The sequence below is a fragment of the Chiloscyllium plagiosum genome, chromosome 15 (assembly GCF_004010195.1).
Source record: "Chiloscyllium plagiosum isolate BGI_BamShark_2017 chromosome 15, ASM401019v2, whole genome shotgun sequence".
In the NCBI taxonomy this organism is placed as follows: Eukaryota; Metazoa; Chordata; class Chondrichthyes; order Orectolobiformes; family Hemiscylliidae; genus Chiloscyllium; species Chiloscyllium plagiosum.
Genome location: NC_057724.1, coordinates 37,488,294 through 37,559,229, shown reverse-complemented (window position 1 = coordinate 37,559,229; position 70,936 = coordinate 37,488,294). Strand labels below are relative to the sequence as shown.

At 40.0% G+C, this 70,936-nt stretch overlaps 3 protein-coding genes across 8 annotated transcripts in view; 2 read left to right on the top strand and 1 right to left on the bottom strand.

Annotated features, from left to right (window-relative positions):
* Positions 1–24,370: 24,370 nt before the first annotated feature.
* On the bottom strand, positions 24,371–56,982 carry LOC122557241 (cytochrome c oxidase assembly protein COX11, mitochondrial). 5 transcript variants are annotated; one of them, XM_043704729.1, is made up of 7 exons: positions 53,640–56,982; positions 52,080–52,314; positions 43,063–43,313; positions 38,015–38,413; positions 30,103–30,258; positions 27,695–27,820; positions 24,371–25,085 (listed from the first exon to the last, which is right to left on the bottom strand). In XM_043704729.1, exons 4-7 carry the CDS (start codon positions 38,327–38,329, stop codon positions 24,903–24,905), a joined length of 780 nt encoding a protein of 259 aa, XP_043560664.1. In that variant the 5' UTR covers positions 38,330–38,413; positions 43,063–43,313; positions 52,080–52,314; positions 53,640–56,982; the 3' UTR covers positions 24,371–24,902. The 5 variants fall into 5 exon arrangements, with proteins under 5 accessions (XP_043560664.1, XP_043560663.1, XP_043560666.1 ...); XM_043704728.1 differs by lacking the exons at positions 52,080–52,314; positions 53,640–56,982 and adding an exon at positions 50,228–50,456; XM_043704731.1 differs by lacking the exons at positions 43,063–43,313; positions 52,080–52,314; positions 53,640–56,982 and adding exons at positions 41,550–41,658; positions 42,507–42,598.
* On the top strand, positions 42,605–66,250 carry rbm41 (RNA binding motif protein 41). Of its 2 annotated transcripts, none has more exons than XM_043704726.1 (7): positions 42,605–42,747; positions 46,676–46,795; positions 48,714–48,906; positions 59,103–59,307; positions 61,304–61,722; positions 63,447–63,594; positions 64,709–66,250. In XM_043704726.1, the coding sequence occupies exons 1-7, from the start codon at positions 42,620–42,622 to the stop codon at positions 64,807–64,809; spliced, it is 1,314 nt and encodes a 437-aa protein (XP_043560661.1). In that variant the 5' UTR covers positions 42,605–42,619; the 3' UTR covers positions 64,810–66,250. The 2 variants fall into 2 exon arrangements, with proteins under 2 accessions (XP_043560661.1, XP_043560662.1); XM_043704727.1 differs by lacking the exon at positions 42,605–42,747 and adding an exon at positions 43,014–43,032.
* A 3,984-nt stretch (positions 66,251–70,234) lies between these two features.
* Positions 70,235–70,936, top strand: part of LOC122557551 (MORC family CW-type zinc finger protein 4-like) — a 110,793-nt gene continuing 110,091 nt past the window's right edge. Inside the window, exon 1 of the mRNA XM_043705297.1 lies at positions 70,235–70,265. Within this exon, the coding sequence (XP_043561232.1) occupies positions 70,235–70,265 (31 nt within the window). The remainder of the gene's footprint in view (positions 70,266–70,936) is intronic.

Here is a 70,936-nt window from a genome sequence, read left to right as displayed (position 1 = left end):
ATGTAGGGGTATGGGTGGGTTGCGCTTCGGCGGGTCGGTGTGGACTTGTTGGGCCGAAGGGCCTGTTTCCACACTGTAATCTAATCTAATCTAATCTAATCTAAATCTATAGCAATATTTACTTTCTAGGAGAAAGTGAGGACTGCAGATGCTAGAGGTCAGAGTCAAGAGTGTGATGCTGGAAAAGCACAGCCGGTCAGGCAGCATCCAAGGAGCAGGTGAGTCGATGTTTCGGGCATAAGCACGTTCTGATGAAGGGCTAATGCCCGAAATGTCGATTCTCCTACTCCTCAGATGCTGCCTGACCTGTTGTGCTTTTCCAGCACCACAGTCTTTACTTTCTCCCTGGCTCACCATTATTCATTCCTTTATCTGCCCGACTGCTATATCTCTAGCTGGGCTTTATTTCAGAGTCATACAGCACAGAAACAGGCCCTTCAGCCCAACCCATCCAATCTGACCAAGTTTCCATAACTGAACTAGTCCTATTGGCTGCATTTGGCCCATATTCCTCCTTTTGTATCCATGTACCTGTCCAAATATCTTCTAAATGTTGTAATTGTATCTGCATCCAACATTCCCTCTTGTAGCTTGTTCCATATATGCACTACTTTCTGTGTGAAAAGGTTGCCTCTCAGGTCCCTGTTAAATCATTCTCCCTTTACCTTAAATTTGTACCTGTAGTTTTGGACTCCCCTACCTGAGGGAAAAGATCTTGGCAGTTCACCTTACTTATGCACCTCATGGTTTTATAAACCTCCATAATATTAGCACTCGGCCTCTTATGGCACAAGGAAAAAAGGTCCTAGTCTATCCAGCCTCTCCAAATAATTCAAGTGCTCCTATCACAGTAACGTCTTATAAATCTTTTTTGGATCCTTTCTAATAATATCCTTTCCATAGCAGGGGCGACCAGAATTGAATGCAATACTCCAAATGTAGCCTGAACAATGTCTTGTACAGCTGGAACATTTACTGTTTCACCTTTATCTATTTTCTTGGACACCTCTTCAAAAAACTCAATCAAGTTTACTATAATTGTTAGAGTTTGGATTTTAAAATGGTGGCATATAGGGGTTGGCTCCTTTTGTGAATTTTCTTTTAATAGTAAAATAAATATGGTCAAAGAGCCCTTCCAGAACAGTGAACTGATCCAATATTCATTAGAGAACAGATGAGTGCTAACCCTATGGGAACAGGTTCTTACTATTGGATTTATGACAGATAGATGAAATATATAAAATCGTTAGCTTTGTGTTCTACTTAGACTAGTCTAGGCAAGGAAATGTTTTTAAATTTAAGTTTAGAAGCAAGTTTTTCAGTTCAGTTCGGAAGATACCAGTGTTGATGTTAGAGGTTAGTTTTGTCTCTTTCCTAGAAGTAGTACAGGAACCAATTCCTTCAACAGTAAAAGTTGGTTTGTGAAACTTATAAACCAGGAATATTTGGTAATAAATCTGCAGATTATTAAAATTGAGAAAGGTTAAGGTCTTAGATTTATGGATAAATTCACATTGTCTGATTTGGAAAGACCTCAATGAATCGTCCAATGCAAAGAATATAAAACATTGAAACTCTGTTTTACCATGTGTTTTGAGATCATTCTAATTGTCTATGAATATTCAGATAACTTTTTTTTGTTTCTTTTCTTAAAACTCTTCTGTTCTGATGATAGAGAAAATCTTTAGCACCATGTAAATATGTTTTGGTGACTAACCACCATGTAAACTAACTGACAAAACAGATATAATCTAACAAAGCAAATTTCTTTCGGCTGGGATTATAACAAGTACATCACTTTCCTTGCCTTTCTGCTAGTTTAATGGGCTAAACTTAACTTTTTGAACTACTCACAGTGAGGGAAACTAACAGCAAGTTAAGTTTATGAAAGTTCCTCGAGTGTATTTTGCTGTAACTCGTTAATTAAACAACGCATTAGTACCCTGATTCCAGGTCTCTCAATCAATTAGAGAGCTCAGACACGGTCACGATCCATTCTGACGAAAGGTCACTGGGCCCAAAACATTAACTCTGCTTTCTCTCAACAGATGCTGAGTTTCTCCAACAATTTCTGTTTTAGTTTCACGACACACACTTTACTGTTCAAGCCTCAAGTTTTAAAAAGACCCTGGAAAATGCCAGGCTTAAGCCATTCTACAATTATTAGGAGAGAAGCAGTGACTATACTTGATGGCATTTGAATGTTGCCCTTGGTTCATGCAGGCTTTCTTAGAGATTTTGTACCTGTTTTTAAGGATCTGAAGAAAATACTGTTTTCAGAGAATGGAGCAGTTGTTGAAAAAGGCAGAGGAGGGGAGCAATAGGAATGTGGCATTTCAAACATGCATACAGTGTTGTAAGAAGTAGAATGGTCTTATCATGGCAGAACAAGTGAGTGATATGCCACATTCAAGTACCAGACCTCTCATTCCAATGTCACCAGCATTCTCCTGCACAACGGTCCTCAAACCAACATAATTTGCAAGCACATCCATTCCTCACTCTTATGGGTTACTTTCACATAAACATGCTATTTGTATAAAATTATGAACTTTACCAAAACGAAATCCCATTGGCTTAATTGGCCTATGTTCACTAAATGTAATGCCTTGTTGAAATAGACGCGAAAGAATCACTTTATATTCAGGAGAATGTTTCATTTGCATATTTCTGACTACATTTGTTGAAATCATTGAAGCTAGAGAACTACATTTATAAATATTGATTGAAAATCATCCCAAAGAACAAAGAACAAAGAACATTTACAGCCCAGGAACAGGCCCTTCAGCCCTCCAAGCCTGAGTCAATCCAAATCTACTGTCTAAACTCAATTCGTCCAATTCCTAAGCATCTGCTCCCCACCTATTCATGCATCTGTCCAGACGCATCTTAAATGAATCTACCAGGCCTGCCTCTACCACCCCTGCTGGCAACGCGTTCCAGACACCCACCACCCTCTGTGTGAAGTACTTGCTGCATGTATCCCCCTTAAACTTTCCACCTCTCACCTTCAAAGTGTGACCTCTCGTTATTGAATCCCTGGCAAAAAGCTTATCTCTATCTACCCTGTCTCTACCCTTTATGATTTTGTAAACCTCAATCAGGTCCTCCCTCAATCTCCTTTTTTCTAATGAAAACAAACCTAACCTACTCAATCTCTCTTCATAGCTAGCAACTCCCATACCAGGCAACATCCTCGTAAACCTTCTCTGTACCCTCTCCAAAGCGTCCACACCCTTTTGGTAATGTGGCGACCAGAACTGTACACAGTGTTCTAAATGCGGCCAAATCAACGTTGTGTACAATTTTAACATGACTTGCCAGCTCTTATACTCAATACCCCATCCAATGAAGGAAAGTATACCTTCTTGACCTTCTTGACCACTCTATCCACCTGTGCAGCAACCTTCAGGGTACAATGGACCTGCACTCCCAGATCTCTCTGCTCATCAATTTCTCCCAAGGCTCTTCCATTCACAGTATAGTTCGCTCTGGAATTAGACTTGTCTAAATGCATCACCTCACATTTGGCTGGATTGAACTCCATCTACCACTTATCCACCCAACTCTCCAGTCTATCTATATTCTCCTGTATTCTTTGACAGTCCCTTATGCTTTCTGCTACTCCACTAATCTTCGTGTCATCTGCAAACTTGCTGATCATACCAACAGTGCCCTCTTCCAGATTATTTATGTATAAAACAAACAAGTGGGCCCAATACTGACCCCTGTGGAACACCACTGGTCACTTTTCTCCATTTTGAGAAACTCCCTTCAAATACTACTCTCTGTCTCCTGTTGCTCAACCAGTTCTTTATCCACCTAGCTAGAACACCCTGCACACCATGTGACTTCACTTTCTCAATTAGTTTATCATGGGAAACTTTATCAAATGCCTTACTAAAGTCCATGTATATGACATCAACAGCCCTTCCTTCATCTATCAACTTGGTCACTTTGTCAAAGAACTCTATTAAGTTGGTAAGGCACCATCTCCCCCGCACAAAACCATATTGCCTATCACTGATAAGCCCATTCTTTTCTAAATATAAACAGATCCTATCCCTCAGTACCTTTTCCAGCAACTTTCCCACCACCGACATCAGGCTCACTGGTCTGTAGTTACCCAGAATATCCCTACTACCCATCTTGTACAGGGGACAACATAAGCAACCTTCCAGTCCTCCAGCACCTCACCCTTGTTTAAGAATGCCATAACGATATCTGTCAGGGCCCCAGCTATTTCCTCTCTTGCCTCCCTCAGCAACCTGGGATAGATAATAATAACCTAATTTCTGGAGCATTTGGTTTGTTTCTAGATTAAATCAAGCTGGAACATTTATATAGCAACCTCATTTATGACCCCTAGGCTATCAAGACCATCCTGTTTCATTAAGCCTTAAGTAATTTTTTTGTACAGCTGGTACATTCTCAAAAACTTTATTGTTTTCTTTATAACATAAAGTGGATAAAATTTTTAAATCCTGATCCAAAATTTTCCTACATTTTATCTTAGCCTGCTGGACACACTTTCCTCATTCCTGAAGAAGGGCTTATGCCCGAAACGTCGCTTCTCCTGTTCCTTGGATGCTGCCTGACTTGCTGCGCTTTTCCAGCAACACATTTTCAGCACTGATCTCCAGCATCTGTAGTCCTCACTTTCTCCAACTTTATCTGTCTGACCAACTGACATTGTAATAACTGCTACAAGAATGAAGCTATACTGGCTGCCCATCCTTAGTGCCATTGCAAGTTCGAACCCATCTGAAGCAATGCTACACTTCCCCACTGCCCACTTTTCATTGATCAATATGGAAATATTACACGTTGGAAAATCTTTAAACAGTTGTAAACATTAATTTATATTGAACCACAACAGAAATAAAAAAGAATAACCAAAGAAGATTGCATCTGGGAACAACCAGAGACTGCTTGACTTTTGAGCAACAACTAATTTACAGTCAACAGATGATCATTTCACCCAGATCACATCTAGTGGAGCCAGGTGTCAATTAAATCCTGCCTCACTTATTGTGTCCAATGCTGCCTTGCTACAGCAGACAGATGCTAATGTTCCTCCTCATAGAGTCATAGAGATGTACAGCGCGGAAACAACCCTGCGGTCCAACTTGTCTATGCCGACCAGGTATCTCAACCCAATCTAGTCCCATCTTCCAGCATCTGGCCCATATCCCTCCAAATCCTTCCTATTCATATACCCATCCAGATACCTCTTAAATGTTGCAATTGTACTGGCTTCCACCACTTCCTCTGGTAGCTCATTCCATACACTTACCACACCCTGCATGAAAATGTTGCCCCTTAGGTCTCTTTGATATCTTGCCTGTCTCATCCTAAATCTATGCCCTATAGTTCTGGATTCTCCCACCTCAGGGAAAAGACTTTGTCTATTTTTTTGATCCATACCCCTCATGATTTTATAAACCTCTATAAGGTTAAGCCTCAGCATCCGACGCTCCAGGGAAAACAGCCTAGCCTATTCAACCTCTCTCTCTGTGGTGCAAATCCTCCAACGCTGGCAACATCCTTATAAATCTTTTCTGAACCCTTTCAAGTTTTACAACATCTTTCTGATAGGAAGGAGACCAGATTTGTATACAATATTCCAACAGTGGTCTAACCAATGTCCTGTATAGCCGCAACATGACCTCCCAACTCCTGTACTCAATACTCTAACCAATAAAGGAAAGCATACAAAAACACCTCCTTCATTATCCTATATACCTGTGACTCCACTTTCAAGAAACTATGAACCTGCATTCCAAGGTCTCTTTGTTCAGCAACACTCCCTTGGACCTTACCATTAAGTGTATAAGTCCTGCTCTGATTTGCTTTCCCAAAATGCAGCACCTCACATTTATTTAATTTAAACTCCATCTGCCACTTCTCAGCCCATTGGCCCATCTGATCAAGATCCCGTTGTAATCTGAGATCATTTTCTTTGCTCTCAACTACACCTCCAATTTTGGTGTCGTCTGCAAACCTACTAACTATACCTCTTATGCTCACATCCAAATCATTTATATAAATGATGAAAAGCAGTGGACCCAGCACCGATCCTTGTGGCATTCCACTGATCCTCCTGGTCAATGTCCTTACCTTTCTCCTTGAAAGCCTATTGCTGCTCTGTCAGCTCTTCAGATCCATCACATTCCCTCTTTGCCTGCACCAGTTGTGCAGGCCACACCAGGCTGGGAATATGCAGCACACTCTGTTTGGTTTGAATGGCAAAGCACCTCCCAGTACAAGCATCACAATCTTATCATCAGGAAGCCAATCATCTGCTCCATGATTTGATTTGATTTACTATTGTCACATACATCTAGGTATAGTGAAATGTTTTGTTTTTGTTCCACCTCTGAGGAAGAAGACACAGGTTGCTCAGACGATGAGCTGGCAAGGCTTTCTCCCGCACCCTTGACCTGCACCCCGCATCCTGCTCAGATACAGTCACCTTGATGGTCCCTTTCTCTAGATTAGACTATCCATTTCCATACATCCCAGCTTGCCTGCAGTCAGAATACTGCCAGAGACCAAGTACCTATTCAGTTCCAGGCAGAAAATGAAAAAATGGTTTTGGCCATTAATAACTGAAAACATACAAAACAATCACAGGAGCAGCAAGCAATTTTATCAGAGTCATTCAGTGAAACTAGATCAAAGTTAGGAGTCCACTAATGTTATTAATGAGGTACTGGCTCCAGCATGCACATGTATGACTGGCTCCATGAACAGGTTGGCAGCTGCCATGGAATACTGGTCCAGCAGAACACTCAGTTGTTGCCGGAAATACAGACAGACCTACTTTTATTGCTTTAATGATTGCTGCTCTGCATTATCTGCAAGGTGACAGGTTACCAAGGAGAATAGCCACCTGCATTTAAATGAGATTAGCTAATAATATGTTAATACATTCATTTAGACCCATGTTATTAAAAAGCAAGGTTCTCATTTAGCCATTGAAACAGCAAAGGGAAAATCAAACTTTTATTTCTTGATGTCGAGAACGTTGTGTTGTCATTCTCACTGTATCCTCCACAAATTTTCATCATTGACCATGTCGTTCAGGTGCTGAGAAAATTCTGTCTAAAGTTCTAAACAATCACAATTTTGAATAGTCATGATTTGGAAATGCCGGTTTTGGACTGGGGTGTACAAAGTTAAAAATCACACAACACCAGGTTATAGTCCAACAGGTTTAATTGGAAGCACTAGCTTTTGGAGTGCTGCTCCTTCATCAGATGAAGGAGCAGCGCTCTGAAAGCTAGTGCTTCCAATTAAACCTGTTGGACTATAATCTGGTGTTGTGTGATTTTTAATTTTAAATAGAATGGAATGTGGTAAACCTGCTGGAAGTGCATTGGAATAGCCAGGTCTAGAGGTAACAAAAGCATGGATGAGGGATTTAGCCACCCATAAACTGAGGCCTGGGCAGCTTCACACAATGTTATGTAAGTGAAAACAAATGGTCTTGATCATGGAACTAAAGCTAAGTAAAATTGCAGAAAAGAAAAGCAAAGAGCATTTATAAAAATTTAGCAAAATTATACTCCACCAGTTTATTATGATTGATTAAATAAGATTAGATTTTATTTCATGGATTATACAGATATAAATTCTATTTAGATCATATTTCATGATTCTTTGACTTATATGTGAAAACATAAATAATTTATCTTTATTATAAAATATTTGTTCCAGATTGTTTATTGGAATACTGCTACATGTTTGCATAACTGTGGAATTAGAGAAAACAACTGTAAAACGTTCTACAGATTCATACTAACGAGAGTCTAAATGTTCAAATTGGTAAAAACAACCTATTTTGAATATTATTTTGGGATATTACTGAGATTGCTGTAAAACAAAAAATATATCCATTGCAAAACAATATAAATGATCACTTTATGACATTGAAAATGTACAAATTACACAATTTTAAGCCAAATCAGATATAATAAGGCTTACACAGCTGGAGAGAAACCCCTGCTACAAAATTACCATACATGGTGATAAACTGCAGCAGGAAATAAAGAATGCAACGTGATGTACATTCAGATAGATAGTATTAATAGAGCAAAATCATGCTAAGTGCTGACATGATTTAGTTTGAATCTATAACAAACCATTCATTTCAGCATTGACATCTTCCAGAAGACAATAACATAATTCACGTGGACCTTAACAGTTTGTTTTTTCCATATCCACAACAGCAGAACCAGGAAACATATTCTGTGTTTAAAGGGGGATAAATTCAAAATCAAATTGCAGAGTCAGGGGAAGTAGAAAGTGCTGATTCATTAAATTGCAAAACAAGGTAATTTCAGGAAATATTCTGGGATATAGTGCATGTAAAATTTGACATATAATATTTGATTAGTTAGCTGTGATTCAATTGGTTGTGACAGGTTGTGGATTCAAACCCCAGTCCAGAAACTTGAGCATAGAAATCTAGACTAATACTGCAGTATAGTACTGAGAATATGGCACCATTTCTGAAAAAAAAATTAAAACTCATGCCCTGCTTTTTCAGTTGGATATAAAAAAATCAAATGGTCATGAAGAACAATAGCAGGGGAGTTATCCCTACATCCCTACCAAAATGTATCACTCAGTCAATATTATTAAAGAAAAGATATTATCACATGTCTGTTTGTGTGTACATGTTGCTTTTCCAAAAATAGTCAAATGTACTTACGTGGCTGTAAAGTGCTTTGAGACATGTTATGTTGCACTTTTAGTACGTAAATAGGTGTTGTATCCTAGAGAGAAACTGGTGACTTTGGACAATTCTTCTCAAAGGTGTTCATGGCTGGCGATTTCTGTCACCCCACTTGTTTTTGTTAATCCATTCGTGGGATATTGACATTGCTAGGGTTGGTTAGCTCATTTAGCTGAATGCACAGTGATGCCAACAGTGTGGGTTCAATTCCTGCATTGGCACAGTTAACATGAAGGATTCTCCTTCTCAACCTCTCCCCTCACCTGAGGTATGGTGACACTCAGGGTAAACCACTATCAGTGCACACAGTTTTCTTTCTCTAATGAGAGACCAGCCCTCTGGTCTACAGGTGACTTCATCTGTAGCATTACAGGCAGGGTCAGCATCCATCCCTCATTGCTGTTGAGCTGTTTTCTTGAATGTAGCCCATTTGGTACAAGTAGAGCTACAATGCCATTGGGGAGGGAGTTCCATGATTTTAATCCTGCAACACTGAAGAAACAGCAATATAGTTCTCAGTCTGGATGGTGAGTAGCTTGGAAATGACTTTGCAGATCATGGTGTCTCCATGTATTTGCTGCCCTTGCCCTTTCAGATGGTAGAAGTTGAGTTTACAAGGTGCTAAGGAGCTTTGGTGAATTTTTACAGTGCATCTTGTAGGTGGTGTCTACATTCTTGAGCGTTGTTGGGACTGCATTTATCCAGGCAATTGGGAAATATTCCATTACACTCCTGATTTAGGCTTGCAGATGGTGGACAGGCTTTAAAGAGGCTGAAAGTGAGTTACTTAGAGTCATAGAGTTATACAGCATGGGAACAGACCCTACAGTCCAACTCACCCATGCTGATCAGATATCCTAAACTGATCTACTCCCATTTTTCAGTTGCAGGATTCTTAGCTTCTGACCTACTCTTATAGCTTCAGTATTTGTATGACCAGTCCACTTCCAATTCTGGTCAATTATGTACAGTTCTAGTCACCACACCATGTACAGTTCTAGTTACCAGAAGGATATGGATGTTTTGGAGAGGGTACAGAAAAGGTTTATGAGGATGTTGCTATGAAGATTTTAGCTATGAAGAAAGGTTGCGCAGAATGGGTTTGTTTTCACGGGAACACAGAAGCTTAAGGGGCAACCTAATAGCAGTTTATAAGATTGTGAATGGCATGGATTGAGTGGAAATTATGAGGCTTTTTCGCAGGGTGGAGGGGTCAATTACTAGGGAATACAGGTTCAAGGTGCAAGGGGAAGTTTAAAGGAGACATGTGAGACACATTTTTCACACAAAGGCTGGTTAATGACTGGAATGCTCTGCCAGAGGAGGTGTTGGAAGCAGACACAATAGCAGCATTCAGGAAGCACCTGGATGAATACATGAATAGGAAGGCAATGGATGGATATGGATCTTCTAAGTGAAGACAGGTTTAGTATGGAAGGGCAAAATGTGTCGATGCAGGCTTGGAGGGCCGAAGCATCTGATCTTGTGCTGGATTGTTCTTTAACCTCCAGGATATCAATGTCTTTCTTTTATTCATTCATGAGATGAGGGTGTTACCGTCTAGGCCAGCATTTATTGCCTATCCCCAATTGCCAAAATGGCAGTTACGAGTCAACCACATTGCTGTGGGTCTGGAGTCATATGTAAGGATGGTTGTTACCTTCTCTAAAGGGCAATAGTGAATCAGATGTATTTTTCCTGACAATCATGAATAGTTTTATGGTCATCAGTAGACTCTTAATTGCAGATCTTTTAAATTGAATTCAAATTCCACTACCTGCCCATGGTGAGATTTGAACCCAGGTCCCCAGAACATTACCTGGTCTCTGGAGTAACAATTCAATGATACCACTAGCTCACTATCTGGGCCTTCTGTAATTCTAATGTTACATCAACTAACTACCAGGATGGGGCTGGCTTCTCCTAGAACCTGAGTTATGGATTGTCATGTGATAGATGGTTTCATCTGAGTTCAGTAGCATTGGTCTTTTATTTATTTAATGTGCTACTTATTTGTCCTTGGAAGACAATCCCAAAGAGCAATGCATTTACACAATAATACATTGAAAATACAGTATTTCATCATTTAGCTGCTGAAGGATTTTGTGCAGCTTGTAAATATGCCAACAGGAAATGTTGGGTACATTTAATAACACCTAACTCTCATCTGAAATGAGTCCAGTGCTCTCAGAAAAAGTGTTAACATTTAGGAAAGCAAATATAGTTGGAATTGCAAAATAGTTAAAATTGGTTTTGGAGTGACTGAATAAGTAGGTGCATGTTATTTTCTGTTCAATATGAAACCTAGCTACAATGCTCTCAGAACATAATTCCTTTATACTTTTAATCCAATTGCTCTGCATCTTTTCTAACTGTGATGTTTGTCTTTTTAACTTTCCTTCTTGTTTCTTTCTGACCTTTGGTCATACTGTGTACAACTGCAATGTATCTTTTCATTTTTCAATTCTATAACCCTAAGGATTGTATAAAGGTACCTTTGTATTTAAGATAATACTGTAAGTGGCGATCTTATAAAATTTTCACTCAACTCATTTGAGTACATGAGACAATTCAATTCTAACAGTACAATGGACTGAATCTCACAAAATTTGGCTAAATGTCAATTCTGGCCAGTTTTATGGAGAGTTTTGCTTCGCAAGCCCAAGGAAGTTTCCTCATTCTATCTTCCCCAACTCACCTCAGTACCTACGTACCACACTCCCATGGCACTCCACTCATCATATTCTCTACTCACCATAGGCAGAATCACTGGGCCAGGGCCTTCCAAAATTCTTGGCACCATCTTTGAAGCCCAACCATGCAGCCAGCCAAGGCCAGCCCCAGGCATGTTAGACAGAGGGTAATTGGCACAGTGCTGTGCAATGGGAATTGGGTGGTCCTGCTGGGAGCATGTCCAGCAATGCTAGTGACTGATGAAAGTATGAAGGAGCAAGTGGCAAGCTGGAACTGCCAGGTTACTGCTCTGGCTTTCATGTTAGGAATTGTTGCTGTCTAATTTCAATGCAGCAGATGGGAGAACAGGGAGATTCATATTAATGAGAGATAATATTATGGATGCTAATACATGCAAAAAGGCTCATGCTGCTCACTAACAAGAATCTCATCTACTTGATTAGAAACTAAGATGTTAATAAGATGTTTTCTTCCAGATGGTGGGAAGGCTGACTTCATATGGTTATTCCAAGTTTTGCTCTAATGCCCTCATCGTTCAAAGACTGGGAAGATTCCACCTTTATAGACTGCCGAGTCATAAGAGCCCTACAGCAAGGAATTAGGCATTTCGGCCTAAAATGGTACATGCTGATCAAAATGTCCATCTGTGCTCACCCATTTCCCTGCATTTGGCCTGTAACCTTCTAAACCTTTCCTAAATATCTTTTGTCTAAATACCTTTTAAATGTTGCTAATGTACCTGCCTCAACCACTTCTGCTGGCAGTTCATTCCAAATGCATACCCTCGGTGTAAAAATGTTGCTCCTCAGGTTCCCATTCTTTCCCCTCTTGCCTTAAAGTGATACCCTCTAGTCCTGACCAGAGATATCCCAGAACCCTGCAAGAGACAAGAGAAGAAATTGTGGGGGCCCTGTCTGATAATTTTCCATCATTGTCAGCCAAGGATGAGGTCCTGGAAGACTGGAGGGTAGTGAACATTGTGTACTTATTCAAGAAGGGCTGCAAAGAAACACCTGGCATTATAGACCAGTAAGTCTAACATCTGTGATAGGTAAGTTACTTGAGAAGGTTCTGAGGGATCAGAATCCATGCATTTGAAAAGACAGGGTTTGATTAGGAGCAGTCAGCATGGCTCATGCGTGGGAGATCATCCCTCACAAACTTGTTAAGAGTCCTTTGATAAAGTGATCAGGAAGGTTGATGAGGTCAAGTGGTAGACATAGTCTATGTGGATTTCAGTAAGGTCTTTGATAAGATTCCGCATGGTCAGCTGCTCTGAATGTTTAGATCATATTGAATCCAGGAAGAGTTGGCAAATTAGATACACAATTGGCTTGATGGTTTTCCCCAACCCTGGGAAAAAGGCTAAGTACATTCACCCTATCCATCCATGCCTCTCATGATCTTATACACTTCAACAAGGTCCACCAGCAGACTCCTATGCTCTGAAGACAAAAGGCCTAGCTTGTCCAACCTCTCCCTATAACTCAGTCCCTTGAGTCCTAGCACTCTTTCCAGTTTAATAACATCCTTCCTACAGCAAGGTGACCAAAACTAAATACAACACTCCAAGTGTGTCCTGTGCAACTGCAACATAACTTCCCCCCTTCTTTACTCAGGAACCTGACTGATGAAGGCCATTGTGCCAAAAGCCTTCTTCACTGCCCTACCCGTGACTCTACTTTCAGGGAACTGTGCATCAAGGTCCCTCTGTTCAATGAGAGTGCTTAAGGCCCGTGAAACTCCTACCTTGATTTGACTTTCTAAAGTGCACCACCTCACACTTATGTATATTAAACTTCATTTGCCATTTCATGGCCCACTTCCCCAGCTGAACAAGATCCTGCTGCAATTTCTGATAAACTTCCTCCCTGTCCATGATACCACCTATTTTAGTGTCATCTACAAACTTACTAATCATGCCTTGTACATTCTCAGCCAAATCATTAATGTTAGGCTTACTGGTCTATAGTTTCCAGGATTTTCTTTATAGCCCTTCTTGAATAAGGTCACAACATTCGCAACCCTCCAGTCTACTGGAACTATGGCCTACTCGTGGCTAACGATGATACAAGTATATCAGCCAGGGCCCCCGCAATTTCTTTTCTACCCTCTTGCAGGGTTCTTAGATATATCTGCTCAGGACCAGGGGATTTATCGACCTTCATACATTCTAATACGTCCAACACCTCCTCTACAGTGAGATGGACTGTCCCAAAGATATCATCAATAACTTGCCCAAGTCTTCATGTCTGTCTCCACAGTAAACACAGAGGACAAATATTCATTGAGGACCTCGCCCATCTCCTGTGGTTCCATACATACATGTCCACTTTGGTCCTTGAGGGGTCCTATTCTCTCTCTAGCTATTGTTTTTCCTTTAGTATACTTAAAGAATCTCCTTGGATTCACCCTAATCTTCTCAACCAAAGCTATCTCGAGCCCCTTTTTCACCTTCCTGATTTCCTTTTTCAGTAAACTGTTGTACTTGCTATACACCTGCAGGGATTCCCTTGATCCCAGCTGGTTGTACCTGAACCATGCCTCCTCTCTCTCTCTGGTCAAAGCCTCAATACCTCTCATAAACCAGAGCTCCCTACTCAACCAACCTTGCCTTTCACACTCACAAGAACATATAGACTTTGAACACTAGCTATCTCACTCTGAAAGGATGCTGCCTGAACTGCTGTGCTCTTCCAACACCACTAATCCAGAATCTCACTCTGAAAGGTCTGCCACTTGCTGGAGGTCCCTTTGCCTGCAAACAAGCTACTCCAAATCAATCTCTGCAAGCTCCTGTCTAATTCCATTAAAATTCACCTTGCCCCAATTTGGACAACCTGTGGACCAGTTTTGTCCCTCTCCATAACTATTTTAAAATTAATAGAACTCTGGTCACTGGTCCAAAAATGCTCCCCCACTGTCACCTTTCCTGCCCTATTTGCCAAGGGTACGTAGAGTTTTGCCCCTTCCGAGTAGGACCCTGAACATACTGCTTGAGGAAACTTTCCTGAACACATTTAACAAATGCCACCCCATCTAAGCCATTAATGCTATGTTAGGAAAATTAAAATCTCTTACGAAGACAACCCTATTACTCCTGCAAGTCTCTCCAATCTCTCTGCATATTTGTTTCTCTATTTCCCACTAACTATTTGAGAGCCTATAGTATAACTCCAATAATGTCACCATCCCCTTCTTATTTCTTAGGTCCACCCACAAAGCCTCATGGGATGATCCTTCAGTTATTTCATCTCTGACTAGGCTGTGATACTCGCCTTAATCAAAGCACTTGTTCTCTGGCACATTAAACTGCCAATCCTGTCCCTTCCTTTGCCATGTTTCTGTAATGGCTATAATATCCAAATCCCAAGTACCTATCCACATCCTGAGTTCACCGAATTTACCTGACAGTCCTCTTGCATTTAAATAGATGCAATTTAACCCAACAAGCATTCCTCACTTCCTGTCATGTTTAGGCCTGACCTGTCTCTTTAACTTGCTATTCTGATTACTGTATCTCCTTCCAGCCTCACACTTGCCTCTCTGTTGCTGAGGATCTCACTCCCCTACCAATCTAGTTTCAACGCTCCTTTGTAGCACTGGCAAACCTGGCCATCAAGATATTGGTCCCCCTCCAGTTCAGTTGCAACCTGTCCCTCTTGAACCAGTCACCTCTGCCCCAGAAAAGATCCCAATGATCTAAGAATCAATATCCCTACCCCCTGAATCAATTCTTTAGCCACACATTCATCTGCCATATCCCCCTGTTCTTACCCTCCCAGCACATGGAACTGGAAGTAATCCAGAGATTACCACCATCAAAGTTCTGGTTTTCAATGTTTTTCCTAGATCTCTATAATCACTCCACAGGCCTCATCCCTATTTCTACCTATGTCATTTGTGCTAACGTGCACACTGACTTCTGGCTGCTTACCATCCCTCTTGAGGTTTGGTCACTGAGCTAGAATGTTCATTTTTAGAAGTTTCATCATTTAGAAGTGAGCCTCCGGATGAAGCACTGGTGGTATAGCCTGCTTTTTATTTATGTGTTTAGGCTTCCTTGGGTTGGTGACATCATTTCCTGTGGTGAGGTAATTTTCTGTTTTTTCTCAGGGGGTGGTAAATGGGATCCAAGTCATATGTTTGTTGATAGAGTTATAGTTAGAATGTCGTGCTTCTAGAAATTCTCGTGTGTGTCTTTGTTTGACTTGTCCTAGGATGGATGTGTTGTCCAAGTCGAAGTGGTGTCCTTCCTTATCTATATGTAAAGATACCAGTGAGAGTGGGTCATGTCTTTTTGAGGCTAGTTGATGTTCATGTATCCTGGTGATTAGTCTTCAGCCTGTTTGTCCAATGTAGTGTTTGTTACAATTCTTGCAAGGTATTTTGTAAATGACATTAGTTTTGCTTGTTATCTGTATAGGGTCTTTCAAGTTCATTAGCTGCTGTTTTAGTGTATTGGTGGGTTTATGGACGACCATGATGCCAAGAGGTCTGATTAGTCTGGCAGTCATTTCTGTGATGATTTTGATGTAAGGGGGAGTGGCTAGGGTTTATGGACGTGTTTTCTCTGCTTTTTTGGGTTTGTTGCTGAGAAATCGGCAGACTGTGTTCATTGGATACCTTTTTATTAATGTACTGAATAGGTGATTTTCCTCTGGTCTTCATAGTTCCTCTGTGCTGCAGTGTGTGGTGGCTTGTTGAAATAATGTTCTTCGTTTGTGGATGTTGGGATGATTGCTTCTGTAGTTCAGTATTTGGTCCATATTTGTTGTTTTCCTATAGATGCTGGTTTGAAGGTCCCCATTGGCTGTTTGCTCTACTGCGACATCTAGGAATGGCAGGTTTGTTGTTGTTTCCCTCCTCTTTAGTGAATTTTATGCCAGTAAGGGTATTATTGATGGTCTTGAAGGTTTCCTCCAATTTATTTTGTTTAGTGACCAATGGTGTCATCCTCATAGCGGACCCAAAGTTTGGGTTGAATGTTTGGCAGAGCTGTTTGTTCAAGTCTCTGCGAAGGAGTCTCTGCATTACTGTCTCTGCTAAGAACCTTGATATCGGAGATCCCATGGGTGTTCCGTTGGTTTGTCTGTAAGTTTTGATGTTGAAGGTGAAGGTGGTAAGGCATAGGTCCATATGCTAATGAAGTTGGTGGTGTTTGGTGTACGTGTCTTTGGTTCTTCTAATAATATAGTCAGTGTTTCCTGAACTGTGTTTGACTACCAGACGAGAGCCATAGAGACATACAGCATGGAAACAGACCCTTCGGTCCAACCTGTCCACACCGACCAGATATCCCAACCCAATCTAGTCCCACCTGCCAGCACCTGGCCGATATCCCTCCAAACCCTTCCTATTCATATACCTATCCAAATGTCTCTTAAATATTGCAATTGTATCAGCCTCCACTACTCAAACCTTTTGGCATCATGGTAGCCCACAAACCCATGAACACACTAAAACAGGAGCTAATGAACTTGAGAGACCCTATACAGACAACAAGCAAAACTAATGTCATTTACAAAATACCTTGCAAGAATTGTAAAAACACTACATTGGACAAACAGGCAGAAAACTAGACACCAGGATACATGAACATCAACTAGCCACAAAAAGACATGACCCACTCTCACTGGTATCTTTACATACAGATGAGGAAGGATACCACTTTGACTTGGACAACACATCCATCCTAGGACAAGCCAAACAGAGACCTGCACAAAAATTCCTAGAAGCATAGCATTCCAATCAGAACTCTATCAACAAACACATCGACTTGGATCCCATTTACCACCCCTGAGAAAAAGAGCAGGAAAAGACATCACCATAGGAACTGACATCACCAACTCAAGGAAATACAAAAATAAATAAAAAGCAGGCCATACCACCAGTGCTTCATCTGGAGGCTCACTGATGATGTTACCTAGTATGGTGATGAAATGTCTGAAAATGGATCTTCCAGCTCAGTGAGCAAACCTACATCCAGAACCTCAACTTGAGCTACAAATCTCAAAACTCGCTAACTTTGAGACATCCTGGACCCCGGCAACTTGAAGGCAACACCTCATTCTGGATTACCATTTGCGGCCGAAGAATCTCTTGTCTGTCCCCCTAATTATCGAATCTCCTATCACTAATGCTCTCTTTACCTTTACCTTTTCTTGCAGTCCCATAGAGCTAATCGTAGTGCCACCGACCTGGCTACTGCTGCTTTCCACGAACAGTCAACTCCCCGCAACAATATCCAAAAGCGTCTCCTTGTTTTCAAGGGGAGTGGCTACAGGGGATTCCTGCACACTGTGCCTATTCCTTTGCCTTTTCCGGTGGTCACCCAGCTACTCTCTGCCTGCACCGGAAGTGTGACCACCCCATTAAAACGCTTACCTATGATGCACTCAGCATCTCAGATGATCCTGAGTGCTTCCAGCTCCAGCTACCTAACACAGTCTCCCAGGGTGGGTGCACTTCCCACAAATGCGGTCATCAGGGATAATGCAAGTCTCCCTGAGCTCCCACATCCTGCTGGAGGAGCATGCCACTGCTCTAACTGTATTCTTAACTGCTCTAAGTCTAGGGAGGAAAGTTAAAAGGGCTTTACCTGAGCTTACCTGTACTTTTTGCTGAGCCTCCCCTCGCCAAAGCCTCTCGAGCTAAAGCCTTACTACTTTAGTTTAAGAAATCTCAATTGCATAAGATTAAGATCTCCTGTTTAAAAGAAATAACTTGCATTTCTGCTTCACTTTTCACAACTTTTGGATACCCCAAAACATTTTAAAAGTTTATATTTAGCTAATGCATATTCCATGAAACATTTTGATTACTTTCACTCTGCTTTACATACTATACAGGGAAGAGAAAGAACACTTGAAAGGGTTCAGAAAAGATTTACAAGGATGTTGCCAGGGTTGGAGGATCTGAGCTACAGGGAGAGGCTGAACAGGCTGGGGCTGTTTTTCCTGGAGCGGAGGCTGAGGGGTGACCTTATAGAGGTTTACAAAATTATGAGGGGCATGGATAGGATAAATAGACAAAGTCTTTTCCCTGGGGTCAGGGAGTCCAGAACTAGAGGGCATAGGTTTAGGGTGAGAGGGGAAAGATATAAAAGAGGCCTAAGGGACAACTTTTTCACGCAGAGGGTGGTACGTGTATGGAGTGAGCTGCCAGACGATGTGCTGGAGGCTGGTACAATTGCAACATTTAAGAGGCATTTGGATGGGTATATGAATAGGAAGGGTTTGGAGGGATATGGGCCGGGTGCTGACAGGTGGGACTAGATTTGGTTGGGATATCTGGTCGGCCTGTGGACTGGTTGGATCGAAGGATCTGTTTCCATGCTGTACACTTCTATGACTTAGAATCGAACAGTATCAAAAAGGCCCATTGGCCCATCAAATCTGTACTGTCAAAAAACTACACTAAATCTAAACTAGTTCCACTTTCTAGCACTTGGCTATACCCCTGAATATTATGGCATTTCAAGTGTTCATCTAAGTACTTTTTTAAAAGGTTGAAAGATTTCCACACTCAACTTTGCTTGCAGACAATGGATTCCAGATTCTCAGCACACTTTGGGTGAAAAATGCTTTCGTCAAATCCCTTCAAAACCATCTGCTTTCACCTTAAAATTATGTCCTCTTTAACTTAGGGGAACAGTTGCTAGTCATTTTGTCCTTTTTCCTCAATCAGGTCCCCCTGCAGCCTTCTCTCTTCCAAAGAAAACAGCCTGAGCCTATCCAGTCACTCTTTGTAGCTAAATTACTGCATCTCAGGCAACATCCTGGTGAATCTTTTCTATATCCCTCCAGTCCAATCACATCATCCCAATGGTGCAGTGAAGAGAACTGTACAATACTCTAGGTATTGCTGAACTGCAGTACTGTATAGTACTTCTTATAATCCATGTCACAACTGATAAAAGCAGATGTCCTACATGTCTTCTTAATTATCCTATTCATCTGTCCTGTCACCTTCAAGAATCTGTGGATTCGAGCTCCTGAGTGTTCTGCCATTCATTAATTTCTCCCTTACTTTGTTACTGGATAGGGTGGACATGGAGATAATAATTCCACTAGGAGAGACCAGGACGTGAGGGCACAGCTTTTGAGTGAAGAGACAACCCTTTAGAACTGAGATGAGGAGATCTTTCTTCAGTCAGAAGTTGGTTAATCTGTGGAATTCATTGCCACAGATGGCCGTGGAAACTCAATGAATACATTTAAGACAGAGATAGAAAGATTCTTGATTGGTAAGCGGATCAAGGGTTAGGGGAGCAGGCAGGAGAAAATGAGGTTGAGAAACCTATCAGCCATGATCAAATAGCAAAGCAGACCAGATAGGCTGAATGTCTTGATTCTCTTATGTCTTTAGTTCTTCCAAATTACATCACTTCACACTTGTCAAGAGTTGAATTCCATCTGCCACTCATCTGCCCATCTGATCAATCCATCTATACCCTCCTGTAACCCAAGACCTTCTGCACTGTGAACAATACAGCCAAGCCTCATGTCATATTTTTCAACCCCCACACACCACCCCACATTTTCATCAATATCATTGATATACGTCATTAACAATATGGACCCAGCACTGATAGATCCCTGTGGTATGCCACTGGATACCGGCCTCCAGTCACAAAAGCAGCTTTGGACAATCACCCTTTGTCTCCACTCTAGGCCAATTTTGGATCCAAATTTCCAAGTTGTCCTGGATCCCATATGCTCTATCAATCTCCCACTTGGGACCTTGTCAACGATTTTGATGACCATATGAACCACATCAACTACACTACCCTCATTTGCACACCTGGTCACCACTTGAAAAAATGTGTTAGCCTTGACTGCCCTTTGACAAAGCCAAGCTGACTATTTCTGATCAAATCTTGCCTTTCCAAGTGGATTTAATTTCTCTCCTTCAGAATTTCACTACCAGCGTTTTGTAATTTCCTGGTTTAGCTCTATCCAATCTTGAAAAGTGGAATCAGATTAGCAGTCCATCAGTCCTCTGGTACCTTCCCTGTGGCTGGACAGATATTAAAAATTTGGGTCAGAATCGCTGTAATTTCCTCCCTCATCTCCCACAGCAACCTGGGGTACAACTTATCCTGATCTGGGCATTTGTCTACTTTTAAGCTTGCCAAATCCTCCAGTCCCTCCTCACTTCCTATGTCAAGCTGCTCATGAACTTCACAATCCCTCTTCCTGAATGCTGGATCGTACATCCTTCATCTCCCAAGTGAAGACAGATGTAAAGTACTCATTTATCATCCTAACCATGTCTGCTAGCTCCACGCACAAGTCCTTTTGTCCTTAAAAGCTCTCCTATTGTTACTGCGAATGATGTGAACTTTCCCAATGAAGGGATTTTGCCCGAAATGTTGATTCTCCTGCACCTCAGATGCTGCCTGACCTGATGGGCTTTTCCAGCACCACACTCTCGACTCTAATCTCCAGTATCTGCAGTCCTCACTTTCATCTACTGTGAACACCTGTCCACCTTGTTCCCCAGAATTGGGTCCAGCATTGCACTGTCCCTTTAGGGGCCTTCTACCTGTTGATAAATGAAACTCTCCCGAATACATTTCATGATGTCTTCATACTCTATACTCCTTACACTATGATTGTTCCAATTAATGTTAGGGAAGTTGAAACCCCTTAATCTAATTATCCTTTTTTTAAAAACACACCTTAATGAAGTGTCTATCTATCCACTCCTCTATTGCCTGCTGACTGTTTGAGAGGTGTAATAAACTCACAACAGCGTGACTACCCCCTTTTTATTCCTAAGCTCCATCCACAAAGCCTTTTTTAAAGACCTTTCCAAGATATCATCCTTCCTCACCGCTTATTTGAAAACCTCTTTACTTATTTGAAAAGTAAAGAAGTTATGTTCCTATTCCCATTTCTACATTGCACTTTAGTTTGTTTCGAAGTTCTTGTGTCCCTATCTCTCAGTTAGAAGGCCTGGCTTCAAGTCCCACCTGTTTCAGAGGTGTGCCATAATCCACCTGAACAGGTTGATTTAAAAAAAATCTATTAATGTGATAATGGCATTTTGTTGTTTTGATCTTCATCCTGGCACCTACTGCACTACTGGCAGTGGTCACCACTCCTGGTCGTGCTGTTAGTAACAAAGAGCTACCAGGTACCAACTGAAGGAATCATCTCTACTCTGAAGACCCAGGAACACCAATGCTGACTAGGTAGATGTCCAATTAGCTTTTAATTGCATCAGAGCATCAAGAATTACCATGGTGATGTTGCTAGCAACTCTCTAGCTGGTGGACGGACCCATTAAAGTTAGCTCAGTGAGGAGGAGAAAACAGAACAAGAATGTACCTCTCAACTGGGCAGAGGGCCACTAAGACGGATTTTCTAATCTATTGTGACTATACTTCAAATAGGTTGGAGGATAGTACACAAAATCATGGCCATGAGGTCATTTGTTATTTGGATTACAATTATTTTCAATGTTATGTCAAAGGCAAAATGTAATTGGATGAATTTAAAGATGGAGTTGCAGGATAGCCAATCATAAATAAGGGAGGAGACAACATAGTCAAATACCTTAGAGGAGAAAGGGTGGTTTGCAAGTACAGGAAGATCATGATTTTTTTTTGAAGAGGAGAGGGAACATTAGGTGATTATCAGCTGGCATTAGACCATTAATAGTACAAAGGTTTGCAATTCTAACAATTTCTGGAAATAAGAGATATTTATCATTGTAGCCTCATGATCTTTGGTCGAGCCATACTTGTCTGGGTAATGTTAGGGAGAATACTTAATGGGCTCAGCATTAGAATCACTATGCTTTGTCCTACACAAATTACTTGGATTAAACAATTAAACACAACATGATCAGATTTAGATTATACAAAATATAAGGGAATGTCGATTTGGAGGAGGAAGCTTAAGAACTACAGAACAATTTGGATAAATTATACAGAATAGCAGGCTGATTTAAAGCATAAATTGGTCCATGCATAAAGCATTAATGGATGAGTTATATAATCTGTCAATGTTGCTGCAAAAGCTAAATGAAAAAGAGGAGTCTCATAGTCGGGTCAATAAATGCTTAATTTGCCAATATATCCAACTAAAGGTAGAGTAGCAATTAAAAAGAAAATTTGAAATAATTACATAAAATAGAAGCATTAAAAGCAGAAGCAGCTGTTAACTTTAAAATATTCTCAGCCCATGTCAAGTACAGCGCCTGTTTTTGTTTGCCAAGATACAATGTTGACATTTAAGGTCCAGAGACAATGGAGAGAAATCAAAATCATGATTTATCTGTAACACAACCTATCTTTGCCTCTAATCCCTTAATAATTTTGGGTAACAAAAATCTATCAAACACAGATTTAAATTTAACAAGTGTCCCAGCTCCAATTACTGTTTATGGGAGAGAGTTCTGAACCTCAATCACCCTTGGGATGTTTGTATATTTTCATTATTGAAAGGCCAGACTATTTTTTTTGAAACTGTGACCTATAGTCTTGAAATACAGAAATAATTCCTCTCTCTCTACTCAATCTGCTCCTTAATATCTTGTAAAGGTGATCAATCTAGTTAGAAAAATGTAAACACAGTATAATACCCAAAATTATATTTCAGTTAAGACAAGCAAATTTAAGCTTATTAAAAGCAAACAATACCTACATCAGTTATGTTTATAAAAATATTAATATGCCCAGAATGTTTTGAAAATATAAAAATGAACATTTTGCAGAAGGGATGACCATTTATTCCTTTGAGCCTTCTGTACCAATCACTGAGATCATGACTTAACTTCCAACTCAATTCTACTTTCCAATAATATTCAGAGACCTTTAAAATCCTCAGTACACAAATACTCAACTGAGCCTTGAATGTACACAACAACTGAGGATTTCCCTTCGGTTGACAATTCCAGATATTCACAACTGTTTGAATGAGAATGTTTTATCACTTCAGTCATAAGTTGTTGTTGCCCTTTGGTCTGAGACGATGTCTCCTAGATCCAAGCACTCCAGCCAGGCAAAACATTCTCCTAGCATCTATCCAGTCAAACTTTCTAAGCAGTTCCCACATTTCAATTAAGAAGAGCACTTATTCATCTAAAATTTAGAGAAAATAGGCTTTGACGTATGGGGAAAAATTAAGTAGACTATCAGTTCATCTTTGCAGTCAGTCTAGTGAATGTTTGTTACAACCTCTTCTAAGGCAAATACATTCTTCTTTAGGTAAGGAGACCAAAACTGCACAAAGTACGCCAAGTGTGGCCTCAAGACTCTATGTAACTGCAGTAAGAATTTTTTAAAATGTTTAATTCTAACACCTTTATTATAAAGGCCAACATGCTGTCCTAATTCTTGCTGAATCGCAAGTTAACTTTGTGACTTGTGTACAAAATCACTGACTTTCATCTGATTACCAATACTAAAAATATATTCTGCTTTTCTGTTTTCCCACCAAAGTGAATAATTTCTCACTTCTCTGCATTATATTCCATTTGCTTTGTTGTTCTCCATCTCACTTAATATATTTATACCCCCTTGCAAATTTTTAATCCTCTTCCAACCTTTATATTATGCTCAATTCCCTGATTATTTCTATATAATCTGTCCAACACTGCAAATTTAATTACCACTTACACTCGTTTTTTGACCTTTATTGTTTTAATTTTACACCTAAATTGATTTTAGGTTTTGATTTTTCAAGATCCTTTCTCTCCACTGCAGTTTACCCCCTCTGTTTATTATTAGGGGTAACCCTCCACCTTTCCATTTTGCCTAACTCTTGCAAAAGTCATGACTCCTGAACTATACAGTTGCCAACTTTGGTAACTTTATAGTCAGATCTTACTATGTCAAAACAATTTATTCATATCTAATTGAAAGTACATGGTTAGGAAGTACATGGTTAGGGTGTACATTTATCAGATGCACTAATGGTATCCAGTCCACAAACCTTCTTTATTATTACATTGAGGAATTGGGAAAAACAGAACATTTTCAATACTTTCTAATTGAAATTATAACTGTTAGTGCATGAATGAAAAGCTATATCAAAGGTCCTAACCATATGAAAGCAAAGTAGTATGGTTGCTGCAGATCCGAAATAAAAACAGAAAATGTTGGAGAAAATTAGCAGGGCTGGCAAGACCTTTGGAGAGAGAGAGAGAAAGATTCAACCTCCCAACTTCCTACCAAGATGTTTGCATGATAGATTGTTGCAATCTTGGAAAACATTTTGAAATTCCTTTGAATTTCAAACTTGGTTATGCACTTTCCAAAGTCTTTATTCTTTGATTCTTCATTTCGATTTCTATTCATGTTGTCTTGTATGCCTATGAAATTATTGTTTGTTATTACATTGTTATTTTGCCTGAATCACTTCTTTTGGAATCACAACATTGAGTATTACTGGTGCAACCATCTGATACACTGTAAATCAGCATAACACTCTAAATTCAAAGCACTTTTTAGTTAATTATATCCAGGTAGAGGTAGATTCTGACCATCTTTTGCCTCAAAGAATGTGTAAGAGAGTGTGATTGTGTCTACTCGTGCCATTCCTGGATCTTCTGCAAATTCAGGGTCAATATAAAAAAAAACTGGCATATCCACTTCTTCATGGGGATTCAGTCGTTGCTCTTCAAAACAGAAACACTGAAAGAAAGAGGCATTGTAGATGAAAGTTAGTAGATCTTTTACCAACACATATTAGATCAAGCATATAGAAGGGATAAAGGATTCTACTACCATTATATCTCCACGTCTTAAGTTCACAACGTCATTCTCAATCAATTTTAGCTCCTGCTTTGGTAAGAATACTGAAGCAGGGAATGAAGAGCGGCAAGTATTGTGAAATAGTATCACAAATTGTCATAATGGATGCTACTTGATGAATCACCTGAAAGACAGCATTGGTTTCTCTCTGTACATTTCCCTGGTCAAACTACAACTTGATCATTGAGCCCAGTTCAGAATCACAGATGGAGAGACTTTCGAACTCTGGCGAATATGCAAAGATACAACATCAATTTTTAGTGCCAAAGGACTGACCTAAAAGTTAGGTTTTTCAACCTCAATGGGAATTAACTGACAGGAACCTAAACATGCTAAAACAAAAGGTTAATCTATATATTTATGTCAAATTAAATCGTACAGTGTAATAATAATGGCAAGTTTAAATAAGAAAAGAAAACTGTAGACTAATTTCAGGAAGCTTGTCTTCAAATTAAGTGTGATCAATTTGTGGAAAATACTTCAAGGTCTGGTGGTCACAGTAATAAAATGAAAATTATTCACAAACATGAGATACTGCACTTTGGAAATATAAGGGATGATGGGAAAGGGCACTTTTTCTACATTGAAAGGGTGAGAGGCCTTCCTCATCCACGACTACCACATAAATTACAACAACGTAATCACATTTTAAAACTGAGTGGAGCTAATTGTAATGAAACCTTATCATTTCATTTGATTACACTTCAACAGTAATGTTCTGATGCTACAAAAACTAGAAGATCAGATTACAGGCTGTAATACATACAAATTATTGTTCAAAGAATAGTGAATTTTCATTAATATTTTATTACTATTGTGTATCAGAAGAACGCAACATGTGATTTTTTTGTGCTCGAGATATTGCATGCATCACTCGATGTAATACATGAGCTGCAAAGCTTTTTTTAAAAAATTGGAGTGTGATTTAAGGAAATAGAAAAGCATTACTTAAAACAAGACTGAAAAAAATGCTGAATTACCATGCTGGGTGTCCTCACTTTTTGTTTACTCCAATGATGGCAGAGACTGGGAGGAGTCCTTGTGCTTAGGATGACTCAATTGATTGCAATGGATACAGTAATTGTAAACTTAATGAGAGCTGACCCAGCACCGCTTGGCCCTGGGAGAATGACATCTCAACTAAATTTGCAAAATGGCTAATGATTTGCAAACTGATGTACAGGGCCAGATGGTTGCAGACTTGCTCCCAGGCTAAACCGTAGCTGTAAGATACTGTTGAAATTAATTAATACAAAGATACCCAGTAAGATGGGCAGTTTGTTTTGAATATTTGTTCCATAGACTTTACAATACCATATCTTGTTGAAACAAACTGACCAAACTGCAATTCTAGGTCTGAGGAGACGAGATGTGTAAGGCAAGAGCTTTAATAAAATATATAAACCACAAGAATTACTTGCATTTCTACAGTGTCTTTAATATTAAACACCGTTCTAAAACAAACAAGCAGTCCCTGGAAATGTGTCAGTATTTGCACAGGGTCTTTGAGTGTGCAGAAACCAAACCCACACAATGACATAAAAAGTACTGCCTTAGGAAAGTAAAAATGCATTTGTAGTCATAGTAGTTAAAATCAGAAGATTGCATGAAAGTTGGTAGGGCTTCCCATAACTGAGAAACACAGAATGGCCAACGGCTGCCCTTGGCTAGTGTGGCAGAACAAGGCTAACAGTAACATTTCTAGGTTGCTGAGTGTGCATAAAACATAGATAATAACATTTAACTCTTGATTCAGCTTACGCATAAGACATAGATAATAACATTAACAATAGCAACTCAAGGTTGCAGCTGATGCATCACAAGGATTCAAACGGTATTCATACAGTAAATACCACTTATCACTGCCTAGAGAAAATGAATACAGAGATTAGCAGACTTTGAAATGTGGACTGAATGAACACATTAAGACAACTTGTTAGCTAAAGAATTCTAACATTAGAATTCTAACAATCACCTAATCATGTAACTTTGTTGGAACTGATCAAAAATCAATATTCTTTTCTATTTCCTGTAATGAGAAATAATAGGCAAATACTGAATTAATTGGCAGTTAACATGGTATGGCTGGCAAATGTTACTTGAATATAGTATCCATTGTGGAAAACCTCAGGAAAGAAGATAAGAATCTGGAAGACATCCTGAAAGACAAGCCTGTCCATTTCTTTGTTGTTTTGCTGAAGCAAGCTTAAATTGCTGTATTGGAGAGCCAACTATAGATGGATAACTCAACGCTGCTGACCAATAATAATCAAAGCGGGGGAGATGCACTCTCAGTGTATATTGTATAATTTAAGACATTCTGAAGCTTTTGGTTTGCCTTTTTTGCTGTATGCTGTAATTGAGCTATAAATCACAATAAGGGTCACCTGAATCTGCCCCACATCTGGAACTCTCACTGAAAATATGAAATTTAACAAAAGCATTTAAAAAATCTTTTACTTCTAGCATGTGACTAATTTTATTCATACCTGTATTTTATTGAAATACTGTCCTGCATCGAACGGTACAACATTGTAAGTAGAAATACCAATGACTGGTATGTCAGTAGGATTTTTCGCTTTATAGAATGCCAAAGCTGTTTCTCCAGGAACAACCTGGGATGAAATTAAAACAAAGATAACATTCTCACATAACATAACTCTCTTACTCATTAGTACTGCTGCACGAGTATTAATAATTAGAAGGCATGGAATTCAAGAAATCTATCAGCTATTCAAAAAAATTATGGTCCATATTATACAACAGTGCTACCTTGACAACATAACAGGAATTTCACAAACAGTGGCAAATGACAGTGTGTGTACAACATTTGCAGAAGATCCGTATATGCCCATGGATCTACAAATGGATTTATTAGTCTCACAATTTTGTTGATCTCATGTCTAGGGAATCAAAACATTCAGGCCTGGTCTGTTTCCTAGGTATAATTTATCTTGTTAATTTAAACACCGGAATATACATATAAACACGCATTCATGATTCCAGTATTAGTTCTTATGAATAGCGATTTGCTCATAATTAAATCCCATCTTTGCAGATAAATAGGCGCAAAAAAAAAAAGGGAAAACATGAAGTTGTTCACTTTGAAAGAATGAATACAAACTTACAGTATTACTAAATGGACAATTACTCTAGAATTTTGATGTGCAGAGAGATCTAGATGTTCCAGCTCTTGAATCCCAAAAGGCTACCATATCGGTATGCAGGTAATTGAGAACGCTAATGGAATACTAGCCTTCATTATGACTTGAATTGAACTAAAGAAAGGATGTTATACAGAGCATTGATGAGACCAGATTTCGAATGATGTATGAAGTTTTGGTCTTATTCTTTAAGGAAGCATGTAAATTGGACTGTTGGAGGCAGTTTAGAGGAGGTTTAATAGATTGATAAAAGTAAATGGTTTTACATATTTAAAAAAAAGTTGAACAAACTGGACTTGCTCCCAGTGACGTTTAGATGACTAGGGGTTTGGCAGGATTTGATTCACGTTAGAAAAATCTTGAACAGTCTTGGTAAGGTGAAAGGATGTTTCGTTTGCGGGTTAGTCCAGAATTAAGGTTCACTGTTTAAAAATCAGGGGCTGTTCTTTTAGGATAAAGATGAGAAACATTCTTTTTCTCTAAAATGGTTGTGAAATTTGATCTTTCTACCTCAGAATTCTTTCTGGGACAAAGGTAATGTAAGGAACTACATACATTTCCTTTTTGAACTATAAACTGGAATGAAAGTTGGAGACTGCTACATAACTGAAATGCTAGAAAAGTTTTGTGACTTGAAAAATCAAATGATGCACATTGTTAGCTATAAAAGACTTTGTTGCTCCAAGAGCAACAAGATGGTTAGAATCATTAACACAGAACATCACCAGGAATTTCTGAGTTAAGGAGAAGCTGCTTGACAACATTTGTCAACTGCAGTTTGCTAAAGGCTTGAGAGAGCTGTACAACCAGAAAAATCCAGAACTTGCAAATGCAAAATATTTCTCTCCTTTCTCTGAGAGTGAAAAGACAAAAAAAAATTAGAAGAAACAATTCTAGTGTAAAACAAGACCTCAGCCCATCTGATCATTCATATATTTGATAAATGACCACTGTTCTTTGGACAATAGCATGTTATCATTGCTAAAATCCAAAGAATTGAGAAACAATTTCCCCACCCTTGTCATCTGGACTTGGAGCTCTAGAAAATGATTTCCTGTCCATATTCTGCCACCCACAATATTTGTCTTAAATCCTTTCGATTTTGCCATTTGTCTATTTTTATTTATGAATGTGTGTGTTTTGGAGCTTAAGAAAATACATTTTAAATTGCATTATTGTGACGTAGTAATCCTTTCCTTTTCTCTGTCATACATGCTATTCTGGCGGCATGGTGGCTCAGTGGTTAGCACTGTTGCCTCAGCATCAGGGACACAGGTTTGATTCCCGCCTTGGGCGACTGTCTGTGCACATTCTCCGTGTCTGCATGAGTTTTCTCTGGGTGCTTCGGTTTCCTCCCACAATCCAAAGATGTGCAGGGTAGGTGAATTAGCCATGCTAAATTGCCCATAGTGGTCAGGGATATGCAGGTTAGGTGCATTCGTCAAGGGTAAATGTAGAGTAGTAGGGGAATGGGTCTGGGTGGGTTACTGTTCAGAGGGTCGTTGTGGACTTGTTGGGCCGAAGGGCCTGTTTCCACACTGTAGGGATTCTATGATTCTATATTAACGTTAATGTTTATTTACAATAAATAGATATTTCTTCTGTTAATGATAAAGTCTGCTGTGAATCATTTTTGTCCTGAGTAGTCAGGAAAATATATCATTGAACTTATTTGGTATCACTGCTCGTACTATAAATTCACATCTATAAGAGCTCTACTTGTTTTAACTCACATAGATTTCAGTTTGCTGAGGTCTAAAATTCCATTGCAGACTGGCATGGACATCTGCATTGAAAGTGACTTTAATGATTCGATCCTTCACAGGTTCCATGGTTTCTACTTGATCCACATTGTGACCAGCTACTGCAGTCCCTCCTAGTCCTGTAGCCTGAAAATAGACAATCAATGCTAAAATGTTTGACAGAAGAATACTTCTTAAAGTTTGGAAATTCTGATATTTAACATTTTATGCAGCACTGTTGACCAAACACTGATAGTTGATCTGTCGTGATAGTTTTTGAATTAGCATTTTGTGTTTTGGCACATAAAATGAAAATACATCACAGATAAATGTGTGTCTAAGCATTGCAACCTGTAAAACCACCTTGCCTCACTATTGCATTGTAACTGTTCCAATTATTTAACTTTTACTACACCAGTTTCACAAAGATTACTTTTAACAAAAATAAAACTTAACATCTACCTGCGATTTTCTATGACAAAAATTCCATGCTAACTTTTATTTTAAACACCGAGATGAGTTCACTTAACAATAGGTCAGCCAATTAACTTGTTTTGTTAACATTACTGGCAAAAGTTTTATGGGTTTGATTTGAGCAAGACCGAAAGATGTAATGTCCTACAAAAGGATTATCTCACAACAATCACTGCCATCACCATCTCTTTGTAAATATTCATTTCAAAAACATTATTGTCTTTAATGTAGTTTTTAACACATGAATGGCATCACCTTACAGAATTAAACCCAACTCTAAGAAGAAAGAAGCATTAATGGGAACAAATAACCTTGGCTATTTAGCTCCTTGAGTCTGTTTTCACAATTTAATTAGATTATGGTCAAACTTTGACCTAATTCCATACACTTACAACTGCCAAAATTCTTTGATACTTTTTCTTAATCAAAGATCTTCATCTCATAATTAAAAATAACAATTGACCCAGCAGTTATGCTATTAGCATGAACTGTAATGGGACTCCTTTATAATGTCAAATTAATATCACTGCTCCTTTCAGTTCTTCCATTTTTGTATTGTCATATTTATTAGTATAATTTAGGACCAAGAAGTACTGAGCATTGCATTCTAACATTATTTTTCTGATTTACTATTTTAGACTGTAGTTCCTATTAGAAACTTACTTTAATTAGAATTATGGATTCTGCTGAACTCTTAAGGTCAACATATTAAATCATTTACATTTCATTATCCTTCACAAGTACTGATACTGAACTCCCATGAAGCAGACCATTTTGTTTCTCGTTCTAACGAAAGACAAACATCAATGCAGCATCTTGCATCACCACAACATCAGAAGGCTCTGCACGCAATAAATAACTTCAGGAATAATATTCTTTTTGGAGGTAAACACAACAACCACTCCATCTCACCATGACTGATGAAAAATGAGTAATTGGTGTTGGCTGCAGAAAGATGATGGCCACGTTTCCAGGAGAAAAGCTGCCGTGGAACTTGATTAGGGAGAAGTGATTTTTGTTTGTCATAAGTCTGTAAGAATTTACTCTCCCAGGAATTTTTCACCTTCTAGTTTTTACTTTCTCTATTTAGGAATGAAGTATAGCTAATTATATTTAAAGAAACAAAATAGATGCATCTATGTGCTGCAGTGGTTAGCACTGCTGCCTCACAGTGCCAGGGACCCGGGCTCGATTCCAGCCATGGCTGTGCCTGCTTGGGTTTCCTCCCACAGTCCAAAGATGTGCTTGTTAGGTGTATTGGCCATGCTAAATTGCCCATAGTGTCCAGTGATGTGCAAGCTAGATGGAGTAGTCATGGTAAATGCAGAATAACAGGGTTAGGATTGGGGGGTTAGATTTGGGCGGGATGCTCTTTGGAGGGTCAGTGTGGACTCAACGGCCTATTTCCACACTGTGGGGATTCTATGATTTCTATATTCTTTCTGTCTGAACTCTGTCCATGATCAACTCTGATGCACCTTATATCGTTTCTGCTAGCTCTCATGAGTCTCACATTTGAGACCTAGCATATGTGACCCCTCAATTATTTCCAGCGTTTGATTTATTTGGGGTGGGACAGGGAATTTCTCTGATTTTTGTATTTGTATTATAAAATATTTTACATGAGAATATAAGAATTAGGAGCAGGAGGAGGCAATTCAGGCTCTTGAACCCAGTACAATCATGTCTAATTTCATTTCAGCTTAAACTCCACTTCCCTGCCCACTCTCCACAACCATTTAACAAATTATTAATTAAAAATCTTTCAAACTCCTCCTTAAATTTATTCAATAACTCAGCATCCACCACACTCTGAGGTTGGAAATTCCACAGAATCACCCGAGGAGAGAAGTAATTCTTCCTCATGTCCATGTTAAATCTGCCAACCCTCAGCCAAAAACTATGGTCTCTTGTCCTAGTTTGCCTTACAAGAGGGAAAAAGTGAGGACTGCAGATACTGGAGATCAGAGCTGAAAATGTGTTGCTGGAAAAGCGCAGCGCAGGTCAGGCAGCATCCAAGGAGCAGGAGAATCGACATTTTGGGCATGAGCCCTTCTTCAGGACCTTTCCAAACCCCTTTATTGCTTTACGTACCTCAATTAGATTGCATCTTTCTGAACTCCAGTGAGCACAGGTCTTAGCTGCTCAATGTTCTAGACTTCATCTCGCGAGTCATTTAATACTAACAAGACTGTCTCACCATGAAGGAGTTTTGTAACAGTCAGTCAAGAGCAGTATTTAATATCAGTCCACGAGCTTCGACATGCCCAGTTAGCTGTTTGACGATTTTACTTTAAAAATAAGACAAGGGAGGCAATGGCTTTAGTGGTACGACGGTTTGACTATTTTCTAGAAATTCAGCTAAACTTCTGGAGAGATCTTCCTTGGCTTGAATCTCACCTTGGCAGATAGCGAAATTTTTCAATTGAGAACATCTGTAATTAAGGATCTACTGAAGATCATTAACAATTGTCAACTGTCAAAAAAAAATCCATCTGGCTCACAAAGGTCCTTCAGGAAGGAAATCTGTCATCCTCACTTGGACTGGCCTACATGTAACGCCAGACCCACGGAGATATGGTAGACTCTCAAATGCCCTCGGAAATAATCTAGCAAGCCACTATCAATTGCTACAAAATCTCAACAAAGAAATTAAATCGGAAGGACCACCTGGAATCGACGTAGACATCAGAAAAGACAACTGCAGAAATAGCCCAGTCAATTCTGTAAAGTCCTCCTAATGACTAAGGCTACTACCAAAATTGGGAAAACTGTCTCACAGATTAGTCAAGCAACAAGTCATAGAATTGTGCAGCATGGAAACAGACTCTTCGGTTCAACTCTTCAATGCCTACCAGACATCTTAATTTAATCTAGTCCCATTTGCCAGCATTTGGCTCATATGCCTCTAAAGCCTTCCTATTCATGCACCCATCCAGATGCCTTTTAAATGTTGCATTTGTACTTTCCTCCACTACTTTATTTGGCAGCTCATTCCATACATGAACCAACCTCTCTGTAAACAAATTCCCCCTCGGTCCCTTTTAAATCTTTCCCCTCTCACCTTAAACCTATGCTCTCTAGTTTTGAACTTCCCCCACCTGGGAAGAAAACCTTGGCTATTCAAGCTATCCATGCCCCTCATGATTTTATAAATCTCTAAGGTCACCCCTCAGCCTCCGACACTCCAGGGAAAACAGTCCCACTCTATTCAGCCTCTCCCTATTGCTCAAACCCTCAACTGTGGCAACATCCTTGTAAATCTTTACTGCATCTTTTAAAGTTTAACAACATCCTTCATGTAGCAGGGAAACAGAATTGAACACAGTATTCCAAAAGTGGCCTAATAAATGTCCTGTACAACTGCAACATGACATTCCATTATCCTACACTCAATGCATTGACCAGTAAAGGAAGTATACCAAATGTCTCTACATTACCCTACTATCTGTGATGTCACTTCCATGGAATTACGAAGCTGCAACCCAAGATCTCAGTTCGGCAACACTCCCCAGGACCCTATCATTAAGTGTATAAGTCTTGCCCCGATTTGCGTTAACAAATTGCAACACCTCACGTTTTTCAAAATTATACTCCATGTGCCACTCTTCAGCTTCATGGCCCATCTGATCAAGGTTACATTATACTCTGAGGTAACTTTCTTCACTGTCCACTACACCACCAATTTTGGTGTCATCTGCAAACTTATTAACTATTCCTCTGATATTCACATTAAATCATTTATATAAATGACAAAAAGCAGTGGACCCAGCATTGTTCCTTGCGGTACATTGCTGGTCACAAGTCTCCAGTCCAAAATACAACCCTGCATCACCATCCTGTCTCCTACCCTCAAACCAATTTTATATCCAAATGGCTAGTTCACCCTGGATTCCATGTGATCTAACCTTGCTAACAAGTCTACCACAAGGAACCTTATCAAATGCCTAGCTGAAGTCCATATAGACAATGTCCACTGCTCTGCTTTCGTTAATCTTCTCTGTCACTTCCTCAAAAAACTCAAATCAAGTTACTCATGGAATCATACCTTACAGACAATTTTCCAAACACCTTTCCTCGATATTTCCTGTCCTACCAGCAGTACAGATCCTGATATGGAGGGGTCAAGTGTTGGGCTGCGGTGGACAAAGTCAGAAATCACACACCAGGTTATAGTCCAACAGGTTTATTTGAAATCACAAGCTTTCGGAGAGAAGTCCCTTCATCTGGTGAAGTAAGAGAGAAGCACACAGAACACAATGTATGGGCAGAGAGATCAAAAGATCACATAAATGATGTGAGTGGAATGTAAAATAATAAGCCTCTGCAGGTGACCAAGAGTGGTAGATGGCATGAGTAAAGTGCAAACAGCTGAATAACAAGTGAAGAGATGACCTATAATCAGACTGGTCATTTAGTTTATCTCCAGCACCACCTCATTTTTAATTTTTTGTAATTATCTCTCTACCTCATTTAGTCAGATTATTGGTCATCCATTCGCTTGTTATTCAGCTGTTGACAGTTTACTCACACTGTCTAACACTCTTGGTCACCTGTAGATACTTTCTATTTGAAACTCCACTCTCAAAATTTGTATGATCTTTTGATCTCTCTCTGCCCATAAATTCTGTGTTCTGTGTGCTTCACTCTCACTTCACCAGATGAAAGGGCTATGCTCTGAAAGCTCATGATTTCAAATAAACCTGTTGGACTATAACCTGATTTCTGACTCAGTACAGATCCAGCAGAGGTGGAAGTACAGTGGTATACAATCGGGAGAGAGTTGCCCTGCAGTTCTCAACACTGACTCTGGACCCCTTGAAATCTCATGGGCAAGGAAACTCTTGCTGATTACCACGTACTGTCCTACCTCAGCTGATAAATCAGTACTCATTCATATTGAACAGCACTTGGAGGAAGCAATAAGGGTGGCAAGGGTACAAAATGCACTCTGGGTGGGAGATTACAATGCTCAGCATCAAGATTGACTCAGCAACAGCCTACTAATTGAGCTGGTCAGATCCTAAAGATACAGCTACTACATTGAGTCTGTGGCAGGTGGTGACGGAACCAACAAGTGGGAAAAACATACTTGACCTCATCCTTACCAATCTATCAGCTGCAGATGCACCTTTTCATGACAGTATCAATAAGAGTGACCACCGCATAGTCCTTGTGAAACCAAAGTCCTACCTTCACATTGAGAATAACTTCCATCCTGTTTTGTGGCACAATTACTGTGTTAAATGGGACACATTTTGAAACTTCAAATGCATCTAACAACTCACAACTAGGCATCCACGAGGTGCTGTTGGCTATCAATAGCAGCAGAATCCATCAATTGCAGCCACAATTTGCAACTTCATGGCCTGGCATATCCCCCACTAAACCATTGCTATCAAGCCAGGGATCAACCTTGTTTCAATGGAGAGTACAGTAGTACATGCCAGGAGCAGTACCAGGCAGGCTGAAAAATGAGCTACCAAAAGTACCACTTACATGCCAAACAGCATAAACAACAAATAATAAACAGAGCTAAGTGATCCCATAACTAACAGATCATATCTAAGCTCTGCAGTCCTGCCACATCCAGTTGGGAATGGTGGTGGAGAATGAAACAACTACTCTAGGAGACGGTTCCACATGTATCCTCAGCCACAATGATGGAAGAGCTTAATTCAATGCAAAAGATCGGGCTAAAGCATTTGCAGCAATCTTCAGCCAGAGGCATTAAGTGGATGATCCAATTCGGCCACCTCCAGTGGTCCCCAGCATTACTGATTTTAATCATCTGCCAAACTGATTCACTTCACATGACATCAAATAACAGTTGGAAGTACTGGACACTTGAACGGCTATGGGCCCTGACTATATTCCAGCAATAGCACTGAAAAGTTGTGCACCAGAACTTGCCACTCCACTAGCCAAGCTGGTATCTATCGGAGAAAATGGATAATTGCCCTGACATGTCCTGCACACAAAAAATAAAGGACAAATCCAACCCAGCCAATTATTGTCCCATCAGTCAACTCTCAATCTTCGTAAAGTGATGGAAGATGTCACCAACAATGCTATCAATCAGCACCTGCTCAGCAATAATTTGCTCAGTGATACCCAGTTTCGGTTCTGCCATGGCCACTCAGATCCTGACTCAATACAACCTTGATTCAAACATGGCCAAAAGAGCTGAATTCCAGAGGTGAGGTGACAGTGGCAGCCTTTGACATCGATGCCACATTTGACCAGTGTGGCACCAAGAAGTCTGAGCAAAATTGGAATCAATGGGTGTCAGAGGGCAAACTCTCTGCTGGTTGGAGTCATACTTGGCACAAAAGATGATGATCGTAGTTGTTGGAGGTCAGTCATTTCAGCTCCAGGACCTTTCTGCAGGATTTTCCCATGGTAATGTCCCCGAAGCCCAATTGTCTTCAACTGCTTTATCAATGACCTTTCGTCCATCATAAGGTCAGGAGTGGGGATGTTCGTTGATGACTGCATAATGTTCAGCATCATTTGGGATTCCTCAGATACTGAAATAGTTCATGTTCAAATGTAATAAGGACAAAATCCTAGCTTGGGTTGATGGCAAACAACATTCTTATCAAAGAAGTGACAACAAGAGCCAATCTAACCACCACTCGTTGACAGTTAATGGTGTTACCATCACTGAATCCCCCACAATCAAATTCCTTGGGGGTTATCATTGACTAGAAACTCAACTGGACCTGCCACATATACACAGTGGCTATAAGAGAAGGTCAGAATCTAGGAATACTGCAGTGAGTAACTCAGCTCCTGTCTCCCCAAAGCCTGTCCACCATTTACAAGGCATAAGTCAGGATGGAATATTCCCCACTTGTCTGGATGAGTGCAGCTCCAACAATGCTTAAGAAGTTTGACACCATTTAGGACAAAGGAGACTTCTTGATTGGCACCACATCCACAAGTACCCACACCTTCTGCTACTAATGCTCAGTCATAGAACATACTGTCTACAAGATGTACTGCAGAAATTCATCAAAATTCCTTAGATAGCACCTTGCAAACTCATAACCACCACCATCGAGAAGGACAAGAGCAGCAGATACATGGGAACACTATCACCTGTAAATTCCCTTCAAAGTCACTCACCATCCTGACTTGGAAATATATTGCCATTCCTTCACTGTTGCTGAGTCAAAATCCTGGAATTCCTTTCTTAAGGGTACTGGAGGTCAACATATAGCAGTAGCTCAAGAAGGTAGCTCATCACCACCTTTGTAACAACAATTACAGAAAGGCAATAATTTCTGGTCAGCCAGCAAAACATGCCCCACAAGTGAATTAATAAAACTAACTTAACAGCGTGAAAAACAAGTAATTTGCATTTGTTAATGTCTGAATATCCTATCAACTTAGTTATTAGGGACAAACACAAGATTTTACTGACCTGACAATAAAGTCTGTAGAGAGGTACAGCTGCATACGACATGCCAATCATTCCAATTGCTGTTGCCGCTATATATGTGAGCACAGTTTTATTCTTCTTCCTCCATGCTTCCTCCTGGCTCCGAGTAAAGGGATTTTGGTTCTTGATGCCTTGCATTGGCTGTTGCAAAGTCAGATAACTTGGTTTCCGAGAAGTATATCGATTAAATACTGAATACAGTCTTTGTGAGCCAGACTGTTGTAGTCTTCGTGCACAGGTATGACAAGAAGACATGACATACAGTCTTGAGATGCTTGTCCAACAGGACCACGTCATGCTGATTGTTAGTCAGACTGTTGTGTTAATATGTAATCTTTACTTCTTGGATGTTAATGGCAAACAGTAGTCTTCCTGCAATATCTGGAAATCAATATCAAAATGTTATCACATTTCCCTTTTTCGGTAAGTGCATTACACACGAATCATGGACTACAGTAATGCTATAATGCTTGCAAATTGAAATGCAGTCCACTTTTAATAAGACAGTCCCACAATACTAACAAGGCCAGAGTTCTCATCAATGTTATGTGTTAGTAGTAAACAAGGATGCAAAGCACACTAAAAAGGTATTTCATTTCATTAGTGAAGCCAAAAAATATTAAATTACACCTTAAACAATAATTCAAAGTCAAAGGATGAAGTTCTTTTTGGGCTCAAAACACTTGTTCAACATTGCATGGGTTAAGTTGGATAAAGTGTTTCCCCCCAAACAATTACCTTATAAAATGGCACTGGAAGGGTACAATATTGGGTATGGCATGGGTCACCATGGGTTAAACCCACATCAATTTATTTGCATAAGATTAATAAAATCTTAAAATGGGTTAAGCAATTATACAGAAAGAAGTAGGAAATTTAGATTAATGTTTAAATGAATAAGTTAGATTAATGAGTAAGATTCAGATATATAATTCAGTTATTCCTTTTCAAGTAAGTTCATTGAAGAGTGATATGAAACAAATTTAAAACATGCAGGCAAATTCAAAATGTTGATGCAGCAAGTACACACAATCCTGCAGATTAATGTTTCGGGTCATAGAATCATAGAGATGTACAGCATGGAAACAGACCTTTCGGTACAACCCGTCCATGCCAACCAGATATCCCAACCCAATCTAGTCCCACTTGCCAGCACCCGCCCACAAAAACCTTTCCGATTCATATAACCACCCAGATGAGTTTTAAATGTTGCAATTGTACTAGTCTCTACCACATTCTTTGGCAGCTCATTCCATACACGTATCACCCTCTGTTGCCCCCTTAGGTCTCTTTTATAATCTTTCCCCTCTCACCCTAAACCTTTGCCCTCTAGTTCTGGACTCCTTAACCGGAGGGAAAATACTTTATCTATTCATCCTAATCATACCCCTCATGATTTTAGAAACCTCTAAAAGGTCACCCCTCAGCCTCTGACACTCCAGGGAATACAGCCCCAATTTATTCAATCTCTCCCTATAGCTCAAATCCTCCAACCCTGGCAACATCCTTGTTAATGTTTTCTGAACCCTTTCAAGTTTCACAACATCCTTCTGATAGGAAGGAGACCAGAATTGTACAGAATATTCCAACAGTGGCCTAACTAATATCCTGTACAGCCACACCATGACCTCCTAACTCCTATACTTAATACTCTGACCAATAAAGGAGAGCATACCAAATGCCTTCTTTACCATCCTATCTACCTGTGACCCTATTTTCAAGGAGCTGTTAACCAAGGTCTCTTTGTTCAGCAACATTCCCTCAGACCTAACCATTAAGTGTATAAGTCTTACTAAGATTTGCTTTCCCAAAATACTGCACCTCGATTTTATCTGAATTAAACTCCATCTGCCATTCCTCAGCCCATTGGCCCATCTGATCAAGATCCCATTGTAATCTGAGGTAATCCTCTTTGCTGTCCACTACACCTCCAATTTTGGTGTCATCTGCAAACTTACGAACTATACCTCTTAAGCTCACATCCTAATCATTTATGTAAATGACAAAAAGTAGAAGACCCAGCACCGATCCTTGTGGCACTACACTGCTTACAAGCCTCCAGTCTGAAAAATAACCCTCCACCACCACCCTTTGAGCTAGTTCTGTATCCAAATGGCTAGTTCTCCCTGTATTCCATGAGATCTAAGCTGAAACTTTATTGCTGGAACAGCACAGCAGGTCAGGCAGCATCCAGGGAACAGGAGATTCGACGTTTCGGGCACAGGCCCTTCTTCAGGAATGATTCCTGAAGAAGGGCCTGTGCCCGAAACGTCGAATCTCCTGTTCCCTGGATGCTGCCTGACCTGCTGTGCTGTTCCAGCAATAAAGTTTCAGCTTTGATCTCCAGCGTCTGCAGACCTCACTTTCTCTTCCATGAGATCTAACCTTGCTAATCAGTGTCCCATGGGGAACCTTGTCGAACACCTTACTGAAGTCCATATAGATCACGTCCACCGCTCTGCCCTCATCAATCCTCTTTGTTACTTCTTCAAAAAGCTCAATCAAGTTTGAGAGACATGATTTCCCATGCACAAAACCATTTTGACTATCCCCAATCAGTCCTTGCCTTTCCAAATACATGTACATCCTGTCCCTCAGGATTCCCTCCAACAACTTGCCCACCACCACGTCAGGCTCACCAGTCTGTAGTTCCCTGGCTTGTCCTTACCACCTTTCTAAAACAGTGGCACCACGTTAGCCAACCTCCATTCTTTCGGCACCTCACCTGTGACTATTGATGATACAAATATCTCAGCAAGAGGCCCAGCAATCACTTCCCTACCTTCCCATAGAGTTCTAGGGTACACCTGATCAGGTCCTGGGAAGTTATCTACTTTTATGCTTTTCATGATATCCAGCATTTCCTCCTCCGTAATACGGGCATTTTTCAAGATGTTACCATCTAGTTCCCTAAATTCTATATTTCCATGTCCTTTTCCACAGTAAACACTGGTGCAAAACACTTGTTTAATATCTCCCCATCTGCTGCGGCTCCTTTGCTGATCTTTGAGGGGCCCTATTCTCTCCCTTTTCTCCTTTAATGTATTTGTAAAAACCTTTTGGATTCTCCCTAACCCTAGTTGCCCCTCCTTCCTTACCTCCCTTTCTGTCCTTCCAGTAGCATTTGTATACTGGAACATTAAGCTGCCAATCCTGTCCATCCCTGAGCCACATTTCTGTAATTGCTATGATATCCCATTCCCATGTTCCTAACCATGGCCTAAATTCATCTGCCTTCCTTGTTAAGCCTCTTGCATTGAAATAAATGTAAATTCTGAAGAATATTAACTCTGCTTTCTTCCAACAGATGCTGCTGGCCTACTGAGTTTCTCCATAGCAATTTATGTCATTGTACTTGCTTATAAAACTCTACTGTAAATGCTAGGATACCTCAAAGTGCTTTACTGCTAACAAAGTCATAGTGAAGAAGAGGCATTTTTGTTGAGTAGAAAACCCCACAACCAATCTGCACGAAGCAAGCTCCATAAAGTAATAATAAAGTGCTGGAGAAACTTACTAGATCTGGTAGTTGTGAGAGAAATAAAGTTCATATTTCGAGATCAACATGACTCTTCTACAGAAAAGCTGCTTTAGTAATGCAAAACTGGAGAATCTGTTTTTCTGGTCTTAACGGAGGGAGTAAGTATTAATTGATCAGGTTAGGAAGTAGAACTCCTTTTAAGTTTTCCAAAAAATAACTGCTTTAGGATTGTCTATATTCACTGAGAAGACCACAAGTCAGGCTCATTCCTCCCATTGACCAACCAGGTTATACCCTCTACCTGTGTTCACCTATTCCCCACCTCACCACCCTACTCCCCCACCCCCTTTATCTGCAGTTCCCCTTACACCCACTCCCAGTCCTGAGGAAGGGTTATGCCTGAAATGTTGACTTTTTCACCTCTTGATGCTGCCTGGCTTGCTGTGTTCTTCCAGCCACTTGCTTGTTTAATTGGATTCCAGAATCTGCAGTTTTTGCGTTTCTAATTTCACTGAGAAAGCTGTTTAATATCTCACCCAAAAATCATGAGGACATTGCAGTTGTATACCCAATTTGGAGATGGGCCTGATTAACTCGCTATTGGAACAAGGAAGAAATGCTCTCAGTGCCACTTGTGAAGTTCAAGATTTAATAAATTTTAACTTACTAGCAGCAGACAAGTAAGAATGACTGTACTTAATAAGGCCAATCTCCACGTTATGAATATTCCAAGCCGCTGCCCCACAACATTAAAATTCCCAGTGAGAACAGGTAGTCTGTACTAACCCACAAAACCCCGGCTACAAACTCCATCCATTCAATCTCACAGCTCTTCCTCATCACTCAGGTTGAGGAGCTTGATCTAAGGCCCAGGCCCAGAGACACACAAAAACGTTACACGCCCACTACCTCTGCCTAACTATTAAAAGGCCACAGCTTTGCAGACTGAACGTATGACTCAATGAGAAGTACATACAGAATAAAAACAAATACCCTGTTCTGACAGTCGAAGTTCACACAAAGCAAAATCTTTATAACTGTACATCAGCTTCCGGAACAGCCGCTGGTGATACTACATTACCCAGAATGCCAATCGGTCGCCGCGCATGTGCAGATCACGTGCACTCAGGCGGCTAATGGGACTACAATTCTCATGGGGGCTTGCGATAACCGGCGCATGCGTGGATCTGTGTGCCATTGTGTGGGTGAGAAAGATTCCAGAGAAGATGCGCAGGTAAGTGAGGGACAATAAGCAATCACAGTATCACTGGGTCTTATACATTACAGGCTTATTGGTAATGGGATGCGATCGGAATTTTTGGGCGATCAAAACTTGGTTATTAATTCCGTTCCCGCCTGATAAAGGTTGCTTTAATTGTTGGAAGTGGTCGAGGAACAGAGGGAGATGGCTGCCTTGAAAGTAGCCATAATGGAAAACAGAGAGTAACGCCATCATTAACAGTGGCATCTCACGCTTTTGAAAATATAAAATGAAACTTTTCGTTTAATGTTAACCTATGTATGTATCGAACGTAGAAAAATACCTTACCCTAGGGCGTTGCTTTCTTTTGTTTTTCTCGGGCGAATTCTGATGTCGTGTATCGCCATTTGCAATCTGTTATATTTTATTTAAACTTCAAGGTTTGTCAATTCACGGTCACGCTGAGTTAAGTTTTTATAACGCTATTGTGCAGTTTTATTATCAAAACTGCTTTGTTTTCAACCGACCTCGATAATTCTGTTCCAAAAATTTTCCAGATTAGTCGTCTTAAAATAGTTAATCCCCCTTGTTTCTAGCACCTGGAAAATAAGATAAGGGAATGTGGTTGGGTATCTATTGTGCTAATGTTTGTCAAGTGTAAAGGAAGATGGGATTGTGAGTTAAATGCGGTTGTATTTTTAAGCCTCACGAAATGAAAAGAAGGGGGCTGGTTAGTTGATGTTATTCTGAGCCAGTTTTCTTTTAAAGTGAATTTGGGCCCTGCCTTCCTTGGTCGTGCTCCTTGAAGGAAGACCATGGTTAAACCATTACTGAGAAAAATCGCTCAGAAAATTTACGCAAAATGAAGCATCAACACATCATGAACCTTCTGTCTTTGGGCAGAGCACTCATCTTTGAAAGTGTAAAGAGTATTAATGTCTTTGTTTTAAAAGTGAAGGTAAAGTGTAACTACTGTAGACCCTATTCATTTAGTGAGTAACGTTTATAATAGCTCAAGTTGGAGTCAAACCTGGGACTATTAACTACGCATATTACTTGGTGATGGGAGTGCTAAAATGAACTTCAGTGAGGGGAGGCAATAGACTATTAATCCAGAAACTCGGCTAATGTGGTGGGGACACTGATTTGAATCCCACCAGAGCAGACAGTGGAGTTTGAATTTCAAGGGTGGATAAGGACAGGCAATAAATACCTGTCAATGCCAGCAATGCCCAAATTCAATGAGTAAATTAAAGAAAGATCCATTTCTGATCTCTAGAGTGATTCCTGCTGAGTGTAGTGTGTGGTTATTTGCTGAAGATGGAATTCACTTAGCAAAATGTTCTGTTTCTAATAGCTTGCATTTTTGATTAAGAATGAAATAACATGCATTGCTGTCTTTGAAAGGAGCGAATGATAAATAATTGATTATTTGTGACCAGAGCTAGATTAATACATCACTACAAAAAGACAAATTACTAATGCAGTTAGGAAAATAGTTCTGCTAGATTTATTAAAAGGATCCATCTTGTAAAATAGCTTTTCCTAATTCCTTTAGTGGTGTCAAAACCAGGGGAAATGTCTGTCTTGTATCTATCCTGTCTTACTATTCAAATATTTTGAGAGTTTTAATGAAATTGCCTCTTTTTCTTCAGAACTGTAGAGAATGTATGTCCCGTTTTTCCAGTCTCACTCTATTGGATAGTCTGCCTATCTCAGGAATGAGTCTGCTGAACCTTTGTTGCAGTCTTATCTCTGCAGTAATATCTTTTTAAATTGTAATAAAAGTAATCCTGTGTTGTAGCTTCACCAGGTTGAGACACTTTTTAGTTCTTCCTGATTCTTCCCGATGAAGGGCTTTTGCCCGATATGTCGATTTTACTGCTCCTCTGATGCTGCCTAAACTGCTGTGTTTTTCCAGCACCATTCTAATCTAGACTCTGGTTTCCAGCATCTGCAGTCATTGTTTTTACCTAGTTGATTTTAACCCTACTGCGAATTCTCTTGCAAGGATGCCTGCCTTGAAGTTTTCCTCCTCTCTCTACAAGAATCTCGGAGTCCCTCTCCCACTGCAACTCCCAAGTCATTTCCTCTGCCCTGAAGCTCTTCAACCATGTCCTGAAACAAACTTGCTACCACAGCCACATTTGCTTCCTCAGTGCCTGCCTCCGTAACCAACTCATCCCACACGGACTCTGGACCATCTTTAAACCAGCGGAGTTCGGAACCGAACAGGACAAACAGAACAGACTACAGATTCAAAAACACCAGCAACAGTTCTCCTTCAAGATCCTACGCTCCACGCTCGCAGCAATGTGCCAGCACCAAACCTCCTGTATTCCTGATGAAGGGCTTTTGCCCGAAATGTCGATTTTACTGCTTCTCGGATGCTGCCTGAACCGCTATGCTTTTCCAGCACTACTCTAATCTAGACTCTGGTTTTCAAAATCTGCAGTCGTTTTTACCTATGAGAAGTCTGTTGTACAAAGAGAGATTGAACAGTTTAGGTCTATACTTACTGGAATTTAGAAGAATGAAGGGAGATCAAAGTGAGGTATTCAATGTGATAAAAGCTTTGGATAATATAGATGTGGAGTGGATGCTTCCTGTTATGGGGCATTCGAGGATGAGAGGTCATAGTCTTAGGACAAGGGGTAGCAAATTTAAAACAGAATTGAGGAAAAACTACTTTTTTTTTGTAGATTATTTATAGTATGGAAGCAGGCCCTTCAGCTTAACAAGTCCACACTGACCCTCCGAAGAGCAACCCACCTAGACCCATTCCCCTATGTTTACCCCTTCACCGAACACCTACGGGCAATTTAGCATGGCCAATTCACCTAACCTGCAAATTTTTGGACTGTGGGAGGAAACCGGCGTACCTGGAGGAAACCCACACGCACACTGGGAGAAAATGCAAACTCCACACACAGTTGGGAATTGAACCTGGGTCTCTGGCGCTGTGAGGCAGTGCTAACCACTGTGCCACCGTGCTGCCCACTCCTTCTCCCAAAGGATTGTGAATCTGTGGAATTTGCTACCCCAAAATGCAGTGGATGCTGGGACAGAGTAGATTTAAGAGTTAGATTTTTAATTGGCAATGGGTTGAAGGGATATGGCGAGAAGGCAGGAAAATGGGGGTGAGGAGCACATCAGCTACGATTGAATGGCAGAGCAGACTCGATGGGCTAAAAGACCTAATTCTGCACCTATACCAATGAACTTATGAAAATAATATGCCAATGGCTGAAGGCAAGAGCGGGAGAGGTTTTAGTCAGCCATGTGATGGAAAGAAATTGAAGCCTGTACCACAATTATCCATAGCATCGGGTTCCAATGTAGATGTGGACTTCTCTGAAAGGCAGGGAGGGGATGGTGCTGGCTAAGTCTGGATTAGATTTCTACCAATAGCGTAGCAATCGATCTCTGTTCTACTTGTGGATTTGGGACCTGTCACCTTGCTGCCCCTGTTGTGATGCCATTAGTCACTTATCTTTGGCAAAGAACTCTGACAAGTAATAGTATTAAAACTTAATTCAGAACTCCTGACAGAATGTAATCTTTGGATATTAGCTCAAAAATACAATTGATCTTATTCACTTGATTCAAAATATCAACGTGAGAACTGCTAAGCAGAAAAATCAGATTGATTAATGCCTGTGTTACAGATTAAAGTGTGAATGTTTAGCATCTCTTAACTGTTAGTGAAATACATGCATATTGTACCCTGAAAATATTGATAGAAATGAAGGAAATTTAAGCCATTTGCTTTTTTTATTGTTAGAAGTATAGATGTGGCTTTTAACTGAGGTCCTGATAACAGCTGAAATAAGGACCTCACTATTTTGGTGAGCCAATGAGCATCGCAATGTCAAATTACAAAATATTCGTGACCTTTTTTGCATTTTAATCCTCATGTAATGTGAGCAGTTATATCTCTTTTTTCCTTTTTAAAATTTAGGGTTAGTAGTCGTATTTGTGGTGATGAGGATGTTGAGCCAGAGGAGCTGGAAACAGAAGGAGAAAGGCAGTTGCAAAATCTCTTGAAGCACCAGTTAGACACAACAGTAACACTTGAAGAGTGAGTATACTAACATTTCCTCAATGATGCTTTCGAATGAATAGAACCAAGGAAGAAATTAATGTTTGTGTACATCTTAATGCATTGTAGTACTTTCAAAATTATAACATAGAGAAAGCTGGAAAACTCAGGTCTATCAGCATTTGGAGAGAACATAGAATGTTTCTTTTGGAATCCCTTTATGCTGATTTATGTTCTGTGCATTTCTAGCATTTTCTGTTTTTACTTAGTACTCCCAGTTCTGAATTTTTTTTATTTCCACAGGTTTTTAAAGTCTTACCTTGTTTGTTTTTCAGTTTCTTCCAGGTTGCATAAGTATATCCCAATTTAAAATGAGATTTCAAATAAAGACCCAGTCAGATCATTTTAAATTTGTGTTGTTGAAGTCTTTTTTTCAAAGGTTTAAATGATGGAATCTTCATTAACATGGTAATTATGCATTTGGAAACAGAGCATTATGGCAGCTTTCTCAACCTGTACTGTCAAACAAATGATTTTTTTTTATCTGGAGGGTTAGTTGATTACCAAATTAAGCCTACAGGAAAATCCTCTATTCTAGATGACACTACAAAAATGTATGCCATTTCCTGTAGCATGGGCAAAAGCAGCTGACAATGTTACTTTTTAAGATTGTGAAATAATTGATCATTTAAACTTGCATACAAGTGCAACAAGATGGTTACAAATGGAAAGTTTGTTTTGTTAGTGTATCTTTGCTTTAGGGTAAAATGGGAGAATGAAGGGATTGTATGATTTATGAATCCTGCCTGACAAGAAACATGGGTCACTTTGTTGCCAAAGATTTAAGGAGAGGCTTAGGTTATTATTGGGAAGAAAGTGTAAAATGTGGTAAGGTCATTTGTACTAGCTGTGGGTATTTTGTTGGCTCCTAGTTTCACAAGGAGGTTTTCAGAATGCTAAGTTTTATAAACTGGTGTAGTAATTTCAAGTTGAAATGAGTTCAGTGATCTAAACAATAGCTAATCAAACCAGTCATTTTGCAGCAAACAGCTGAATAAGTGTTTACACTTGAACAAGATGCCCATATGATTCATGTTGCCATGGAGATGGGCTGTAGGAAGATAAGAACCATTGGAAGCTGTTGTAGGATCCGATGCAGGTTTTCCTAAGATGGTCCTGAACCCCTCCGACGCAATCAGTCTACAAAAATCTAGGAAAGAGCAGAGGGTTTGTTGCAGCCAATTTCTATTGTCTAACATGCAAAACGCTTGTATTGAAGAGATCAGATTTGAAAGGATTTAAATGAGACCGGAAAGTTCTAATGTAATATAAGCAGTACCTAGCTTTAGTTAGAAGGAGGAATGTCCAGGGTAAGACTCTTGATGAAAGTTGGTTTGGGGATTGGAGCTTAGCTAGAAAACGAGCATACCGTTGTGAGCTAAGAAAATGTTTCAACTGTGCTACTTAAGGAACAAATCAAAGTATAACAGTGACAGGGATTTTAGTCATTTTTAAAAGGTGAATAGTAAAAATTTAAAGTTTGCAGCTGAATACTATTAGAACAATTTTGCTGTTAGCTTGTTTGTTACAATAAAAATCTTAACCTGAAATCCTATGATCCTTCCATGGAGTTAATGGAACACCCACCACCAATAAAGGTTTTGTGATCAGAACCTTTCAACAACAGCTTTCAATTTTATTGACATTGGTTTTGATTTAGTTGAATCAACTTTTAGCTCAGGAACAAGAATGAACTCTTGTCAATCTTCATGAGGATTATTTCACAAGTACCAACATTGCTCTCACGAGAAATCCAAGCCTTGGATAAGTAAAAATGTGTTTTTTAAAATAAATTTTTGACTTATAACTGTAATCATTAATTAGTTCTTTGTTGCTTTACCATTTGTTGACCTCTTGCTGCTTTTCCTAATTTTAAGGTTTTTTTTTGTTTTGATAGATGCATTGCTAAGAAAAAATGCTTTGCCCCAAGTTCTTTATACAAGCCATTTGGGGAGCAGGCAGCAGGAGTGCTGAGTCTGTCGCAGTTTCAGACTCTGCAAGATGGAGAAGGGGAGGTTGCTGCCCTGAGAGAACTTGGACTAACTGACCGGGAAATCCAACTCTGGCAAGACAGGGAATCTCTCGTTAAGGTATGGTATAATTGGAAAGCTTTTGTAAACTTGCATCAGGATAAGTAACAATGTGCAAGGTTTGTATCCACGAAGGTATCATGTTCATGTGAGGTATTAGACTATTTAAAAGGGTTCATTCTGATTTTGTACCAACAACCTGAGAAATTCATTATCACTGTGTGAAACATTTGTACTTGTAATGTTGTACAGATTTCTCTATTTAAATTTAGTTATATGAATGCATCTCTGAAGCAAAGAAAAAATTTGAGAATTATTCATTATTACTTCAAATCTGGAAAGAATAAGCAAGCTTTTGAAATGTCACTTGTTCTATTCTAGTGTGGGTCTTGAGACAGTCCCTAAGATTTTTTTTTAACTTTTTAGAATGGTTACAGCACAAGAGACCACTCCGCCCATTTTGTCTGTGCTAATCCTCTGCGAGCAATTTATTCAGTCTCCTCCACTATCCCCTTTTAAAAAAAAAAGTGAGAGAACAGATCTGGGATTCTCCAGTCTTTTAATTAAATCCCTAATCTGTGGAATCATTCTTTTTAAACTTCTTTCTGGTTATCGGTTTTATTAAGACTGACAAGTATTAGGTTGATGTTCAGTTTCATCCAAACTTTGGTGCTTAACAAAAAGTCAGTTCTTTCAGTGTTTAGAACAGTTCACAAGATAGGCGAAAGTCAGCACTGCAGATTCTGGAGATTAGAGTGGTGCTGGAAAAGCACAGCATGTCAGGCAGCATCCGAGGAGCAGTGAAATTGACATTTCGGGCAAAAGCCCATTCCTTATGTAGGGTTTTTGTCCGAAACACCAATGTCCCTGCTCCTCGGATGCTGCCTGACCTGCTGTGCTTTTCCAGCACCACTCTAATTCCGAGTTCACAAGATAGTTCAAGTTCACTTATGAGCTGATCTCAGTCAAGGACTAGTGACCAATAGACATGTTGTGTATTTGATCAATCTCTTCCATTGCTGGACTAGATGTTGTACTTGCAACATAAAGAGTACCACCAGCACTAGGAAAGCCTTTTGATGGTCCACCAACCCTCAAGTAAAGCTTTGTGATAATGGGTTTGCAGATTTTTTCCAGCTTCTTCTATTGGTGCTCATGCTCAAATCTTTTCTGCACCCTTGCTAATGCTGACATATCCTTCCAAATGTTTGGTGCCCAAAATTCATCCTCCAATTGTGGCTGGACTGGTGTTTTGTAAAGGTTACCACATTTTATCTCATCATGAGATGTGAGCAGTGGCCGGCATTTAGTTGTTCATCCTTAATTGCCCTTGAAGTGAGCTACCTTTTTGAATCACTGCAGTCCACTTGAAGGTACCCACCCACAATGCTGTTGGCTTGCTCGAGGATTTTGACCCAGAAACACCGAAGAGACGGTGAGAGAATTCCAAATTAGGATGGTACATGATGAAAGGGGAATTGGCAGGTGGTGATTTTCCCATATGTGTGATGTCCTTGTCTTCCCAGTAAGTAGAGTTTGCAGGTGCTGTAGAAGGAACCTTGGTGAGTTACTGCAGTTCATCTTGCACTTGAGACTCTGACCAACTTCCACTGAAAAATACAGGTGAAGCAATGTATTCTGTGTCTGTTTATAAAGTCCAGGATTTTATGTGACTGATTAACAATTTCTCAATCTGTCCTGCACACTCAGTGATTTGTGCACATGCACCTTCAGATATAGTTCTAAAGAAGTGCAAAAGTATCCTTTTTTTAAAAAAAAACACAGCCTTTGTTTTTCCTGGTAATATGAAACATTCCACATTGTTAGATTTTGTCTGCCACATGTTTGTCCATTCCACCAATGACTGTTCGAAATTTCTTGTTATCCTTATCACAGTTCATTCACAAAACTAAGTTTGTTTATTTATTTGCATATCTTGAAATTGTACCCAATATATCTAAGCTTAGGTAATTAGTGTAGAGCAAGATAAGCAGTTGTCCAAGTACCAACCTTTGAACCCCAGTTCATAGTTGGGAGCTGGATACATATGGAAAGGAGATAACCAGTTGAGCACTAGATTTGCAATTTGTAGATTTACTGGACGGGAGAAGTTGGAATCTGACATGTAGTTGATTTAAGGAGAAGGTCTGGGCCTTGTATTGCTCTAAATGCAATTGGAAAATGGGGAGACAACAGCCTAGTGATATTATCACTGGGACCTAGGTTTGATTCTTGTCACAGTAGATAGGAAATTTTAAATTCATATAAAATCTAAAATTAAGAGTCGAATGATGACCATGAATCCATTGTCGACTGTTGGAAAAATCCATCTGGCTCACTATTATTTTTTAAGGAAACTGGTCTGACCTACAGGTGATCCAGACGGGCAATAAATGCTTACCTAGCCAGGGGTGCCCTTGTCCTGTGAGTGAATGAGAAAAGATTAAGCAAATACTGGAATAGGCATAGACTTAACATGACTGTGTCATAGAAATTAAATCGACTTGACTCAATAATTAGCAAGAGCAAAGCAGGGGTCTTCTTTAAAAATCTTGCAAGATTTATTCATTACACTAAGTCAGATGCCTCAATGCAATGAGTACCTAAACATTTACAGAGTCGCCTGTTTTATAGCGTTCCTTATCACACTCTCAAGGGCAGAGACTGGGGAAACTCAAGTTGTTATCCTCTCATCCCCAGTCCTAGACATAACAGTTATTCAGCTTTCGCTGAGTTCGTCTATCGCAAGGTCGAGTTGAATGATTACAGAATTCAAACAGAGATAAGCTAACTGCAAACCTTCATCAAAGTATTGTTTACAAAGCTCAACACAGCATTGATTTAAACAAGCATTGTCTTTAAATTTCATAGTAAATGGATAATTTTCCATTACATTTTCCCCCTTTTTGTCCTTTTACGATAACAAGGACAACTACAGCAACAACAAAAAAAAGAGCCAGAATAGCTATACATCAGAAAATGTTTAGGAAACACCAGGCCTTTCCTCAGATATCACCTACCCAAAACACAGCTTTGTGGTGGTACCGTCACTTGCTCTGGTGTGCCCTGTACACAACCCATGTTCACATGTCACACTCGTCAAAGCCATGGTAGAGTGGGGTCTCCGCAGTGCCCCTGCCCTTACAAATAGTCCTACCAGGGTGCTTGCTAAAAGTGTGAGCTGGGGCAGCCCCATATTCGTATGAAGCTTCTAATCAGTACTTGCACTTAACTGGCTCCGGTGCTGTCCGATGTCTCCTCAGGCTCAGCTACATGCTTCCAATGGCTGGCGTGTATGCACGTGGCTCTTCCTGCTGTCTGTGTTGCAAGGAGCACTTGAAACGGTCCAAGTCGCCTCTTCGCCTTCTAGTTTTGCCTCCTGAAGTCTTTCACCACTATCCAGTCTCCCGGCTCTAGATCGTGCAGCTTCCCTCCTGCTGGTTGGGGTAGTGCTGCTTTCACTTGATTCTGTATTTGAGATAAAAGTGTAGAGAGTTTTATACAGTAACACAACATCTCATCATCACAGTGGCTTGTTATCTGTCTTACCTTAGGTCTTGGGCCAATTCCTGTATTGGGCGACCTACCAAACAAAATCTCAAACGGGCTAAGATTAGTTCTTCCTCTCCTCCAAGATCTCATATACGTTAGCACAATCGGAAGTGCCTTTGTCCAAGTAACCCCTAGTTCCTCAACATTTTCTCAATTTATTTTTTAGGGTAGCATTTTCTCTTTCCACTGCCCCACCACTCGCTGGGTGATAGACACAGTGTTGTCTCATGTTTATTCCCAAGTAATCACTGATCTGCTGTAAGGCATTATTGACAAATGCTGTCCCATTGTCACTACTAAGCCTTTCAGGGATGCCCACATCTCTGAATTATCTCAGTTCGCAAAGCTTTGGCTACTGCACTGGCATCCTGTTTAGACGTGGGGAATGCTTCCACCCATTTAGAAAACATATCAACTATTACCAGATAATACCTTTTCCCTTCACTGGGCGTTAGTTCAATGAAATCCATCTGTAAATGTTCAAAAGGTTTTTGGGGTTGGGGGTGTGCTGCTTGACTCATCTGTATTCCCTATCCCACATGGGGATGGCACGGTGGCACAGTGGTTAGCACCGCTGCCTCACAGCACCAGAGACCCGGGTTCAATTCCCGCCTCAGGCGACTGACTGTGTGGATTTTGCACGTTCTCCCCGTGTCTGCGTGGGTTTCCTCCGGGTGCTCCGGTTTCCTCCCACAGTCCAAAGATGTGCAGGTCAGGTGAATTGGCCATGCTAAATTGTCCGTAGTGTTAGGTAAGGGGTAAATGTATGGGTGGGTTGCGCTTCGGCGGGGCGGTGTGGACTTGTTGGGCCGAAGGGCCTGTTTCCACACTGTAAGTAATCTAATCTAATTATTAGGGGCACAGATAACACACCGCTCACTATTTCTGGGAGTAATGAGTAAATCCCTTAGTGTACCAGTGTGCCGAAATACTGTCGTGTGGTCCTTACCATGTGTCAGTTTGGCATAGAATGGAAATAATGATTGTGGGTAGACAGGGTTTACCATTGGGACCACACCATACTCGTCCCCTCGCACACTGCATTCTGCGTTCGTCCACTCACGCTTTTCTTCTGGTGTGGCCTGTGACTGTAACTCCTGTATGTCTGCTGTTGGGGTACAAATTTTTGTCATACACATGTCAATCTGCTCACTATTGGCTGCTGTTTTTGCTGCTGAGTCTGCCTTTGCATTGCCTTGAGAAATAAAATCATTTTTTTTTTGTGTGGGCTTCACACTTACAGCGATTGACTTAGGCAACAGGACCGCTTCCAGGAGGTCAGAAATCAGGCCACGGTGTGTGATGGGCTTTCCGGTGGGGGTCAAGAAGCCCCTGTGTTTCCATAGGGTTCCAAAACCATGTACGACCCAGAATGCATATCTGCTTTCGTTGTCAATATTCACTGTCTTTCCCTCAGCCAATCAGCTCTGCTGCTTGCACTGCTAGATGAGAAGGGAGTGATCCCGCTTTGGTTATCTCATAGATAGTCACGACAGCATACCCAACACAACTCTGGCCTCTCCTTGCTCCTGAATGCTGACCCGTCCACAAAAACTCCATATCTGGATTCTGAAGTGGTGAATCTTGCAAATCTGGTCTGGGGCTACAAATTTCATTATTTACAGCGACACAATCATGTGGGTCTCCGTCTCCTTCTGTGGGGAGAAGGCTGGCAGGGTTAAGGACGTTGCATCGCTTTATTGTAATGTTAGGCATCTCCAATAACACAGTATTATATCTGACCCAACATGCTGCTGACATGTGTGCGGTCCTTTGCTTGGACAGCAGTAAGGACCGCACACGTGGGACCAGTAGGGTTAATTCACCGTAGCCAACTATATCCCTGGACGCTACAACAGCCTTTTCAGCTGCAGCCATGGCGCGCAGGCATTTAGGCAATCCTGTCGCTACAGGGTCTAGTTTAGCTGAAAAATACTGGCCTCCATCTTTCCCCATGATCCTGCAATAGCACAGATGTCATGCAGCCACGCTTCTCATCTACCTTTTGTACAAAAGGCTTGTTTGCATTCGGAATCCCCAGCATAGGTGTAGGTTGGAGCGCCTTTTTTAATTCAACAAAGGCACTCTGTCTCTGCGGTCCACTGCAACGGACTCTGGTTCTGTAAACCTTTGCCATGGGCTATGTCACTTAGGGGCGCCTCAAGTGTTGTATAAAGTGGAATAAACATTCTACAGTAGGAGCATATGCCCAAAAAGGATAATAATTGTTTATTCATGTGAGGCTTTGGAATTTGCTGGATTGCTTGAACTCTGTCTTGACCAATAGCTTTCCCTTGTTTGGATATAGTATAGGAGTTAGGAACATTTGGGGCGCACGGGACAACAGCGCTATTGACTGCCTGCGGGTCTTTGGATAAATCTCCATTCCTCCGGTTCACCGCGAATGTTTGCCTTTTGACAGGAAATATGGGGGTTCTCACTGTTGAGTTTTCACAGGGGATTATCACTCCAGCCTTTAGGAGGGATTCAAAGACTGGAGTAATTCCTTTTATAGCCACTGGTTTTAACGGGTATTGTGCTCTACAAGGTCGATACTCAGACTTCGGGGTTATCCTTATGGGCTCGAGCCCCGTATGAGCCCCACATCATGTTTGCCCTTTGCCCACAATTCAGTAGGGACCATTTCTAATCTTGGGTCTGAGACTTCTATCTTTGGGAAACGCCAGGCTATCCCCCTAGGCTTTTCAGGGCTCGCGGGGATCACCTGGACTGTCCTATTTGCCTGAGTTAGCCAATTTAGTTTCTTTTTATATGTTCGCATATCTGCATTGAACCAGACACCCACATCGTCCCTGAAGACCCAACCTTTCGTTCTTTGTGCCTTTGGTCCTAAATCCTGCCACCTGTCACCAGTCGCCTTTGCCACTTACACGTGAGGAGCGGAGCCTTCCACATCAAAAATATAGAATGTTTGCTGTTACAGATACCTTTAGATAAGTTCACACTGACTGCACATCTGTGATCACTCCAATAAAATTCGCACAATAACAACTGATCTGGTTTAACCAATCCTTCACACACCGTGACGGCCCTGACAAACCATATATGTGCACTGTGCAGTGCAACATATCTCCAGCAAGAAAATTGATGTTAATAGGATTAACATGGTTGCTTGCTTCCAGGGTGAGTGAATCGTTAACTGCACTTATCGCTCTCTGGCCTAATCGCCACTCATAGACATGCATCGGGGGTCATGGGTCATATTTTACAGTCTGCACTGGTAAATCTTCCCTTTGAATTAACTGCAAGCCCGTTGGAATACTGAGCAAGTCCAGCCCCAGTCTCACTGAGATCCCTAGCCATCAGATTTAAAGGACAAAATTCCGCTAACAAGAAGGAGAATTGGAATGTTTCCCCGTTTAGTAGTTTTGCACAATAGGGGTATGGAAAATCTCTGCCCCACCACGACTCCTGATGCACCCATTGTGTTCAGGAACCTTTCACTTATCTTTATTTGTGTCGATTGTCTAAACTGGCTTAATTTAAGGACTGAATATGTTGCCCCTGTATCTACCAAAAAGGTAACTGATGTACCTTCCACATATAACATAGAGGTGGGGCATTGACTTATACACCTCATTGTGATATTGGACATACTGTCCACACTTCACAATCTCAGCGCTCAGTGTAGCGGTGTGACATGTCTCCGTGTCCATACGGTTAGTAGAAGAGATTAGCATAAGCGAGTCTTCGTTGCCAAGCATAAAGGAAAAAGGCTTACCTGTAGCTTGTGGGCTGCCCACCTCCACCTCAGCCTTCCCCAGTCAATCACCCTGCTGTCCAGCCTCTAGGGCCGATTGAGGTTTTCTATGCAGGCACTGTCTCGCTCAGTGGTCTATTGCTCCGCAAACAAAGCACTTGCCGGATCTACCTCTGCCCGCGCCTCTTCCGCGACCTGCACCTCCCTCCAACTGCTGGGTGACCATTTGCATCATAGTAAGCTGAGCTTTGTGCATGCTGTTCTATCTTTAGTTTCCGCTTATACTTCTCTTGGGTAAGTAAGTTTTCAGCAAGGATCGCATGTTGTTCTATCAAATTCAGCTTTCCTGTGTCCCAGGTAATAAATGTATCTTTTACCTTTTTCGCCATTTCATCCTTCATTCCATTGATGAAGCTGTTCCTCAAGTGTGCCTCATACAGCATTATGGACTTCAGTGAGGCACGTAAGGTACTGGGACACGGTCTCATCAACTTGTTGTCTACACATTGCTATTTTGGTCATGTCCATTTGCACTGGGAATCCTCCCTACAGGCAGTTGCCAGCGCTGCAACAAAAGCATTAACATCTCCGTTCTCTTCTGCTTGCGGGTTGGCTACTCTGGCATGGACATTTACGGCTGGCCAGTTATACTTCTCTTGGCCACCTTGCTTTGATCTGTTGTGGGTAAGAAGTGCTATTGGTGATCCAGCAGGCCCTGAGCCAGTGGCTGCTGTCGGGGAACTTTCACCAGGTGGATCTTGTAGGGGGGGCTGCAGGTCTCAGAGGGCAGTCATCAAGGTCAGGATCTGAAACAGACTTAGGACACTGAACAGCTTCATTAGGTTGTTTTCCGCGTGTGTGCTGGTGTTGCCTCTCTCTCTCTTTGTCCTTCCTTTTCCTCTCTCTGTCTCTCTCTCGCGCGCGCGCGCTCTCTCCTCCAACCTCAATTTCCAGCTGCCTTTTACTAAAACTTCCTCCCTCCGGAAAACCACATTCCTTAATCCACAATTCTAACTGCTTCACAGACTCTGGGTTGTAATTATTTAGCATGTATATTGTATTTTTGGTTGGCCATTCCAAGTAGTGTGTGGACTCTCCCTTTGTTTGCTCTTGCTGGAGCCCATTTTTAGTGTAACTGGAAAAGTGTTCAGCGCTCTCTCTCTCGCTACCATTATCTTTTCCCATTGACTTGCTTTTACCTCCGGAGGTCCCATCTCTCATTGGGCGCAACCGCCTCAATACCTTGGTTTTCGTAAACCAAGAAACCACGTACCCCGTATGTCTTAGGCGAGTCCAACTCAGCCAGTGGTGGTTCCAAGTCTAAAACCACTCTTAACCTAGTTGTCTCCTAAACACTCTTGAGACAGCAAGCCCCTTCCCTTGGGGTTTTACTCTAATGCCACGCAAGAGTTCACTGAACTCGTTTCCTGTTGTATTTATTCTCTTAGAATGAGTCTCTATGCAGGATCACTTAACCCACGACTCTTACCCTGACCTTATTTGATTCGAAACCCTGGCGCTAGGGTGATCCACAGATTCCCAGTCCTCTCTCGCAAAAGGGACAATTCGGTGCTCGAGATGAAGTGAAAGACCTTCAAGGCGCTGGCGCCTGCCCCTCCTGGGAGTCTTCAGAATCTCACCCAGTCGCGGGCTCCCGGATCGAGCCCCCATGTTTACTGTCGTAGAAATTAAATCGACTTGACTCAATAATTAGCAAGAGCAAAGCAAGGGTCTTCTTTAAAAATCTTGCAAGATTGACTCATTACACTAAGTCAGATGCCTCAATGCAATGAGTACCTAAACATTTATAGAGACGCCTGTCTTATAGCGTTCCTTATTACACTCTCAAGGGCAGAGACTGGGGAAACTCAAGTTGTTATCCTCTCATCCCCAGTCCTAGACATGACAATTATTCAGCTTTCGCTGAGTTTGTCTATCGCAAGGTCGAGTTGAATGCTGTAAGCATTCAAACAGAGATAAGCTAACTGCAAAGCATCGTTTACAGAACTCAGCACAGCATTGATTTAAACAAGCATTGTCTTTAAATTTCACAGTAAATGGATAATTTTCCATTACACTATGCAAGATAAATAATTTATGACTAGTTATGATGTCAATTTAAAGAAGGGTGGACACAGGGCATCACGCTCAAATATGAAGGATCTACAAATTCAAGTCAAACAGCACACAAATGGGTCCTCCTCCAACTCCTCCATTCCAACCAGGTTTTCTAAGCTGAACTAGCCCCATTTGGTCCATTTCCCTCTAAACCTTTCTTACCACATACCTGTCCAAATACCTGCATTTACCACTTCTTGCAACTTGTTCCATGTATGTGCTGCCCTCTGTGGCCCTCCAGTTCCTTTTAAACCTTAGCCCTCTCTCCAAGTTTTGGATTCCCCTAGTTAACTGCATTTGAATATGATCTTTGTTTTGGGGTATATGTCTCTCTCTCTCGTATGGTGCCCTTAAAGTTGTGCTTATAATATTGGGGCACAATTAATATGACATTTCTTGGTGAAATAAAGAGCAGCTTATAAAACTTAAATTACTGAATAATTTCAGAAAGTTGGAAGCAATATCAGAATGAAGTATTTTTTGACAAGGAATATGAAAAATTCTTCTTCTGTTTTGAATCATTAGGGACAAGCGGGGTTGGAAGTTCTTTGTAATCATAGTGGTGCTGTCACAGTTAAGTTAAATACAGTTTGCACTACAACCATCTAAAAGCACTATGTTAACCAGTTTTTAATTATTTGATTGGTTTCTCCTTTCTCCTAAGTTTCAGTGCATTACTCTTGAATGATGTCAGATATCTAATGAATTACTAGAAAGTGCGTACATACAACTCCATTCTGTTTGTCCTTGTATCTTAACTTCTTTTACACGTCCCCTTGTTTCATTAAAGCTGAAATCTGGCATTTAGTAGAGAATTAGTGACAGAATCCCATATTCTGAAAGTCAATTCTGTTTGTGTTTAAAGTTCTCAGGGCTTGGAGCAGATCCAGCAGCTGTACAACAAAGACTCCGAGCCATTGAAGAGAAAATTGAGGAGCGACAACGGCTTATGTCATTGCCACAGAGATTTTCAGGAAGCAAGCAGCTAAATAGGAGGGAGATGGAGATTGAAAATGCAATGTTCCAGGGAACTGACCGCTACACCTTTTTGAAAGCTCTTTATTACCAAGGTGTAGATTTTTGTTGTTAAGTGATTATTTTTTTTCTTTTCACTTAATCATTCCCTAGGCAAAAGTGAAAGGAAGCAACCTGTTCCCAAGCTTCTGTTCAGGGAGAATAGCCTGGTATAAGTTGCCATAATTTTTCATTGAAAAGAAATAGCCAACTTCCAATTGATATGGGTGTGATGTGGAATTTGCCATGTTGGAGTTCATTTATGTAATTCTAGTCTTGCTACACTGGTACAGCATATTGGAGTAATAGAAACTTTATGATCTGGCATTGTCATCTTTAGTTAAAGACATCAAAGCCTTTGCTTCAGTTTGGAGGACAGAAAACTGTCGTTTGTTCTCATTCTTTGACTTTAGCCACTTTTCTGGTCAAATGAATGATTCCTAGCCTGTGCTTTATGAAAATAAAATATTAACAAAGATATGTTCTATTAATTCATATGTTGCTGTAATTCGACTTTGTAATACTTATTGTTCTGTATCCTTGCAGACTATTTGTGACAAGTAACTGACAAATTCCAGAGTAGTGAACAGAGAACATGGTACTGTATGACCTTGTGCCAGTCATTGTCTGAATGCTGTTGGTTAATTGTACTTTTTGTTTGTAAATTTTCTTGTTTTCTCCAGTTTTTGTTCCCTGAAATTTCCTCAACATCACGCTACTGCCCCAGCTACAAGCACGGCCTGGAGACCTGCTTCAAGTGCTCTGCCAAAGTCACTCCATAACTTGTCACTGGAGGTGGGCAGACTGATTTCTGGTTTTTTTTCACTTCCCTGGTTACACCTTTTATGACAGCAGCATTGAGATTTGATATCCACCATCTGGGAAATTTGAAGGTATAAATTTATGCCCCACTACTTATAGTGTAGTACATTGTTGCTTCAAGCATTTGATTGCTTGTTTTTAATAACTGAGATTGGAAGGCTGTGAAGTTAAGACATCCTGTAGAAGATGTCAACAGAGGTGAGGCCGTTCCTCAGCAGGAGAGAAAACAAATTTGAGTTTGTCATGGTTGTGATTTTAAACATTGGTTTTAAAATGGCTTTGAGGAGACCTTGGAACAGGTTACTGGCTGAACTCCTGATTAGGGAATGATGTGTGGTGTGAAGGACATAAAATAGTTAGGCATAGAAAGCTCTGTCATGGTATAGTAGGAACTTCGGAGTTGGCTGTTTCTAAATAAGGCAGCTAGTGTTTTTCTTCAATTTCCTCACCTCAAATGTTTCTCTGCTTGCCACTAACGTCTGGCTTAATATTGTTATGCTTTATCTCTGAATACTACTAGATTCCCTACCCGTTCAATGGGCTCTGATGTGGTTGATTCTCAACTATTTAAATAAAACTTCTTATTGTGGTCCAACTCTAGCTAGCATCCAGATGGATTTTGACCTCTTATATATTTTGGATTGTTTCTAACATTTATCACACTTTGGAACATCTCTTTTTACTCTGCTTTGAATTATTATTCTAAATTCATTCAATCCTCAATTTTGGTTATTTTTAAACTGGATAAGTATTTGAATTATGTATGTTAGTATATATGTACAAATTGAATATACTTCCACTGTCTTTCTAATCTTTCACAGCTGTCAATTTCATCTGGATGTAGCAGAGTAATTAGAAATGTAGTCAATCAACAGTGCAGTAATGGGCTGTGGTACGAAACAAATCTAAAATTGCTGTGATTCTAATGGTGTATTATTGCATTCTAATTCTGTTTGCAAGCCCAGAGTAGTTGAATTCTGAGATCCTTTTTGACTTCAGCTGCATTGAGGGTTGGAGTATCCTCCTTGGGCTAGTACATCTGTTGCATGTCATCTTGGTCACAGGATAGTCTTGCCTGAAGGAAATGAGGCATGCTACTGCCTGGGGTGGGGAATTGGGGTTTTGGAGTGAGGAAATGCTCTCATGAAAGTGTTCTCTTTGACAACATTTTATTTTACTTTTGTTGTCATTACTTCTTATTGAACATAATTTGCTTTTTTTGCACTTCAGATGAAAAGTCCGTAAAAGACCAGAATGACCCTATAAATCAATTAGAAATGATGTTACTAAAGTTTAAAAATGATCCAGTCGGAATGAGGGACACTCCGAAAACCAGACCAGAGTCATCTATGGAGATGCTTGCTACAGCAACAAGTAACGAAGGTACCTTTAAAGAAATGACTGGTGTATATATTCAACCACAGAGTCAGTTCAGTGCTACTGACCGTTATGAAAATCAAAGTACCAAAGGGCTTTCAATGAATGTTCCTATCAGAACCCTACCCAGCACTGGTACTCATGGTCCTCAGAAAATCACTCAGCAAGTGGAAGCTGTCCCCAAAGAAGAGATCTGGAAGAACAAACTTTCTGTGGAGGAAATCAGAATGATTCCAAGATTTTCAAATTATAATCCTGGACAACCAAGCAGGGTATGGTAAAATGTTTACTGTTGGAAAAGTATTATGAGCATAATAGCTGTGGAATAAAAATGCCCACCTCTCACTAAATGTCTGGGATGGAAGTGAAATGTAAGGCAGGTTACATTGATGTTCTGTAATATTGTTCAAAACCTATCATAACCAATTCCAATATCCAGTGATTCAACTGAAATAATCTGTGGCTGTATTCATCCTTCTTAAATATTTTCATGAAGGTATGTTGTTGCTTGCAATAATCTTTTTGCATCAGGGACCTAATCTAAGTTTTAAGATTTTCCATGTCAAGCATGGCTTGGGAAGATACAGGATAAATGTTCTTTCAAATAACAAGATTCTTTTAATTCTGATTGCAAAAACATTTACCATTGTATGATTGTGATATTTTCTACTTTTTCTATCAACCATTCTCTTCACCTGAATGGCATTCAAACTTCAAGTATATTATAGTCTTGCATTTTGTTGTTAGGTTGAAAAGGTTAGGACTGTCAATTATCATACTTGGAATACTCTCCATCTTCCCCATCATACAAACCAGCTTCGAGAGCCAATTATTAAATTTATCTTTTACACTTTTTTTTAAGAAGTCCATTTTAAACATGTGCATTTGTGTCCCACACACTCAAGGTGCAGTGTGTCCAAAATATTTCATCAGTCACATCAACTTTTTCTCTTGATTATTCATTTCCATGGCTGAGGTGGGGCATGGGAGAAGAATTTCCAACCTATTTAATCAAGCTATTAAGGTACATTTTGGACAAGGAGCAGAACAAATATACCACTTACAAGTACATTTTATAGGTTGTAGGTCTGAATAAAATCATCTTTAATCAAATGTGGTGATATTAAAAGACCTGCAGCGTTTCAGATAAGATCATACGTCCTCAGTTCTTACAGATAAGTATTCATATCCATCTAGTAGCTGAATGATTCACATGAGCAGAAATGCATTGTGCTTTAGCTTGTCTTTAGGCTCCTTTTGGATTTTAAATTGAGATGACAAATTGCAAAGTAGATGAAAGGGATTATTTGACTTTCTATAACTACTTCCATATATTCCATCGGTTCCTTCTGTAAGACATAACCTGATTCTTGAATGATTCCAAGACTTTAAGGGATTACTTTCTTTTATTGCACTTAGTGTCCTTATGCCATTGTCTTGTGATTCTGGGGATCAGCCTTGGAGTCTTTCTGTGTACTGCTTCTATGGCTTGCCCATATTTATTATGCCTTAGCCACTGACTGAACACAACATTTCAAAGTGCATATTGACCAGAACATTTTTAGCCTTAGCCTTGAAATCCCTTGATTGGGGAGTAAGTGTAAATTTCTAATATCTGAAAAGACACAGGGCTAATTGAAGGAAATCCAAATTATATATTAGGCTCTTGAGATTCTTAAATGAAATAAATTATCACTAAGTTTAATTCTAACGAGTGAAGATCCACAAATTTAACTTCCAACAAGATCATTCAATATCTTCCAGAATTGGGATCTTCCCTTCTGTTGCCTTCATTGGCCATGAATGCTTTGTCCAGTTAGTTAAATAGCCCAAACTGTAGCCTTTGCTAGTAGTACATGTTTAAGATCAATCTCCAGTTCAAATGGAGGAAGTTGTTGGAGTGGCAATAAAATTCAGTCTGATCACTTGTAGATTTGACACTGCATTGTTGCAGGCTTTAAGTTTGCAGTTACCCATCCCGCCCTCCTTCTCTTAGGTCTTGTACTTGAAGAACCTTAATCCAAAAGCTACACTGGAGGATCTATTTTCCTTATTTGTTTCTTTCCAACAAAAGGATGGTCCTCAGCTGATTTTCCGGTTATTGACAGGCCGAATGAAGGGACAAGCATTCATCACCTTCCCAAGTGTGTATTACTGTATGCTCAACACAGATGTTTTAGAAAAAATGTTTTAGCAGTATCAATGGGGGATGACACTAGATTAGTTGGAACTTTGTAACTTAATCAAGGTGAAAAACAGGTGATTGATTTATAACAGGTGACCAGAGTTTGAAACTAAGATCAAATTGTTTATATTTAAAAGTATAGCTAATAGCAAAAGTGCATGCTTGTCAGTTGCATTTACAATTATAAATCCATCTTTTATAATTTGAGATGCTGTTGGCAGTTTAGCAGGTGTTTGTAACAATACAAAAAGCTATGTTCTAAATAGTATAATGTTTTATATGTTAGCCAAAATGGCTGCTGCTCTGAGGCCTTTAAATACAAAGGAATGGCATCTGAGGTCAGGGGTCAGTGAGCCTCAGTGCATAAAGGCATTTCTTCAAACATATGTAATGGAAGGTACATTAATCAACACTTTGTGTAAAGCTCCCTCATGGATCAAATGCATAAAGACATTTACCTTTGTAGTGCCAAGCCATAATTTTTTGGTTTGTGATTAGACCAGTACCTGGATACCACCTAGACTGGGAGTGGAAAATTTAAGATCCAAATTCTTATTGCTCAGTGACCCTTACCCTTACCATTCATATGTATGAACATGGAGATCTGGATAAGGCTTGGTTGTGATTTACTCCATGATCAAGTAGCCTGCTGGCATTCACTAGCTGAGCTTTATACATATGTATGTGTGGAACTGTATTCTGAATGAGAATACAATGGTTCAAGAAAAGGAAAGAAAATTGATTTGTGGGGAGGGAGCTGCAGATAACCATAAGTGAATTTCTTACATCTCACTTGAACAATGTTAGCATCTGCTTCTGAGTGTTTAGCTTCCTGAAAATTATGTTAATATTAGAAAACAGCTCTACATATTAAATATGCACTATGCTTTTAGGAGACAGAATTTGCATGCAGAACAAACTGAACATGTAAAACTCACTGTTTTTATTCAAAGAATTGTAAAATTTAAAAACTTGAGTAAAGTGATTTTTTAAATTCTGTGTAGTACTTAAAATGTTAAAATATCCTTAAGAGTTTTGTTTACTTTTTTTCTTGCTTATTACATTGTTTTTAGGTGTGGAGATGTCAACAGAAGCATTGAACACAGTGAATGGCTACAATCTGTTGGGCAAGCCAATAATCATAGAGTACGGACAGAACAGATTGGACCACTGACTTGTATTTGCAGAAGGAGGCTGATGAAAAGGAGTTTCAGCATAATGGGGCTGGTAAACCCTGGGATGATAGGCACAGTGAAATATTGGAAAGTCTGAATTTAATCTGTCCAGCCACTTACAGTGGATACATTTTCAACTCTGAACCAAAATTCATTACATTGGTATATGGATAAAACCCTCATCTGTATATAATGCATACAGTCTCTTATTTCTTTAGAAAATCATTGTCGTGCTTTCCAGTGTTAAATGCACCAAGTAATGTAAAACTGAATGAGGAAAAACACAAGTTTATTCCCTAATACTGTGTGGAGGTTACATCTAGAGTACTGCAACCTATTACATTGTCTTTTTCTAACAATGAGGAAACAAGTTAGCCGATGTTGCTATAACACTTGTTTCTCCGATGTGAATTGGCTTGAAGACTATTAAGTAATTATTTATTTAGACCATTCTTTACAGAATGCAAACTTTCCTTACCTGTATTGGCTATAATGCTATTCTGCCCCCATTAGTTTAAATGGTGCCTATTGTGCGATTTCCTTATGTACGATTGCACGAGAATGTAACTATCCTGTTATACAAGAACCAATTGTATTTTGTTTCAGGCTCATTATCCATTACTCAGTGTCTCCTGCAATGAAGCATTTCTGTTAAGGCTCCCCACTATTGAACAATCTAGTAACAATAACTTTCTAGATTCATAAATTACAAATGGCTTCAATCCAAGGTGCAAGTAGCTGTTGATAGTCAAAACTCAATAGCCACTGCTTCAAGAAAGGAGGAGAATAAAACAGGAGCAGTTTAAGAATATAAAGCTATTTTAACACATCTTAGTTCACATAATAAATTGTGGTTTATTTACCCTGCATTATAATCTCATGCTCGTGCAAGACTAGCAGTATTAACAATTTATATTTTCAGTTTCTCTAAATTAACTTGTGCCCAAATGTACATATCTGACATGGCATTCTTGTGAATTGTTTGTGTTCATAAATGAGATCAGGAAAGTAGAATTGCAACCAAATGTGAGCTTTCTTACTGAATTAGAATACAGTATTTGGAATTGCTTGATTTTAAATGGTTGAGGTTTGTCAGGCATTGAGACAGTTATTTGAAAGGCACCATTCTGCCATGAGAACAAAAATTGAACTGCTTAAAAATGGTTCTGTCAGTTATGTGCTTTCTCTTTTGTCAGTCTAGCCAGTGATCCAAAGAGATAAGCTGATTTCCCACATGATTCATGGATTTTGATTTTAAATAGCTAAGGGATGTGAAAATAAATGTTTCAAAAGAAACCAATTTTAAAATTCCTACTTCCTTGGAGTTTTGTGTTGTCCACAGACTAACTAGAATTTATCTTTAAAACTAAGTAGACATTGTAGATAAGGAAAATTCATGTCAATGTTATTTGGGATTAAAATGTTTTTCCAAGTTTCAAAGAAATTGTTTGCTGTGGTTATTTCATGATTAAACATTTTGACTGTCTTGTTATGAGGGTGTGTTCCACCTTTTTTTGAGAGACGAGAAGCTGGCACAATGCTGAAAGAATTTAAAATGTAACTTTTGACTGTGAAACCATTCATGCAGCTGGGTTGCCATGGTAACAAATTTGAATTTGGCCAATCAGTTTAAATTATGGCCCAAGAACCAAAATCCAATTGAATTTGATTAGTGTTTTGATGACATCATCAAACCAATGAAATGATCTGATGTTTTGGAGTATAAATCCAGACCTTTTGAACATTTAGGGGGAGAACTGCCAAGAAAACCCCAAGTGTAGACTACTAGCCAAATTGCTCTCTGAAAGGTACCTGTCCAAAGGAAAGTTGTGCAGCAAATGACAGACGACCCAGGAAAACCCAGAGAACAATCTACAAAGGAGAATCGACATCTGGCTGGTTTTGAAACTTTTCTTTTTAAATAGTGATTGGGTTTTATTTTCAATCAGACCAGTATTGTAGAGTAGGAGGTAAAAGGTAAAGAAGTTGTAAATAGCTGTTGTTCTAACGTTTCTGGACTTAACAATTTTTTTTTCTTTAATTTTCATTAGTGACCTCTGGGATAGTTCTTTGCCTCTTGAAATTTAACACAGTATGGCGCGACGTGAGCTTCTCTGTGCCTCTGTTTTAAATTTAGAGGGGTTCACCCCATTGCAACAGTTTGGGGGGCTTTCACATGTGATTTTGAACATGTTTAGACAGATTTGAATAGACTTTGGGTACGAAAAAGCCCAGTAAATTTAAACAATTGCCAGTTATGTCCTAGATTTTTAAATAAAACGTAGGTGAGACAACATAATTTCTGTGACTTGTTGCTTAAATTTAAGTGAGAAGTTTCTTAAAATTGTTAGAGGTTTGAGTTTGAAGATGATTTCCAAGTTTGCCAAGAAAGTTTAGAAAAAAAAGACCATATGCTCCAAATTAGCAAAGAGGTTAGAATTGGATTTAACCAAGAACAAAAGTAAAGCTGAATTTGTAAAGGAATTACTCAAACACTTGGGTGTGTCAGAAACCGATAAATGCAGTACAGTTAGAAACACTTAATTACAATTGAGGAAAACTGAGTTAGAAGATAGAGGGAGAGAGGAAAATAGAGCATGTTCTTAGCTGAGCAATAAAGAATTTGAACTTAGCAAAGTCAAGTTAAGTCACAACTTCAGTAGGATGGAGATTAAAAGAGAAAATATACATGAATATGTCAGAACTCAGCCACATTTTAAGATGTCAAAACCTTTTTCATTTGAGAAATTGGCTAGGCATAGGGAGTGGTCTGAGGATTTATGGGTATTGCTAGTTCATACTAAACTGGTAGGCAGAGCTAGTTAGGTATTTGCAGTGGTCAGATGAGGGGCCAAGAGATTGTGAAGAGGTCAAACAGGCTATTTTATGTGCTAATGAATTGGTACTAGAAACGTACAGACAGTGGCTCAGAAACAAAGAACCAGGTCAGACTTGAATAGAGTTTAAAAGGATTAAACAAATCATTTTGATTGGTCTTAGCATGCATCTGAGGTTCTGAGAGATTATTCTGCTAGAGGAGTTTACAAACTCACTTCCAGAGATAAGAATTCATGTGGAGCAACAAAGTTCCGGAAGTGAGAAGGACAGTAGAATTAGCAGATGAGTACATCTCGGTGCAAAAGACAAGCTTCCGGCCAGAATTTTGTCCTGTGAGGGATAGAAGTTGGGAGAAGGTGAGATAAGTGTTTACAACATTTTTACCAAAAAAAAAGCCCAAGACAGTGAAAGGGCTCTGGTGTTTCCACTGTGGTAAAGTGGGACACAAAGTCACAGTGCTGGTTGCTAAAGAAAGGCACTGTGGAAAAATGTGGTAAAAGAAGCTAAGCCAGTGACATTAGTGAAAGTAGTAAAGGAAACTCCCCCCAAAAAAGCCAAAGAGAGTGCACAGCCTAGGCAGGGGCTGGGTATGGATTTAGAGATTAGGCACTAAAGAATTCACCTCTGGGTAAAGTTTAGTCAGAATAGTGGGAGAAGGACAAGTTTAATTTTGAGAGATACAGGATATAACCAGTCTTTAATAGTAAGAGATGAGCAAATTTGCACTCTTTCTGATCTATTACCTGAGAGTATGATAATTTGTGGATAGATGGACAGAAATTTAGCATTTCCCTATGTGAGATCAGATTGGAGTACCAACTCAAGACTGGGGATGTAACAGTGGGAGTGATTGACAGAGTCAGTTCTAGGAATTCAGTTTGTTCTTGGGTACGATTTAGCAGGGTCCAGGGTGGGACTGACACCCCTTGTTGGGGAGAAGCCCATGGAAGACCAAGAAACTGAGTTAAGAGAAAATTACCCTGGTATTTTCCCAGAATGTGTAGTAATAAGATCCTACTATCATAGGTCACAGCACGAAGCAAAAACTAAAGACCAATATGAAGGAGTTTAGGTTAGTTAGCAGACATCCTGTTTGACATTTATTGTCTAGGGAAAACCTGAACAGGCACAGGGTCAGACAGAAGTGTTTGGTCCTGGAAAGGCTAAGGGTCTTGCAATAGCAAGACAAGATGATAAAAGATATTTAACATATATATATGGAGGTAGAGAATATTCCTTAGGGTTATTATCTGGAAGTTAGAATCCTAAGACAGGAAATGGAGACCACAGCAGGTTAGTGCAAAGGAGAAATGGGCTGGAGCACCAGATTATGTTGCTGGTAGCATATAGACAGGAAGTGTCACAGGTAGCACATTAACTTCCTGTAGGCAGTCACCGAGGGGTACGAAAAACTCAGACTAGGGTACAAAAATGTTTTTACGAGCCTGGAATACACGAGGATGTGGTTAACTTTTGTTGTATGTGTTGTACATGCCAAATGGTAGGTAAGCCACAGGCGGTAATTGATGAGTCTACCAGATTTATGGAGGCAATTTCATTACGGAATATTAAAACAAAAAGAGTGGTAGAGGAGTTAGTAGCTTTCTTTTACATGGTATTGGCTACCCACAGATTCAGTTGGACCAAGGGTCTAAACTTATGGCTAGGCTGTTTAAGGAGATCATGGATAGTTTACATATACAGCACTTTAAATCAAGTGCGTATCATCTGGAATCCCAGCTTTAGGAAGGTGGCATCAGATAATGAAGACCATGTTGAAAGCATACTGTCAGGATAACCCAAATGATTGGGATAAAAGGTATCCCATTTGTGTTATTTGTTGTTGGAGATGCCCCAAACAAATCTACTCAGTTTACTCCCTTTGGTCATGAAATGAGGGGCCCTTTAATTAACTTCAAAGAGAAATTGACAGGACCAAATCTGGAGATTTCACACTTAGATTATGTATCTGAGGTGAGGGAGAGATTAAATCAGTAGGTGAGTTAACTAAACAGCACCTAAAGAGGGCACAACATAGAATGAAGCAGGTGGGGTGGCATGGTGGCTCAGTGGTTAGTACTGCTGCCTTATAGCCCTAGGGACCTGGTTTCGATTCCAGCCTCGGGTGATTGTCTGGGTGGAGTTTGCACATTCTGTGTCTGTGTGGCATTTCCTCTGGGTGCTCCAGTTGCCTCCCACAATCAGAGGTTATAGGTTAGGTGAATTGGCTAGAATGAAGCAGGTGGCAGATAAAAGCTCTTAGACTGATGTTTTCCCAGGGGGAATGACGTGTTCGTATTGTTACCAATGATAGGAGATCCCTTCAAAGCCAGATTTAGTGTCCCTATCAAATTGAGAAAAAGTTGAGTCAGGTGAACTATCTGAAAGATGCCATTTAGGAAAAAAAAGGTATCTGGTGTGTTATATGCACATGTTGAAACTATTATAGGAGAGAAAGAACTGGAGAAACAGGTGTTAGTTATTGCCCTGCAGAATGAGGAGTCAAATCCAGATGTGGATTTTGATGTGCCTCAAAATAGGTTTTAAAAAATGAAGTCATTGACAGGTGGGATAGGTCAGTAAACTATGTCTCAGGAGCAAAGAACACAGCTGAAAGGTTTGTTACTGTAGGATGAGGACATATGTAGCAATGAGATGAGGAGGACTAATGCTATTGTACATGATGTAGATGTAGGGAATATTGTTCTGATAAAACACCTACATTGGCTTAATCCTTTCAAAGCCAGACAGGTCCAGAAGGAGTTGGAGGCCATGCTCAATGAGGATATCATCAAACCAAGCCAGAGCAAATGGAGTTTGCTGGTCGTCTTAGTCCCCAAACCAGACAGGACTAAACTATTTTGCATGGATTATCGGAAGGTCATTACAAAATCAGACTCCCATCCAATTTCAAGGACTGTATCGAGAAAGTTGGACTTACGAAACAGTTATTGGCAGGTCCCTTTATCAGAGATGACAAAACAAATTTTTGTTTTTGTAACCCCAAATAAATCACTCATCTATATCAATTCAAAGTGATGCCCCTTGGAATGAAGAATGCACTCGCCACATTCCAAAGACTCTTGAACAGTTGTGGCAGGGTTAAGAAACCATGTAGTCTATTTGAATGATGTTGTGATCTTTAGAAAGTTCTGGAAAGATCACATGATACAGTTGGCAGAGCTCTTTGTACGAATGCAAGGGGCCTAAACAGGGAAGGCAGACATACTCAGGACAGTGTTAGGAATATGGGACTGAGATATCATAGCAATTACAGAAATATGGCTC

What these genes read in the sequence shown, in the direction of transcription:
- rbm41 (XM_043704726.1), top strand. Translation starts at nt 42,620, where the DNA reads ATGTGCAGATCACGTGCACTCAGGCGGCTAATGGGACTACAATTCTCA. An exon ending in ACAACAGTAACACTTGAAGA is followed by an intron (nt 46,796 to 48,713) that starts GTGAGTATACTA and finishes TTGTTTTGATAG; the next exon opens with ATGCATTGCTAAGAAAAAAT. An exon ending in AGCATTCATCACCTTCCCAA is followed by an intron (nt 63,595 to 64,708) that starts GTGTGTATTACT and finishes CATTGTTTTTAG; the next exon opens with GTGTGGAGATGTCAACAGAA.
- LOC122557241 (XM_043704729.1), bottom strand. Translation starts at nt 38,329, where the DNA reads ATGACGTGGTCCTGTTGGACAAGCATCTCAAGACTGTATGTCATGTCT. An exon ending in TCTACAGACTTTATTGTCAG is followed by an intron (nt 30,259 to 38,014) that starts GTCAGTAAAATC and finishes GTCTATTTTCAG; the next exon opens with GCTACAGGACTAGGAGGGAC. An exon ending in AGTATTTCAATAAAATACAG is followed by an intron (nt 25,086 to 27,694) that starts GTATGAATAAAA and finishes TCTTTCTTTCAG; the next exon opens with TGTTTCTGTTTTGAAGAGCA.